The sequence below is a fragment of the Bacillus rossius genome, chromosome 1, assembly GCF_032445375.1.
Source record: "Bacillus rossius redtenbacheri isolate Brsri chromosome 1, Brsri_v3, whole genome shotgun sequence".
In the NCBI taxonomy this organism is placed as follows: domain Eukaryota; kingdom Metazoa; phylum Arthropoda; class Insecta; order Phasmatodea; family Bacillidae; genus Bacillus; species Bacillus rossius.
In genome coordinates, this window is record NC_086330.1 from 286,674,787 (window position 1) to 286,746,875 (window position 72,089).

Consider the following 72,089-nt stretch of genomic DNA (forward strand, 5'->3'; position numbering starts at 1 on the left):
TTTACAATCAATTGTTATATATTCTATAGTTTACCTAATAAAGGAGCCATGCATTGTTTTGTCCTTTAACCTTTGTTTTTTCCACCCTTAGAAACAATGGTTTGAGACAAATATTTTAGATTGAAATTATAATATTTACAAACAATTTGAACAGATTTGATGGTGTGCTTTCTAAGGGAGTTACATTTTTTTGATGTTTTAACCCCTGTTTATTCCACCCTTTGCAACAATGATTGGTTGTATCAAAAAACGTTTTAGGCAAAAGTTTTATAATATATTATTAAAGTTTATAAAAAATTTTAACTGATTCGATAGTGTGTCTACTAAGGGAGTTTATATTTTTAAGCCCCTTGCTATATTGTTTGAACGAATAAAAATAAATTTCAGACGAAAGTTGTAAATAATTTTCTTTTATTTCTACCTCTTTTTTTGATCAATTTTTTTGCAATGGTTCGTTTAAAAAAAATAGGTTCAGACAAAAATTAAGAAAACAATTATACTATTATCAACAAATTTTAATGGATTCAATAGTGTGCCTACAGAGGGAGTATTGAATTTTTTTGTCATCCAGTCTTAGTTTTTTCCTACCCGTTGCAGTTATGGTTGAATGTATCAAAATGTAATTAGGCAAAGTCTTTGTATTATTTCTACGAGTTATATTAAATCAAATTGATACGATCTTTGTATTATTATGAAAGTTATAGCAATTTTTCTGTTTTTCAAAGAATCTTCCCCATGTATAACCCTTTGGTGGAATTTTTACAATTAACGAAGTCGACCGAGATTTAATATTAGTATATTTTATGTATAAGTTTGGAAGTGATTCGTTAAAAATTACGACATTTATTGTGTCCATAAAATGTTTATATATATTCATATATAAATATACATAGACATTTGAGTGGACGATGGTTTTGGGGTATATATACCATGAAGCGAAAAACTATATAAACATTTTCTGGTACTCGCACCATGGTAAAGGCTACAATAGGTCGTCTTTCTACGAAATCTTCCTAACAGGTCGTACTTTCTTCAGTAATATGCTGCACTTGCTGCACTGGCTGGGGCCTGAAGGGCGGCGGTAGTCGTCGACGCGGATGGCCATGCCGGCGAACTCTTTCAGCGAGAGCATGCGGTCCGGATCGCAGCTCATTGGCACTTCAATGACTAGTGCATCGCATTTTTCGCGGTGCTGCCGGTTCTCGAGGAACAAGCAGTTCTGCACTGGCAGGTTTGCGGTCGCGAACTCCTGTTGTTGTAGGAAGTCTAGGGGCGTGTGCCGGGGCACACCGCGCAGCACGAATTTGCGACGCATGTCGTGCCGTTGCAAGAGCACGGAGTGCTGGGCTCCGATGACCTGAAGGGCCTTAATGGCGTTGTGGTACTCTGTTATGCTGGCTGTGTGTACCAGCAGTTCATCTCGGCCGCGGTCCTTGCATACACATTTTTCTGCCAGAGCTTGTTTCAGGGCATGGTACACCCTCGGGTAGTCGTGTCCCTTGTCGAGGAACACGAAGAGAGGCTTCACTGTAGGAGCTCTGGCCGTATGCGCTGAAGGCGCTTGGAGGGCGGGGCCCTCCTCGTCGCTGCTGTCCGCACTTCTGTCGCTGTGGGCACGCTTTGCCCTCTTGTAGGACACTATGGTCCAGCCTGGCTGATCGCCACTGCCTGATGGGCCTTCGTCCATGTCGCTGTTGTCGCTTGTCACTCTGTCCTAACGCTCAGTTGCACCCACTGACCACTCCCCCGGGGCTAGTTAGCCGGGTTCGTGGCTAGGCTACAGGGGTTCTAACACCCCGGGTGTCGCTGAGCTCGTCGGCCGTCAATACTTAACCTGTACTGCAATAACTGTAACCACCTGAGCGCACGAGTCACACAGGCACCTTTCTAGACTGTCTGCTGCCAGCTGTGATAGCACTGAGAAGTTCTCTGTTCTCTCGTTCAGCTACTTTGGGTTGTCTGGTCACTGAAACTGGAAACACAACAACTTGAGGATAAAACGGACCGGCTGCAAACACCTTGTGGTAGAATATGCCATGCCTCTAATGTTCGATCTTAACCACAGATTAATTTTTTTCTCGTATCAGTAACGTGTCTTCTTATTCATTGAACTGTCTGCTAGCAGGTTCAAACTAAGTAAGTTAACTGCAGTGTATCTTCACGGGAAGATGGTGCGTTGTACACAAACATTCCGAAGACGGAGTCGGCAAGGAAATCTAAGCGGCGCCTATTGGTCAGAAACATGAAAATCGATTTTGCCCATTACACAAACTGTCACTCGTTATGAGCCAGTAAATAGGTCAGGGTTAGTATTTTTCTCATCTCTTATTATTTCTCTTCAGGAACGAGGTCATTATAGAAGAACACATTCAAAGGCCATGGCCTATTGTAGAGCATCATTCCAAATTTACGTTATTTAAATGATTCATGCAATAGAGAATTTTGATTTAATGTGGTTTTTTGGTCATACTTTGGTCATTACAGACTTTAAGTTTTGAACTGTTTGTCATAGAAAAAATTCCGAGTAAAGAAATAAAATAAAAAATTACCGAAAACAAGACTGAATCAGCTGATGTCGGACAAACGGAGCCAACGATGAATCTTAACAAGTATTATGGACAACAAAACGACGACAGCACAGACAAAAATATGTTGAACCTCTAAATATCAGACAGCACAAGAATTCTATGTAAGAAACGTAATTTCTCTGAACCGGAGTTTGAACTATGTTTCTCTGGAATGCGAGCACTGTGTGTTAATCACTGTACCACCTTGATACATGGTTCTGGTGGCAAGTCAAATAAAATCTTGTAGAAACTGACGGATGAAATTACAGACTTTAAGTTTCATTATTTGATCCAATATAGTGTCTATCTGGCAGTAAAAGCCACTGGTTAAAAACACGTATCAAGTCAGCGATAGCCAATCCATAGTCACCAGGAATATTTTCTTTGGGTACGCAATGGTGTTGGGCAAAACCAACAGTTAATTTCAATGTCAAATTAATTTTGATCAAACAATATTACTTATTAATAAAACATCATAATTTTTATTTGCTGAAGACGAGAGATAAGACTTAAATTATATAACACTAATTTGTTTTTAATTTTGTTATATTACAAGGCAAAATTTCATTAAAAAAATAAAGAGAACGTATTACCATGTGTCGGTTGCTTGCCCAAGACTTGGCCCGGAACACAAAACCACCTGTTAGATCATTTAATTTTTGTTATTGGCCATCCGTGTTGAAATGTTTGGCCACACCTGCGTTAGAGCGGTTGTATGCTGTATAATATGGCATCATTGATCTTACGTTACAAACAAAACATTTATTTGTTATTAATATACGTTTTTATTAATGCAATCAGTGTTATTAAGGGTTTTAATAACGTAATTTGTATTTCATTTGTAAGAGCAATTTATGAAGTTCTTTACAGATATAATTTTATTTATTTGTGTAACAGTATTCGAGTCATAGGATATCACTGATAAATCACACAAAAAAAAAATAGATTCCCCTAATATAAGGAAACTTTGGTCTTTTAGGAATTGCGGAAAAAAATACTTATTTAGATATTTAATTATAACAAGTAAACCTACGTGTACTGTTTTACTTTTAGTCTATAAAAATGTATAGGCTTACAAAAATAACAGTAATAGTGCTCCAAATAATTTTAAAAATAATGTTTTAAGCAGTTGTGATGTTTAACTTTCATTTTGAAACCTCCGTTACAAGAGGAACTATAATTTCTTGTTTGTAACGTAGAGAGCGTACACCTGGTCCCAGAATGCCATGCGCTCCTTCAGCATGTCCTGAAGGCCGCTCAGGTCTCGGTCTATCTGCAGGTAAGTGTGGTTGGACTGGAAGGCGGGAGACCACTTCACAGCCCGGTGCAGGCTAGGGTCCCTGTGAAGTTACGAGAAAAAAAATGCTTGTTTGGGTAAAATATGGTTCTTATACATTTACAGGAATAAAATACAATAATAAAATAATGTCATCTGCAAGTTTACAAGAAAGTACAGAATGTCCCACAAAAATGCCTCAGCTTTAAATTTTATTATATTATCAACTGTAAGTTAAGTTGTAGATTTTTGGTTCAAGGTCACAACAAAGAGTAACTCAAACAATTTTAGATAAGTGCATGTCCGAGTACTGCTTTGTTGTTTTCTCGCTTACAGCGCCACCTACGCAAAATGGCAACTTCTGAGTGTAAAGTGTTGTTCTGCAATTTGCTAAGAGTGAATCTCCATTGGTACCTCTTTGTACGAGAGTGGTTTAAGGTTGAAGTCCCTGACCGTTGGGTTGTTCGTAATGGTCGAGACGAAAAAGCTCTTTTTTGCTGGCCTCCTCATTTACCTGACATAACGCCATGCGATGTTTTCTTTTGGGGCTTTATAAAAGATCATGTACGTTCCACCGCTACCAAATGATTTGCCAGAGTTGAGACACAGAGTTGAAGAGGCTATTTATTTCATTACTCCGGACATGTTAACCAAATTATGGGAATAATTGGACATTAGATTGGATGTCTGCCGTGGTATAACTAAAGGTGCACATATTGAACATTTGTAAAAAAAAAACTAGTTTAGTTTACCTTCAATTTTATGTATGATTATTTGTAAATAGTCTTAACTGTCATAATATACCATTGAAACTGGGAAATTATTTTGTTACACTACCCATACCCTAGGGCAGCGCTAACCACTCCAACACCTTGCGGAGAGCTTCGTTAAGCATAGGCGGTGCTCTCATCAACGATTTTTTTTAATTGCTTCATAAATTAAACAAGTAGCTCTCACTTCTACAAGGGTGCCAGCAAATCTAAATAATCCAGACCTCTAAAAAAATTTTAATGGTACCGATTTAAAACGCTCATACAGCGAAATTAATCATACTGTGTATTATACTAAAATTATATTTATTTATATAAACACAACAGAGTAGACGAATTTGAGATGATAACAGTAGGTATTAAAATACATATAATTATTTTGTATGTTTGCAATAATAGTTCTCGTGAAAATTGTAGCCAAAATATTTACTTGTAAATAAAAAAAACTGTGTTAATTTTACATCGTTATTATCTGGAATTCATAAAACTAATGGTTTAACTGAAAAAAAGGAGGTAATGCAGTCTCAAAAATAATGATAAATATGGAGTCAGAGAAAATATTTTTTAGAAGTCACACAGCATCGTTTCAAAAAAGTCGCAATAATTAGGAACAGGCTTGGTTGCAAAAATCTGTAGGTGCAGTTAAGTTACAATATCCCTTGAATCACTGATTATTTGACACGTCCTGAAGGACTTTAATCCAATGAAAAATGCTGTAAAAGTAAATCATCTTGATAAATCATGATTGGTCCGGAGAGAATGTGAGATCTGGCAGCAGCCAATGAACTCGTAACGTCGTGTTTGTGGAGTCCAGTCTTGCACTAAAAGATTCTGGGTAGGCTGTATTTTGGTCTACAGCCGCCAGGAATTTGTATCATGTATTTACAACGCGCTGAACGGGAATGTTGCGTATGAAATAAATAAAATAGTTTAACAAAATTAATGTTGCTTTATATTTCTGACGTAAATTCGATGAACATCTAACTTGACAGTCGGGTGGCCATGCCATAAAAATTGTGACATCAAAAGCATGTATATTTCAGAGGTCATAATGCAGAAAATATAAATGGTAGGCAAATAAATAAAATAGCATCATATAAGTAATTACGGCGGCTAACAATACATATACACTTCAGAATCATCAGAGAGCATATCCACGTCCACTACCAAACAATGTTCTGTATTCCCCGTCGCTTCTCGCCAGGAGGACGGCTGAGGCTCGCTCGAGCGCCTCGTTCGGGGCTCTTGTGCTCCACGGGCTCATTTCTCTCGGCTACGACACTTCTCTGCATTTTTAATGCCTCTGCTCGAGCGATTTTGCTTTTTCTTCCTTTTCTCAAACATAACCTGTTTTCGTTTAGGCATTTTGCGATTGATGGCTACAAAATCAAAGTTAGTAACTTTATAGTTATTCCACTTAACTAGCACCACTCAGTGCTCACTCAGGAGCAACTTAAAGTTCAAACCAAACAAATCGGTCTATTACTTCCGGAGTTACAGCTCTCACCGACTTCAATTTGACTCTCGCCTCCAGCGCTCATTACGTCTTCACTGCAAATGTTAATCGTGTGAGTCATACGTAACGACCACGAGCAAAGTCTGCTCTACTTAGATATATTTACTTCAACTCTGTAGCTTTCAGTGTTTACGAGTTTTAAGCGTTGTCGAATCTTCAGCCGAAGTGACACCCAACCCGATATTAAAGACATTCACATACTTGTCTGAAGTTCATGTCAAAAATTAACATGAATTTCGCAAGTCTCAAATTATTACGTGTAGCTATTGCCAAGACTATTCCACGGATAATCTTCATTCGAGGATAGACGCATATAATGCTCATAATTAGATTACAAGGACATTTTCTTTGGTATACACATTATGGGGTAACGACTTTATATTCTTTTGTGTAACTGGCTCAGAGTCGTAAGGGTTGTCAGTTACACTGTAGTCTAATCATCAACGCAAAACAGATGTAGAGGTAAATGTAATTTAAGTCTATTTTCGTACTTAATGAATCTGCGAAATAAAAAGAGCTCTACTCGTAGCATACTTTGAAAAAAAAAATTATATTTTTAACTTGGAAAAAAATTTCATATGCAGACTTTTTAGGACAGGCCTTAGAAAATTGAATCATCGTGAGTATATCCCATCAAGATTTTTTTTAAAAATAAAAGAGCCGGAAATAGAACGCCCATTCGATATGAAAAGAGCTGAATAATGGGTGCCACCTTTTGGTTAACATAGTCCCGCGTGTGGGGACTGGCAGAAGAAGGGAAAAAACTGCGGTGCTTTTTAAGGAAAATGAGGGTAGGAGAGGAAAGGAGGGAAGCAAAGGGTTGAGACGGCGTGGAAGAGGCATCCGCTGGCTTGTTGGCCGCTGGAGTAACGTCCTTAATTTGCATGGAAAGGCAGTGAGTATAAATCAAGGGGGATGTGTCGCTGCTGGTAAAAGGAGCTACTTCGGAGCTTTGTGAGGAAGGAGGGGGGAGTGTTGTAGGGGCGGTTGTCGGAAGGGGGAGGGCGAAAGGGGCTACCGGGCAAGGGGTGGGCGGTTATGGAAGTGGAAACTATTACGAGGGTAGGTGAGGTAGTGGCTACCCGGGATGTCAATTGGGTTGACGAACTAGACGTTAAGTGAATTTCGCAAATGTTTTTCAGCGACAAATTAAAATACTGTTTCTAGTGTGTTTCTACGACGTCTTTAATTGGCCAAGAGTTGTTTCGACAACCCCTCAAGACAGTCGAATCCAATAATAAAAATCGATTTCACGCTCAAATGTTTCGAAAAAGAAATTGCCTTCTCTCTAGAACACCAGCCAATGAGCAAGAGGCTAAGGATGGAGAAAACTTAGCACCGTCAAACCTGGTCCGACCAAAAAAAAAAATATTTGATTGCTCATTAGACTGCAGAAAGAGATGCTCGCGCCAGCGACTGTTCCCTTGTGACTGGCGGCAGCTGCAAGCGAAGCCATTATCCTCTGGCCGGGCCATTCAGGACGAGTTTGCTTCCGCACTGGATGGCTATGATCAGTGTGCTGGCATAGACATATGTCACAAACATAATAAGAAACACAGCTAAAGCTACAACATGCAAACAGACTGCTTGTGAAGAGACCTTGTAGCGGGAAATGCCTGGCGCACGGAGAGAGCCGAGGGCACCGCCTGCAGGAGTTCCTTGTGGTCCCGGGCCCTCCCCCCTCCAAGGATTAAAAAAATAATCTAAGACAGAATTTCACAAGTGTAGCAACCTAGCTACATAAGGTATCAGATATATTATTTTGGAAGGATTTTTTTAAAAATCCTTAGTGGGCTACAATAATGTATATCCTCCCCATTACAGCCCGACGTGACACACACACACACACACACACACACACACAAAAGCTGCAGGGATTGTGTTTCCGAATAGTCTATATTTAATTCCGGTTTAAACACATGTTTAAAGATTTGTTTCTTTGTAGTTACGCCCTTTAAATTTTTTATATTATATTATTCTTGTGTGGGCTTTTAATCGCTTGCTCTTAAAATTATCCGTTAGTAGCACAGATAAAAGTGTTTATTTCATTTTTCATTGGGCGCCTTAAGCGCCTTACAACCTCCTAGTCACCTCTAGTACGCGCATACATTTTCGCTAAAAGATTTTAACCGGCTGTGTCTTCCAACACTGCAGCATCACCAGAGTTTCTTGACTGGTTGAGTTTCTTTCAGGCATGAATCCACTATGGGCACTCGTGTCAAAACTATTGCGTGTGCAAGCAAACGCTTCCAGAATGACCCTGCCAAATCGGCAGTTTTCTTTCCCTGAGGACTGCCGTCAGTTACAAGGAAAGAACTGGTGGCGCTGGCATACCTTACTGCAGTCTAACGAGCTGTCAGATATGTTTTGTGAAAAAATACCTGCCCCTGCTTATTAAATATATGTTTATTTATGAGACCATGGACGAATAAGAGGGGAAAATTACATAACTAAACCCCCTTCTGAAATTCTAGTAAGGGGGTTAACTTCTGAATTTTTGGCCACATGAAATTGTGCTATACCTCTGCTGCATGGGTTGGCCTGGGAGATTCAGGCTGTTATTATACAACATCACCTAATATTTTAATGTTTGAAATGTAAAATGATCCGCTCCGCCGGAACAACGGTTATTTGCACGCCCTGAAAGATACGATGGAAATGGGGGGGGGGGGGGGGAAATCTTGTCGCATATAGTGCGTCCCGAAGAGAAGATGAAACTTGATGGAAGCCACGAACCTGACTTAGCACTAGGAAATAACGACAATAGCGCAGGTCACTGTATAGAAATTAAATCTGTATTCCTATGGATGCCTTTGGAAATTGTCTATTAATAATCTGTAATACAACAAGAAATATATTGAATTTTGCACAACTCATGGTTGTGGTTATTTTTGCGTAGTTGAAATACGTTTTTTTTGCGATAATACTGAGTATTTATTATGAAAATAGCATCATAATTTTATATTTTTATTTATGAGTCGTCCAAGCATAATTTATTTTTAAACCATGTAATAAATAATCGAATTTTAAACAATTTTACTTTAATTTGTTGCATTGTGCTAATTATGTGCGTAGTTAATACTGGGAAGCCATTCAGGGAACGGTTTACAAAAAACTGGGACAAGAGAAAGCATAAAATACCCTGGTAAGAATACGAACCCAGTATTACTGCCTACACTATTTCGTAGTGATACAGTAGTTTTCATGTAAATGTACAACTGTACAAATATATGTAATTTTACATGAATATTTCTGTTCCGTTTACTAAAGATGGGGCGGCCATTCCAACCGCGAGCCCCGCCTCGCGCCGGTCGCCGGGCGATGCGTCATGTCACGTGACTGCTCCCGGGACCATTTCTCGCTCGTGAGGGGCGGATTGGTTTCGAGCGAGGAGGGGGGATGGATGACTTCCCGTTGGCGGAGGTTAGCATTGAGGTAATGTAGAGGGAGGGATGAATAAGGCGATTTGTTTACACCATCGATGGATCTCCCACACGGCATTAGAACGCAAACGTGTTTAAGATTGGTTGTAATTCATCCTGAACTTACGGACCTGAGATAAGCCATAAGCCAGTGCGATGGCCAGAGACCAGGAATTTCTCACGCGTTCAAAGACATGCATGTTCGACTAATCAGTGTGTTCACTAATGCACTTTCCATCAGAGGATGTGTTATTTCAATGTCAGCTGCGTTTTAAAACTCACGCACATTTATCCAGATAAATTTATGAAGGAAAATTTACCCCCTCTTACCCATAGCTTTTTAAATTTTTTCTCCTTATCCCTTATCATAGTTTACCAAACTCACTTAAGTAATCATTTACTGTAATGCTTCAGATAACAGGACGTTGTAGAACCACAAGTAAAATATGCACTAAATATTTCCATTCTAAATTTACTAAAATTGTATTACAAAATTTAATTTGGTCTCCTCTAACCATCATTCTGGTTCGTCCTTGCGTCATTGGTCGTTTCTTTTCAGCTTACAAGCAACTGTTAGCACACGAATCACAGAAGTTTCGTGTGGAAGTAAACGAGTCCTAAAAAGCCCTGCCTCCAATCATAAGGAAGAAACAGCTATCGCGGGCATAACATAGATCATTCTTATGATCATTTAAGTTATTTTTGAGCGGAAAATACTTGCCACTAAACTCTTGTTCTACCTTGCATATTGAGTTACACAGGACAGCTTCAGTTAGGGTTTATAAAACATTTTTTACGTCAGTTATCAAAAGAGATTCAGAAATTCGCCATTTTTTTTAACAAAAAGATAATCTCGTGAACCTCGTACATTTTCCGACTTCTTTAATTGAGCCCGGCGGTGATCGAAACAAATACCAAGCAAACAAAAACTTAACTTTAAGGATAACATGCTGGTCGTGTAACGAAAAAGGGTTGGGGGAAAATACAACAGCATTATAAAGTTAATACCTTTCAGTACATCAAACACACGGCATTCCATGAAAAAGAACACGCATAATTGTTTCAAGTCCATTTTGCTACCGAGTGAATCCGCTTAGTCCTAGTGCCTACACCTGCATCGTTAACTTTAACAAGGGCCAGGATTATTTCGTGAAAAAATTATCTAAACGCTCATTAGACTACATAAGGGTCTGTCCGCATTAGTGAATTATTTTTTGTGGTTGGTAGTCGTTCGCGAAAGAGGTCCCTGCCATTCAAGGACGCGTTTGTTTCCGCACTGACTGACTGTAAACTGTGTGCGCAAACAGTGGGCATGTTCCTCGAAATAAACTCCACCAATCACTAGTCACAAAATAAAAATTACGTTGCCTTTAACTACATAAATAGTGTCTGGGAAATTCGCGGGTTCAATTACCCCCAGGACGGATTCCAAGATCCTCTGCATACTCGAAGGGAATGTCGTCTGTTCATTGGCTGCGGACTTGTGAGGCTTCTCAACTGGGTAACTCGTGATTCGAAACTTCTTTGAATGAGAGTTTCTAATGGGTCAAGATTACTCCAGATTAGTAGGGGCAGGAATATTTCGCGAAAATATCTGGACAATTATTAGACTGCATCAAGTTATACCCGCACCTGTGGTTTCTTCCTTGTGATTGGCTGCCGTCTGCGAGAGAAGTCGTTGCCTTATTTGTCCGGGCCACTTAGGACGCGTTTACTTCCGCGATGAATCACTATGATTGGTGTTGTTACAATCGATGAGTACCTGGGAGTAACTCACTCAATCACGGAACACAGACGATACTATAGTGTTTTAACTTTCATCTAGTCTCAAAATATTTTCGCGAAATCTGCATGCCCCTACATATTAGTAGTGAACCAACAGAAGAAGCAGCACAATGGTATAATCATGTGATTTTTTTAACATATCAGGAAACTTAGCCATGAATTTTTTTTTTTGGTCAGCTTGTAACGGGGGGGAAGGGGCAGAAATTCCTGGTTTTGAGCGTTGTTTGGGATGAGCCGTGACGCCTCGTGGCCGAGCGAGCCGTCAGCTGTCGACCGGGAGGGGAGGCCTGCGAGGAGCCGGCTCGTCCCGGCTGTTTGCCTGCCGCCAGGGCGGAGCAGGCTCGCGTGTCGCTCAGCGCTGCACGAGGCCCGCCCCTGCTCCGTCCGTCCTCACATCCCGGGTCAGCCTTCTGCCCCGCCGCGTCTCGCTGCTGGATTCTTTTTGAATGGAACACAAATATTCGTTTAAAATTACAGATATTTGTTAAATTTGTACAACTGTATCGCTAAAATAGTGTTCGCAATAATAACGAGTTCTGATTGTTAACCGGGCATCTCAGATTTGTGTTGCCTTAGTAGCGCCAATAGTTAAAGATACTGGCAAACCGTTCCTTGAATATCCTTCCATTATCTAGCGTAATAATATCATATCAAGTCAAATTATTGAATATTTTATTATATTTTCCATTGTTTTTAAAAAATATGCTTGAATGAAACATATATTATGTAAAGTTATCGGCCAAATTTAGTAAAAAAACTTAGTATTGTCTCGTAAAACGTATTTCATATACGCAAAAATAACCATAGTCATGTGTTGTACAAAGTTTCGTGATTGTAGCGCAGCGCTATCCCACGCAGATATCGTCGTAGTTCTATTGGAGGTCTCGAATTACCGGAACTGTCGTAGTACTCGGCCTTTTTTCCAGACTTTATGCATGCTACCCAGTGTGTGCCATAGCCTGTCGATGCATCTAAGTTACTAATTGCACACTCAGGAGTCTTCGGCTTGTTAGGTAAATTTTCTCGCATAAACACGCCTTGGAAATTTGGTCTTTTCAGTTTGTGAGCATACCTGATTAAATATATATTGTCGAGCTGACGTTTCGGCAGAGAACCTAAGATTTTTTCTCTCGTTACTTTCTTACGCCTCGACTTATTTTGTGGGATCGTAAGTAGAGTACTGCGCCGTTTGTTTTAACCCATTGCCATGGCTTCCATGCTGGCATTGTGTCTTCGTACTTCCTCCAACTGCTTGCGTTCGTTCTTGGAAGTGTTGACTGCCCGCACTATACAACTCGTAGCACTGATGAGGCTGCCGAGGACGCCCAAAACACGTTAAAGTAGCGATAAAAATCCACCACTTATCTTCTTGTCGAGAATCTGTATTTTTTGCTTGGCTTGTTGCAGCCTGCACCAGTTTTTAATTGGTCTTGCGGGGCATGGCTTGACCTGTACCGATTCATAATTTGATTTTTTGATACGCCCCACGCCGCAATTTTCTCTCCAAGTCTTGCGTTTGACGATTTACTTATATCTTCGGCTTCCTGAGCCAATATCTCGTCAGCTCAGTGTCTTGATTCCAGATCCTTGCTGAGAGAATAGGCAATATCGTGCTGCTTGCACTTTTCGTCAAGAGAATTAATGCCCACGTTGCCTCGAGCAAGTCGTTTGGCTAGTTTCGTCCCTGGACCACAGAACCTGTAGCCGGGATTGTGTACCTCGAAAGACAAATTGTTTATCAGTGAGTTTAGAGACCTGCGCCTCTTCGAGTTATTATGCGCAACTGATCCGAAAGTATAAATTTGTGTGCTTTTAAACATTTTCGTCAGTTCAATGCAAGTCGTCAAGCAAGAAGTGTATTTGCCCGGGGTTATCGAATCAATCATTGCTTAAACAAGTCATTTTTTTTTAATTTGGAATTTTTTGTGAAATTCTAGCTAAATAATTAAATATTTCCAAGATGTTGACTAAGAAGGCGGGCGCCACAGTAATAAATGAATACTGCACTCTAGCAGGCAAAAAATAAACTAATATGGTTGCAGCACTCTCTAGCAGTCAAAAATAAAGTGGCGGCCTACAGCAGACGAAAACAAGATGGCTGCCATGACATAATATTGGCTGATGTAGTAACTGCTTTGGAATTAGTGGTGTGAGGTTTGTCTGCCGGTGGCTTCCGTGGAACAAGGATCCAACATAATTTAATTTTGCCCTCACCGGGTGTGAACCCAGTAACTTTTTATAAATGTTATTATAAAAAAATTTATATGATTTTAAAAAAAATTCGCATTGTAATCGGATAAAAATTAAGGATTTTCAAGATGGCTTACGATTTTTAAAATGGCAGATGTTCTTTATATTAAATTGTTATTATTTACATTTTATAATTTTTAAAAATTTTCCATTAAAATCGGATAAAATTTACCGATCTTCCAGGTCTTGGCGTAACGATAGTTGCAACACTAAAGATTCGGGTGTTAGATGGCAGAAAGTTATAAAATTAAAGATGGCGGAACGTTATGGAAACCATTATGGATGAAAAAAATGGTGTATCCAATATTAACGCCGATATAGAGGTTAAAAGTGAAAGTAAAGGGTAAAGGTAATCCAAGATGACCGCCGAAACGTCACAATCCAAGATGGCGGTTGGCACCACAGGCACCACAGCCTTGAAGATTGCTGCAGGACCCTCTTTTATATACTCATAATAACCAAATTAATATATTAGAATAAACATTCAGCAAATTTTCATTATAGCTAAAAAAATTATTTAATTTCTTTTAATACATATAATAATTAATATTATACCCATGTTTATATTACTATTGAATACTGAATATTTATTTTAATATTTTCATTTTGTTTGCATTTATACTTTACGAAACGTATTTATATTATTACTTTATTTCTTTTCTTTTTATTAATTATTTGCATTCAAAATTGAGGTTATTTTATTTCGCAAAGTAAGTATAACTTGAAACGTGCGTACATAAGTAAGCGCACCCATTAAAAAGTTGTTGATGTGTAGGGACGAGAGGGTGGGGGAACAACTCGGCGTCGAGCGACCTCGTGACGCGGTGTCTGGCCCAGATGACGAGGGCGCGGTCGCCACGTCACAGCCGGGAGATTGCAAACACACGCGCCTCGCCGTCTCCACCCGACACCGCCGACACAGACTCGCTGAAAGCGCGCTGCGTGCGACGAGACTCGTCAGGCCTGGTTCACACGCGCGCTGTGTCTCGCTCGTCGCACTGAGCCAGCAGATCCGTGCCACTCCACTTGTCGGGTTTATCCACGGCAAACTTACTGGGGTCAACTCAAATTCATTTTTATTGTCTCAAAAAAAAATCATACATGAGTTGTAAATTAATTTGTATAGTAGCAACTGCTGCTGACCCTACAACTATTTGAATTATTAAGCCCGATAGCCTGATCCGTTGAGCTAGCCAGTGTCAAGTTTGGAAAAAGTTGCGACTTATCAGTCGGCTTCCAGAGCTGGAAGAGTGAGGTCGTGTTTACCGTGTCTGTCGCGCATCATGAATAAACAGCTGTAAATTTCGCGGATTCGTCTGGCCTCAGGGTAAATTCAAAGTCATGAGTGTTCTCGACCCATGATCGCTTTCCTATTTGGTTTATTTCTTAGCGAGAACATTTTTATCCTTTTTAATGGGCCCTCCCTGATTACCACACTTTTCTCCTAACTGTGGCATCGTTGTATCACCGTCGTAGAGGGACGTGTCCAAAATGCGGTCCAATCATGAACACAGTGCGAGAGTGTGAAGGTTTGCATTCTAGTATGCGATTCAATGAATCCGCGAAATTTACGTATCACGGAATTCTAACAACGCTTATGTTTGCATAACGGAGGCCAGAAACATGGGTCAATGTCTTCCTCCTTCATGACGACAACGCACCGTGCCTCAACTCGCTTCTGACCTGCGAGTTTTTGGCCGAACGAAAGGTTCCTGTCTGTCCACGTACAGAAATGCTCCCAATCATGGAATCGACATTGGGATAGGTGCGCATCGCTAGCCAAGGAGTGTACTTTGAAAAAGATAGGTTCAAATTTTATGTATGTTTTTTTACTTTGTTCGTAATACAAAATTATTCATCGTATTTTTTTCATCAGATCCCGTATAAGTATCAGTATCTGCGTTTCCTGATTGGTCCTGTTTCTTCCAGGTACACTCCCACTGTCGGCACACGACTTACAGAAATTCTGCTGGGAAGCAAACGCGTTCTGGATGGCCCGGCCAAATAAGTTAATGGCTTCTCTCGCAGACGGCCGCCAATAACAAGGCAGAAATTGCTGTTGCACACTTACCGTATTGCAGAACAGCGAGCGGTCAAATGTTTTTCGCAAAATATCACTGTGTCTAGTTATAAGTGATCGTGTAACCACTCCTTCTTAGTAACTGAATAAGAGTGGTAAAGGGCGTGTTGAAAACTATATGTTCCACTAGCTTTTGCCCGCGGCTTCGCTCGCGTTAAGAATTATTATTATTAATTAGGTATAGTTTTTGCGGCTTTACTTTTGTTTAGCGTGTGTAAAAAATTAGGATTAATTTTTTTAATTTTTTGGCTGTGCGTTGATAGATCACTATGTCAGTCAGTCAGTCACCTTTGAGTTATATATATTTAAAAGATTAATCAACGTGAAGCAGATGGACATATGCTTCAAGTCTACTTTTCTACCCAATGAAACACGATGTAACCGAAAATAGTAGGGACAACCAGATTTCACGAAAATCCTTCGTACCAATCTATTTCTCAAAACACCGCAGCTCTTTCTTATAGTTTTAAGTACAGGCGAGAGACTATTGCTTATTAATTTTGTGACAGCCTTCAAAAAAATTAAATTTGTATCTTCGTGCTGCCAGGAACCACTAACAAAGATGTATCAAATCACAGACCACCAGGTTGAGACAGCCCAAGTGTCAACAGCCAATGAACAGGTGACATTAGACAGAATATGAGACGCTCGTGACTTGTGTGCTGGAGGTTAATGGAAACCACATATTTGATCCAGTTCTTAATTGTAACGAGTCTCAGACGTTAAGTTTTATAGTAGCCTTCACAGTAAATTGGGGAAAAAATTTTTGCGCTCATTTCAGATAATTGTTAAATAATTGTTATAAAAATGTTCACACAGTGCGTGAGTGTAAATCAAGTAGTTAACTTTTCCTGCAAAATTCAGTGATCATTATTAATGATCAATTTAGTAGACACAAAATCATATAATTTTTGTCATCATACAATATTTGGTAAATCCTATATTGAAATATATTCTGGGGTTGCTAGAAAGCCTTTTTTTCCAGTGCATCACCAGCAGGAATAACCCTATATAATAGTGACAAAAAACCGACAATTTCTGCATTTTTGTTCGTTAACTGCTACTACACCTTATCTGCTGAGCCAATTGAATATGATTGCATCACATAACTTTTGTCATTTTTTAAATGGCTACTTGTTCTTTAAGAGGTGTCAAGATACCTACGATACAATGGAGAAGCCATATAAACATGTAATTTTCGCCTTATATTAATGCGATATTTGCAGGTTTGTGTTAATGATGTAATTAACTTATCCTTGTCTTTTACGCATGCTAGCAGAAGCTACGCTATGAAGCTAATTTCTCATATAAAATGGAAATTAGTTCTAATCAATATAAATTGGTTATAAATATAAGCCGTAGCTGGATGCATACGTTTGTTTAATGGTCTGAAAGGAACACACTCAAAATAATAACAAAATTGCCATAATTAAGTAAGTATGGTTAAAATAAGATGTTACATCCAGGAATTAGCGTCCATTGAGCTTAGGTGTGATCGTTTCCGTGTTGACTTCAGTAATTTACATGACAAAGATGGGACACATATTCCTTTACTTCCTATGTTCATGTTTACGCACGACCTGTAGCAGCACGTAATTTTCGCGAAAATATTTCTACATCAGCTATGTGCATCGTCTGCAAGACCTAGTCGGCAGGGTTTGTTGGTAGGGCACACGGCCTCTGCGGGCGCACGCATCACAGCCGTTCAGCGCGGAAGTGAACGCGTCCTGAGCGAGGCTAATGTGCAGCCGGTCCCAAGGGCGCAACTTGTCGCCGGCGTGCGAGTGAACCAGGCTCCGCGCGCGCCAGGGGCGTGGCTGCGATGTCCTGGGCGTGGTTGCTTATGGAGTCCGCGGCATCACGTGCAGGCGGAAGCCAGATAATCACCCCTCCCTTTCTTTCTCCCCCCACACACGCAGCGCGTCGCGTCGAGGGAAGGGCGAGACCCGCTCCCTGCAGCCACAAGACTAATGACCCGCTACAGTTGCGTTGCTGCCTGGCTGCGAACTCTTATGCATGCTAATAACTCGGAGTGTGTGTATTTTCCGCGGGAAGATTTCGAGACTAGCTGAGACTTAAAACACTGTAGCATCTTTAAATGATTCATGCAATTGGGAATTTTGAACTAATTAAATTTCTCTGGCGTACGCCATTGTATTTTCGCACCGTTTGTCATGGAAGGAACTCAAGAATGCAAAATAAGAATTAAAAATAAAAAGACATAAATCCACAGCGAACAAGCTTAAATAAGCTTATTTCGAACAGATGGACCCAGCAATTAACCTGAACATGTATTATGGCCAAGACAACGGCGACAGCACCGATATACAGTGTAGGTTTCCTATGACAAAACAGTTGCGACGTTTCAGGAACTGGCATCTGTTCCCTCATCAGACACAAACAGTACGATATCAGACACTGGAAAACAGGGGCTTCATACATATATGTTATATATGCTAATTTAGGCTTGTTTTCTGTGGGTTTTGATTTTGATTTTGATTTCTGATTTTTCAATATTAAGGTTGTTTTACAATATAAACATTGAAAAATTGCAATGGTGTATGTACAAGAAAAAGTATTAAAACTCTAGCATCGTCTGTGTTTCGTGATTGGTCACGCCCACTGTTGCCACTTCAATTGGAGCAATTCATTTCATTTTCAGTTGCATCCTAAACGACCCAGTCAAATAAGGTAAATGGCTTATCTTGCAGACGGCTGCCAATCACAAAAGGGAGGGGGTGTAAACCGCTGATTTGGGCATATCTTATTGCAGTCTAACGAGCGGTCGGAATTTTTTTTTGTGAAAAATGCATGTCCTTGATTATAACCATTTAGACTTACAAGAAGCATGTGACTCTCTCACTAGGGGTAGACTACACAGTTTTCTGCATGAGGTGGGGGATGCTACCTTTTTCATTGGCTGCACAATTTGTAAATGTCTTGATTAGCTCCGGTGATACGTCTTTAATCAGAGGTGTCTAATTGGGCCAGAATCCCCTTCATTGACCGTGGGCCGTTTGCCGGATGGTCTCAAATCTAAAAGTGTTTCAATTTTAGCCTTAAGTGAATTGAGACACAACATTTTACAGGTCCCTAGTAATGATCAGTGAGAGTTATTTCGCAGATTAATTGGGTTGCAAAGTAGAGTTGAAGCACATATATGACGTTATTAACACGCCCTTGAAGAGTATGAGCCAGTTACAAACAAGGGCAAGAAGTGTTTTACCCACGCATGTGTAATGCACTAAGTTTGCCATTTTGTTATCGGCCAATGAGCATTCTAAAATGGCTTTATTATATCAATTCTAGTTGAGTCTAGACTGGACTGTAATGAACCCACGATACTATGGCGGCTCTGTAGGCACTCTTCTAGCCGCCTTCAAGACTGGCGTAGAGTCTCCGCTGTGTTGTTGCGGGCGGAGTTCTGCCGCCCGCAACCCCCTGCCTTTGAAATCGATTATGTGCTATGTTTACCCTTGGGAGCAGATAAGCCGCCAGACACCGAAGCTTCGCAGGTTGCCAGTCTTCCTGGCAACGCCCCTGACCAGAAGCTACCACGTGACCGGGAGCTGTCACGTAACTCAGAAGTGTTCCAACGCTAGTTGGCCCACGAACTTTCTGGCCGTTCTGGAAGGCGAATTCGGTTGGAGCCAGGGAGCATAGATAGGCTCCCTCGGGCACACCAGAGACAGAGTGGAGGTAGCTCTCGAAGAACGTCGTCATACCACCGCCAGTCTACACGCCGCCACGCTGCCAGACTCCGTGCCTGACAAAGAAGCTGGACTTAGTCTCACGAATAGGTAAGAGGTACTCTACTTATGTTTTGAGCTCGGAATTATGACGATTGCCGATGAGGAAACAGTGGCCGTCATCGGGGAGATAGTGCAGTAGCGAAGGAAGGTATCTCCCCCAAAGACTGGTATATGAAAATCGCACTACGAGTTGGAACTCACCGAGCGAGTATTTTGTGAACCCTCGCTCGTTGGATTTGGGTACTGTTGAGATAGTATCAAAAAGAAAACTCGTCGGCAATGTAACCAATTTCACTCGCCGAGCAAATGTAGAGGGAACGAGTAAACCGAATTAGTTGGTGCAAGAAAGGGGCATGTATCAAGAAGGCAGAAGTAACAAGGCGATAAAGGAGGTTGGTTTGTCTAAGGAAAGCTGGTTTAAGGCAGTATTAAAAAAACAGCAACTGTGAACAACTATTGGTGAATTGTGTGTGTTGGTCAGAACGAATAACGTATTACGTCACCGCTGTCACTATGTAAGTTTCCGTGTGTATGGTACAATTACACAGAAGAACGACTTTGAACGAGTGCACCAGGTGGAGTCAAGGAGCAGTTGCTGACGAGTCTCGGAAGGCGAATCATGGTCAGTCTTTCGTCCATGTGTTTGAGTCGTCCCAGGGTCGTTCTTGTGGAGTTCCTATTAGCCTTCAACGCCAGCGAAGTCCAAGTCGAGTACTGTAGGGGTTGGAGAGTGCTACTCGGCGGGCGAATGGACGCCGAGAAACGACACGCGGACTGGACGTTATCTGGAGGACACTCAGGCGAGTTAAATCCTAGATAGGTCTCTACATTCTGAGGGGGATTAATATCCGTTGTATTTTGTACATGCATATTTTTGACTAACGTTTATTTTGATAAATGAGACACTATGTATAAGAGTAAAAGAACATGTTTGTTTGTGTCTCAGGTTTATTCTTATTTATTTAATAGTTATATTTTCTGGTATAACGGATGGGAATGACAGAGTTGTTTGAATATGCAAAGATACCAGAACAATATTTTAATACTGTTTTTTGGGATTTTATGAGAAACTCATATTAACTGTTAATGCTCGTAGAACAAATATAGCCTGGTGTTTGTGTAGAAAGAGTCATACAATAACACTTGTAAGTGGCTCCAGTAAGTATTTAGAATTTGTGTTCACTTTTTCTAAATGTTTTCAAAGCTGATTATGTTTTAGTTGTAGGTTATGCTGACTGGTAATTGTGTATTTTTTCTCCTTGTTGCCAGTAATGATACGGGAACGAGTTATGGTGCTAAGAGGAAGAGTGTAAATGAAAACAAGAGAACATGAGTTGTTTAAATATTTTTTGTGAATTTGATGTGTTCCATTAATAGTTAATAAACATGACTCTCTCAGCACAGTTTTTGTGTTCGCTCGGTTGAAACCCCTTGCTGTCCCTCACTGGGAGCAACATGAAATATATATATTTTTTAATGGAACATAAATATTAATGTAAAATAAGAAATAATTTTTAATTTGTATATTTACATTTAAAAAAAACTATATCACTACAAAATAATGTTCGGAGTAATACTGGGTTCGGAGTCTTGCCGGGGCATTTATGCTTTGTGTTGTCCCAGTACCTTCAATAGTTAAAGTTATTTTTAAACCTTTCCATGAATAGCTTTTTAGTGTTAACTGCGCACATTAATAAGCATGATAAAACAAAATAAAATCCTATTATTGAATATTCGTTTATCTTTTCCATGGTTTAAAACAAAATATGGTTGAATGAAAAAATGTAATAAAACATAAAATTATACTTTAATTTTCGTAAGAAACACTCAGTATTATCTCGAAATGCGTATAAAATATATACTTAAATATCGATAGCCACGTGTTGTACAAAGTTGTAGCATTAGAAATTATATTATTTCTTGGCAACTGGTTTTCAAAGGAATATTTTGTAACAGTAGACATAATTGTTCTGTGCGGCATGTGACGTTTGATTTTTTATTCTTTATGTTAATAAGCAAGCATTAAAAATTGAGGCTTTGCGCTATAATTTTTTTATAACTTGTCTTAACATGTAATTTTCATTATTTTCTGGCTACCGGACAGACTACCAACACACACGTGCAGAATCAAGTCCATGTCACGTGTATACTGGCTGCTGCCACATTTCTCCTCACCAGGTAGATCGTGATATGTCAAGGTTTTTTGAATGCTTAACAAGGGTCCATATACCTTTGTGCTTACTGCCATATACTAAAAATATTTGTGTAATTATGTGTACAAATATTTAGTACTTTTAATTTCTTTCAGCCATGTTTCCAAACAAATAGAGTTTGTATTAAACAAATTATTTTAGGAACCAAAATTATATTTTTTTTCTCTGTTAGAATGCACTAACGTATATGTTAATTTACAATAAATAGACTGTAAAACGTTTTGTAAGTTTTACAAGAAAAATCCTTGGAAACTTAGTTGCCAACGATCGATACCACTTGTAAAACTGCAAGGCTGAGATCTGTAAAATTGCCAGTGGTACATGCTCCGCCTTGAAATTTAACAAGTGAAATCGTTAGCAACTGGGTTTTCAAGGACTATCCTTGTAAAAGTACAAATTTATTAGAGTGTAAAATTTGGATCTAAACCTTGTAGGGATACGGAAAAAATAGTAAGAGTTTCACTTGATGAGATTGTTAGCATCTGTCGCTATCTGTCCGCGATATTGTCGCTACTCGGTGTGGCGGGCAGTGCACTCTCTGGTTGACTTATTTTTTTTCTTTTGGTTCGTGTGTCAGGACATTCACTGTCGTGGTACAAAACCACCATGCTATACGGACGATGAGCATACAGAGGAAGTGGCAGTTCAGTATTGGTCAAAGGCCACGAAGGAAGAGAGGTCAGATCACTCTCACATCGGGATTTTCCCGCAACTGGGAAACGTTGTGGGCTGGCGGGATTTTCTCAGGTTACTCCCGTTTTCTTCCACTCATTCAATTGCGCCAGTGCTCCATCATTCATGTCCCAGGGTCACAGAAGAACCATCCACGTGAAGACCCGTAGTACTGGTTTCCCGAACCTTGTAATTCTGCTGGCCTTATCTTAAGCCTCACATTCACCAGCTTAAGTGTCTACTTAATTTTACTGTGACTACCTACTCTCACATTTAAGGGGTTTCCCTGTAAACTAATTCCAATATCTATCTTGCATTTGATGTTGGGTTGAACATTTTCGTAATTTTCGTTATTTTCAAGCTGTAAAAGTCACGCGAATGTTGGCAATTATGAAAACATGCGTAACGTTTTACTATTATTAGATAATATTAGTAAACATATCTTAAACATTTTTGAAAAAAAAAACTTAAACGTAAGAAAGCTAATGAGATACATTAACAGGAATACAGATAACAAGAGTAGACATTAACTTGACGTGAGAGATCGAGTCTTTAAGATTAGACACCAGTGTTAAATCGTTTTCTTCAATATTGGTATAGTTTTAATGTTTGATACCGCGTGCCTTTACAAAGAATTAAATGATCCAGCAATCGGCATTTTAAATTTTATCTAATAGTATTTTTTATTTCATTGATAATGTTTTGTAGAAGGCAGTTTCCCCACTATAAAAAGTTATTACGCCAAACGTGATCATAAAGTATTAAAAAGAAATTGATTTAGCCTCCATGAATGGCTAACATAGCTAAAACATATTCAACACAACACTGTCAGTCAAAAAACCCACAATAAACTCGTGTATTGAGAAATATCTTGAATTTTTAAGTTTTTACCACGTTTATAAGAGCTCGCTTTGGACAATGTCTATTATGGTGGAATTTTGTAATTAAATTTTAAAGAACTTCCTCATGAGTTACAGGCTTCAAAATTTGGAACATAGCCCAAGTCGATCTTTCTGATGGGTTACAGACTTGAAATTTCGAACATAGCTTAGGATTGGATGACAATGAAAAAAAAAAAAAAACAATGAAAAGAAAGGGAAAGAAAACGTGAAAACCGTGAATACAAATCAAAACAAACACACAACCTAAATTATTAATGAAAACATGGAGTAAAAAATCAGTAAACTTGACAGCCCTTGGCAGCGGCCACCCTCTGATTCGAACGAGCAGTCCGTAGAGATTTTCAACGAAAACACGGAGGTAGCATGAAGGAAAAGGCAAGCTGTGACATAACTGAAGCCACATTTTTACCTCGCTATCACCGTATTGTTTTGCCCACAGATCATCCGTTCCACCCAAAACACTGCGTAAATGGTAGGCAACTATTACAGTAAGCCATCACAAAAATTATTCTTAGTACATACGTCGATTACTATGCCTTAGGTAGCTAAGAAACAATTAATATGGACTCATTTATTAGTTTTATAATTAATACAAACTCTCTCAATGTTTAAAATGTATACATTAATAGTTCAACTGAAAATGTTGTGAAATTGTTAGTAGAAATATTAATATATCAATTATTTGTTGCATGTGCCCCCCATTTTTCATTTTAAATATAACCAGTATTTTCATAGATAATGAAAATTTACAATCAAGAAAATTCGGAAAAATTTGTATGATTTTAAAAATATGAAAGGGATTTACAATATTTATGAAACTTAGAGAAATTATTTTATGTTTTAGTTCGTTTTATAACTTGGTGTATAATACAATTTTATTGATAATTACTGTGAATTACAATTGCCTCGTTGTAGATTCACAATTGTGAAATTTGTCAATAAAAATGCAAACAGGAATTATATGAATTAAATTGAGTACATTTTTAAAACAAACGAATCTTATCTTTACTAATGGCTAAAAAATACCCTATGATGACTATAAAAATATATATTGACGATATTACATTACGAAAATTAATTTAGGGAATTATAAGACAAACAAAGTCACTATGGGAAAACCATTTGCTTCGAAACCTTTTACTGGCGGAATTTCGTAAAAAAAAGTTTTTGTATGAGAAATTTAGGAGAATTTTGGATAGAGGAAAAAAAACAACTATAAATACTTCATTTTAAAACCCTTAGATTTACTCTACAAAATTTTTAGTTAGGCATAAGTAACAAAAACATTGCAATAAAAAAGTTTTCTAAATTTTTCATATGATCCCGAAATTGTATTTATTTAAAACTAAACATTGATCACAATTAATTTTCTACGAAAATGCATTTTATTACATTTTATACTGGCGATAAATGCCAGGTTTTATTTTTCTTATATATATATATTTTTCTGAATTATGTAACTTTATATGGTTCTTGCTCATTAACATTTTAACTTCTCAAAATGTAAAGAATTCACGGCTGTGACATTTTTCGTTAAGTACCGTGTTGTGGAGTTTTCTTGAAGGTTTTACGTAGTAACTACACATATTAGACAAAAACCGCACTCTAATGAGAATAGTTTCATTTATCACAGAAACTCTGTCCATGCAGAGCATAAAAAAGCTTTCTAACAAGCCCGTCGCAGCAGCTTCGGTAACGAGCCACATCGATTTGTCACGTGGGTTGCTGCCCAGCTGTTTTCTATTTAGTTCACTCGACATTCCTCTTGGAACGCCAGTCGTCGTCTAGCCTCGCTTGGAGGCGCTCACTTTCCGGAGCAGCAACTTGCTTCGACCCATCTTCAGCGTTCAAACAACGGTCCTTCGTCAAGGGCGTACCTGCTTCGTCGCCTACGTGAACAATCGTCCGTGTGACCATTGGAAACATGGAAGGTTCAACCAAGCACACAGAAATAATACAGTCTTTGAAGCCGGTTATTTTCATTTGTAAATTAGCTGGAGTGTTCCCTGTTTCGTTAAGTTTCGAAAACAAAGAAAGAACCGAAGGAAACCCTTCCGTGGGTAGAAGAATTAGGTCTTTCCTGTTCGGAATGTTTTGGAGTTTGTTCCTGGCGCTTTTCGTAACTGCATTCATAATATATAAATATTTTTATTTCGGAAAATCGACCCTTGATTTTTTCCTGTGGGGAAACGCGTTCCAAAACGTCTTCGCCGCGGCGTGTTTAACCTCACTTTTGACGTCGGCCAGCAACGAGCGCGGGTTGTGGGCCGGCTTGGCCGCGGCGCTGAGCGAGGTTCAGGAGGTCATCGCTGTTTGCGGGATCACACGCGGTTTCAGTAGACAGAAAATATTGCGTACTCTAGTTTTCTTCGCAATCATTCTTGCATTTGAATGCACCTATTTTGTAAGATTCCGCTGCATTAGAGAGGTGTATGAAATGTTTTCGCTTGTGTTGATGAATTTCGTCATCTCTGCCACTGTGCTAAAGATGTTTTGTTTGGTGAATGTGGTGACTCAATACCTTGAAAAAATAAAAAATGAGCTGAAAGATTTAAAAATGTTAAACACGATCAATCCGGATTTGTTTGTATATAAAAATAACCAAACCGACCCTAGGAAAGTATACACGGTGTCAAGAAAATACAAAACTCTCTTAAGACATACAGATCAGATTATGGTATTGAGCAAAAGGATTAGAAATCAGAATTTAGTATTCACCCCGCGTCAGCACGATACCAAGTCCAAACTTTACCTGCTACGCCAAGCCTATAATCTACTTTTTTCTTTTTATTGCAAAGTCAATGACCACCAAAAGTTATGGGTTGCCACATTCCTCATTTATTGTTTTGTATTCTCCGTTGATTTCACATTTAAATTCATCCAGAAGATGAAAGCACATGATTCAAATTCATCAAGGTCTTATTTATACTTGGTAAGCAAACAATTTTTAAATATCTGCATGCTGCATGGAGGTATCTTGTAATATCATTTATTGTAAGAAGACTGGAAAAAATTATCTGGTTCAATATCTTCTAGGATGGACTCCACAATCCTGTAGATACGCGCTGGAATACCACCAGTTGCCTACCGACTTGTGAGACCTTTCACCTAGGAATGCATGCTATTAAGTAATAATTTTGTTGATAGCTCTTTCACTGATATAGACTTGAAGTATGTTATGTAAGAATAACATTAAGTAGGGCCAAATAACTTGCAGCTATTTTAGTTTTCAAGAATTTCTTTTAAAACTTGTAACCAATCTATTTTCTTCCGAACCTGCAAACAGAAAAATGTAAATTTTCAAAAAAAAAAAAAAATAACTGCACTGCTCTACAATGAACTATATTATTATGTGTAGTTATATAAGATAATTTTGTATTTGAATGGTAAAATACGCCTGCAGATACATCACGAAAAAAGTTGAATTAATTTTAAAGACCCATGGTTAAAACTGCTTCCCGAAACTGGTATTAGCCTTTGTAATCTGAGATGAATGATTGGTTTATAACAAATCATAGATAAACTATATTTATAAAACACTAACCATCCGACTGACGTTTTACTGAACACAACAAGAAAAAACCTCTGTGTTGCTATCCTTAACTCCAAATAATGCGAGAAAAACAAGCGGTAAACTGCAACGCCTGGCAGGTATGCAACACGCACAGCACTCTGTGTGCTAAAATAGCTGCAGATCAGGGGCAATGATTGTTAAGAAAAATGTAAACAACATGAAAGTAATTTTCAGAGAACATTCAGATTTAAACAAAAGTAAAATTCAACATGCGAATTAATCAGTTGACTTCAAAAATCACGTTTTACTTTCATATCACAAAAACGTATGGGTAATACGGTTTTTAAACTACATTATTTCAATTAATTTATTTTATAACAGAGAAATGGTTACCCATGGTTGTAAAACTTTGTTAAATTAAACATTAACCAGACGATAAATGTTCAATTCAAATTACTTTCTGTATTATTCGTAAATAAACAGATGATCAGCTCCAACTTCAAACGTATATACCAGTCTTGGAAAAGCACTTAGACAATAAGTCGTAAAAATGTTTTCAACATGTTTTCGAGATGCACATAAAGTGAAGATTGGTGTTTTAATTCAGACTCATTCGCTATGAATGGACACAGAAGAACAAATTATCGAAAATAGCAAGTAATATAGCTACCCAAATTACGGTTTAATAGGGTTTTAATAATACATATGTCTGTTTCACATATGTGTTTAAAACTTTATAAAATATTATTTTTAACATCAAAATAAATGAATTTTCAGCAAAAACTTTTCCATAGTATTATCTTGCCAAACTTAAAAACTAAATATTTTTTACAATTTGTTCAACGTGGTTAAATATACAGGCTTTCCGGCATGCTGTATATACGGAAAACGTTGTGTGATAACACTGAGAAATTTGGGTCTAAATCACTCGAGTGGAAAAAAATCTATCGCTAACAATAAATTTAAACACGAAAGTCATATGTTGTGGCAGTGCTTGGGTGTATTGTTAAAAATGCAATTTATTAGGGGGGGGGGGAGGAATCAATTTCATTAAATTATTTTTCGTTGTTGTCCATGATAAGAAGCAAGGTTATTTGCCAGATTCATTTAACTCCAGGAAAGACTCAACAAGCATATACACACTTTTAGAATGATCATAATCTAATTACAAGGGGACATATTTGGCGAGTTACGCGTGATTGGTTTACCACTTCTTTATCTTGTTTATAACTGGCTCGGAGTTGTCAAGGGTGCGTCAAGGGAACTGAAGTCCAATCATCAACGAGAAGCAGCGATATATGTTTTCCATTTTTTCCTTGCTTCTCATTCGAAGCTTTTCTTGAAATGTTTAATTTAAATTTATAACTAAACTATTTTTATTAATGCTTTTGTAATTAAATTTCATTAATTAATATTTTTATTTACAACCTGATCTATAAGTTTGTTTGAAAGTGGTGTGCAGCTCTTAATAAACCACTTTCATTCAGCCTCAATAGATTAATCAAGCTTTTAAAAAAATTGGTATTCCAAAATCCTGTAAACTTAACACCTACTCAATACTGAATATTCTCACTTAGAAACATATATGCTTGTAGAAACCTAAACTTTGTACGTTTAACACTTGTGAATCTTGTATTTTTGTCGCTTAGTTAAACTCTATGAATAATATGACTCTAGTAAGAATGTTTCATATTTTATAAATGTATATATAACTACAATATAAAGGTCTTGAAAACATGAAAGCCCAACTTATATTTTCAATACTTGCGTGAATCGAAATATGAAATCACGTGTTAACCAAAATTTAAGGTAAATATCAGTGTTTGGAATTTGTCGTTAAACCCATTTATTTTATGTATACTATCATTCATATACAAAACAATTGGGTTTTCCGAAATCCTAAAAATTTCAGATCCCTGGGCATTTTGTAAAAACATTTTTTTTGATTGATTTAAGAACGATGTAAAGTTATTAATATAAATACGACAAAGTCTAGATACAAACGGCAAGTAAAATATTTTAAACGTAACTATTACTTTCTTTCAATTTATGCTCTGATTTAAATATAAATTAATTTTAAAGTCATTGGAAACCATTATATAATAATATAAATTTGTATAACATTTACAAACCTTACCCAAGGTAAAATTATACATATTATTTCAAATCATTCTTAGATTTAGGAATATATAAAATAAGTATTATTTAAGATACCATTCCCTAACTGGGGGAAAACGAGAACTTTTCTTTTGGTGTCATATATCTCTTGCCTCACATCTAACTGTTATAGACAATAGTGTAAAGTGAGTGATCTGTCTACGTATAATATATACACTAGCTTCTAGGCTAGTGAAGCTATGTCACAGTCCTCTGAATCTCTTTATAGAGACCTGCAAAACTCGCGTTGCTTTGTGGCGTTAGGCTAGATTGTGTGCATAATACAGTCATTGGCTGCAGACACATTTCACCTTCTCTCAGGTACGATCATGACTAGTTGAGAAAAAAGTTTTCCAGTCAATTTGTGTGTAAAAAAACTGTAGAATCGTCTATGTTTCGTGATCAGTTGAGTTTCCTTCAGGCTCACGGATCACAGCAGTTTTACGTGGCAGAAAACTCTTCCTCAATGGCTTGGCATGATATTTCAGTGGCTCCTCTGCAGACGGTTACCGATAATAGGGGAAAAACCGCTGGTGCGGCCTAACATTATTGAAGTCTAAAGAGCGGTCATATTTCTTCACTGAAAATACTTGCCCTTGTTCATACGAGGGCGTATCAATAAGTAACTCAGATGATGTAAAACAGGAAAAAAACCAATTCATGACAATATGAAACAGAAATGAAAGTATTACCCATTTCCTACTTTTGCACACAACTTTCACGCATGTTGAGGCATTTGTCCCAACGACGGATCAGTTTGAGAATCCCGGTCTCATAGCATTCCGTCGGCTGCGATAAGAGCCACATTCGCTCGGCCCGTTTGGGTTCATCGCCAGAGTCAAGCTTCTTACCGCCGGGGAACTGCTTCATGGTCCAAACACATGGAAATCGGAGGATGTCAGGTCCGGGCCATAAGAAGGCTGCTCCAAAACTTCCCAACTGTGTCCCTGCAATTTTTCACAAATTGGTACGGTAAATACAGTATTTGCCGTAAACTTTCATTATCTCCGAATCGATCCCCCCAAATTTATTTCCTTTTGCCCAGAGACATCTAATGACATCTCGTTGCTCCTCCATATTTCACTAACGCCATTTTACCGGTGACTCGTGTTATCACGAGGTCTTGCCTTCCACCCAGCCAATAGCGCCCTCTAGTTCATGTTTTAGTAAATAATTTATTATTATAATTATTGCTGCGAATGGAAATCCCGGTGGCAAGCATTACCCCTACTCCCCTCTCATTTCTCTCCTGAACTGAGCCACTCAACTAGCCAATACACACTTCTCATTTAACACATTCTAATCCCCTATCGTTCTTACAATCATAGCATTTTAACCCCTTTCCGTATTTCTTCGTCCCTTAAAGACCTTATTGGTGTTACATCCTTACTAGCCTCTCCTCTGCCTTCTGTTCTTTAGGCTCTCCCACCCAACATCCTTCATCATCTTAAAAATTGACATGTGCGTTACTTATTCATACAGTCTCGTAGCCTTTCAGGGTGTGTCAAATAAACCGCGATACAATAAGCAGGGCCACATAACTTGCAGCTATTTTCAGTTTGGACTGTCACCAAACAACATCGCGAATCTTCAATGTGACTACACCTATTACACAAGGGCTCTGTCATCCTTTCTATACTCGATTTTGTGGTATACTGAAGGCTTGCAGAGACACATGTTTGCAATCATTTCCCTGGATAGGTTTCAGCGAAAATTCAAAGGACTTAACAGTATGTAATTTTCGGGGTACTTCTTCGCTGGCGAGTCTCTTCTTGTCCAGAAAATATGTTATCGCTAAACCTTTGTAAACTATAGTTTAAAAAAACGGAATTTTTAACGAAGAATACTCTTCAAATAAAAGAACTGTTCATCTTCGTAAATATATTGATATTCGTTGAAAAAACGCTATATTGAGGCTTCGTAGTTTTGTGTTAGGTTGTAAACAATATTAACATACATTTAGAATAAATACTAGTGTACTTCACAATATTTTAATGTTTTGTGAAAACTCTAAGATGATTGTTGTAGTAAGTTGAATCTGTACCCTAAATTAACGAAGGTTTTATTTTATTTACAAAAACCCATGAAATCGTAAATTAAGGGAGAATATTTTAAACAATATCAAGCCCATACTCATAGTATTGTGACCAAAGTGCTAGCAACATACATATTGTTACGAACGTTAGCAAGGCCACGTCACGCCCAGGTGCACGCCGTAACATGAGATGCGTCGTGCGCACCTGGGTCGCCGCTTTATCTCTCTCCAGCCCTCCACTCCCCCCGCGCGGCGCCCTGCCTTTGACACGTAACTGACACCGGACAGCTGGAAGTTGCGCGAGCCGCCGACACGTGTTTCGAGAGATTTCTGCCGTCGGGACGGCTCAAATGACGCGACAGGCCCCGGCCGCTCTCGTGAGTTCTGGAATTTCGCTGGGGCCTATATATAGGTCCGAGGACGTCAGTCAGTCTGAGAGAGAGTCGGAGTCTGAGTGGGGAGTTCTCCCGCGGCGGAGTTTCCGGGCGATAGTGCCGCGGGTGCGGCAGAGTGGCGAAGTCCTTGGACGAAGGTTCCAGGGCAGGGAGTGAGTGAGTTCAGTGGAGTCGGGAGTTTTTCCGCGGCGGAATTTCCGGGCGATAGAGTCGCGGGCGCGGCGGAGTCAGTGAAGTTCCAAGTGAGGCGTCGAGTGGGATCTCGGCAAAGGGTGTGACTGCGGCGGCGGAGTGCGGCGACGGAGTCCTGCGGCGGAAACCCACGAGGGGTGCTGCGGCGAGAGTTGCGCCAGAGTTGCGGCCCAGTGAGGTGTGCGGAACGAGTGACTTGGGAATAGACATTTCTTTAAGTGTAGTTAATTATTTGCCATCTTAGAAGATTAATTGTAAGTGACATAAGTAGTGGAAATAAATAAAACTGTGTGTGAAATACAATCTTTAATTGGGCTATCCTTTTCGAACCCGCGGTAAATCGAAACAATATGTTCATTAGCAGGTGGTACAGAAAAATATTCCAACCGATAGAGTTATCTAGTGAAAAATAAGTCTTATATTGCGGTGTTTTTTAACCACCAAACTTTCTTTAATAAAGTTTTGTTTTAACTTCTGTTTAGAAGATTATTAGTTTTCCACGTTCTAAAAGTGCCCTTCGCGAGTTACCGCTTGTGTTATTGTCTTCTTCTATAGATGTCACATGGAATTCGTTGACAATAGAGGTAAGAGTTTTCCATTGGCTATAGTTCTTCTAGGAAGTGCCAAATTAGCTACCGTCCAACCATATATGAAGACAAACTATTCTTATGTTTTTGGAGGGACTCGTGGTGCCAGTCTCTGTAATTCCGAAGAATTTTGTACAAATAGGCTGCCTTACAATCATTCATAAGTTTCTATGACTTTTGTGCTTGGACTATCGCTACTGAGATACGTGCTGAAGGAGATCAATATGCTATCATTCGTGTACATTACACGTGAAATGGTGAAATATATTGATGTCGGTAGACACAATAGGTAACCATTGAATATTGTATAATTTCTCATATATGAGTATCAGTGTAGACTTTACAAATGATAGTCAAAGATAAAGTGAAACTTCATGGCATCTAGTGTGAAAAAAAAAACTTTTTAGTTAAGGCTTTCTCATTGCGATTGTTTATTTATTTCAGATGTTCTGCCTGCTGGCGAAGTTCCTTCTGCTAGCACATTCTTGCCAACAGTTGAAGGAAGAACAGCACGAAACAGCACAATTGGTGGACAGCCTTCTGATCCAGATGCACGATGACGCATCCGTCAGAAGTCAGCTGCAGATGTTTTCTTATCAGGTGCAGCACCAGGTCCTCAAGTTCACCGGCACGGGGTGTAACCCCATTGACTACTCCTTGCTATGCGAGTTCTTCGGCGTGGTCGCCACTTATGTCGTCATCTTGCTGCAGTTCCAACACTAGAAGTAAATAGTGGTGTGTTACCATCCCTGGCGCCGGTGCGAGGATTGTGGATATTCGGTGCCGGCTCCATCCTGGATGATCATGGCAATCAAACGTTTCCAAAATTGACTAAAAGTTTCCACAATTTACTAAAAATAACTCTCCAAATTTAACCAAAATATTTCCTATTTCAAGAAATAAATTGCCATATCAAGCGATAATATCCCTGTTTATTTCCCAAAATGTCGGTAGCTTGAAATGTACCTACCTTAAAATTAGCTTAAAACTTCACAAACAAAAAATAGGCTACAACTCAAGCCTGAGGTCATAACTCTGACTTCAACTGAAATTTTACACATACATTAAAATTTAAAACTTGGATAATGTTTCTATTTACAATATAAAAACTTTAAAAAATTCCAAATTGTTTTAAATATACGCTATTGAGTTAATGTAATAACTATCATTAATCAAAACTAAATAAAATATATTTAAAAATTGAACAAATAATTATTAAAAATATTCTAGATCACAATTTTTGGAGAACTTACATGGTTCGATTCTCAAATTATGTACTTGTAAAAAAATGCAACATTTCTTTCCCCCGCGATATTTACTAGGCGACTGGCAGGCAATATTTCTATTAAAACATTATTACTCCAACCAGTGTGACGTTACTGCAGCTATATTGACCACAATAAAGGATTTGATTTTTTCGTCTGATAGAGCCCTGATCGTCATCATGATTTATTTTTTACCCTCTAGAGTGCACTAGTGTTACTCATCAGTCCTCAGCTACCGTGTCGTCCGCCATTTTGTCGAACATTTTGGCCGTTCTCTTGGAAAGCTGTTATTATAAATCAAAATTTTTGGAATAAAAATCAATAAGTTATTAAAAGATTTTACCATCTAATATATACTGTTTGAATCAATTTATTGTATTCCTCAGTTTGATCACTATTTGAATACAAACCTTTATATTCTTGGGGCTTTGCAAGAAATTACTATAAACCTTTTACAAACATTGCTTATTATTTTCACTAGACGTAAACAAATGCATCAGTAAGTGATTAAATATGCATTTATGTCTGAAGTGGATCAAAATGAATCGGTTCACCGAACACAGCGACCAGCCAGAACCTTTCCCAATGTAAATATTTCGCCCCCCCTCCCCCAAGGGTGGAGTTTCGGGTCTCTTTGTTTTTAAGACTGCTTCACTTCGTCGAAATTTTAAATGAGAGTATTCGTCATTTTAAAAGCACACTTTCTTTCTTTGTCCTCGAAGGCTCCGGTTTACCTTATACACAGTCCAACCACAAATTTTATTTTAAAGATCCATGCGTTGCTACTTGATACATAATCTTATTTTTTATGTTCGACCTTATACAGCATTTCCATAAAAGAATGTTCCAGTTATTTTTAATAGTATCAACTGTAAGCGTAATAGATATTTGTTTCAAGGTTACAATTAAAGAGTAACTCACAGTTTTATATAAGCGCATGCGCGAATACTGCTTCGTTGTTTTCTCGCTTGCAGCGCCACTTAAGCTATATAGCGACTCATGGGAGTAACGCGTTTTGTGATCTAAAATTTGCTAAAAAGGAATCGGTATTTTCAGCTCAACGTGGGTTTAGTTTAAAGTTTAATTGTGGAAGTCATTGACCGTTGGATTGGTCGTAATGGTCGAGACGATATAGCTCTTTTTCGCCGGCCTCCATGTTCACCTGACTTAAAGCCATGCGATTTTTTTTTCTTTGGGGCTTCATAAAAGATTGTGTCTACGTTCCGCCGCTACCTTATGATTATTCAGAGTTGAGTCACATAATTGAAAATTTATTGATTCCATTAGATACTCAGGTACTGTTAACCAAAGTATAGAAAGAATTTGACTTTAGGTTAAATATGTGCCTTATAACTCAGGATGCACATATTGAACATTTGTAAGAAAATTTACGTTAGTTTACCTTCAATTTTATGTATAATGTGTTTTGAGACGTCTAAATTAAACTTTTATAATATACCGTTAAAACTGGAACATTCTTTTATGGACACCCTATTGCTATAAAAGTACAAAGGTCGTTTGACTCCAATTAAGGTATTAATGTAATATAAGACTTTCAAATTTCGCGAAATGCATTCTTCGGCGTATAGAACACATTATAATTTACCGGTAATGCACTGAGCACTGTATAAGTTTTATATTAATGTCCAGGCGCCAATGCAATCGGTTACTGCACGTCTGTTTTACTACCAGAACTTGTGTGTATGCGAGTGTCCAAATTAAATTGTGGAGTAAAAATGTCCACAGGTGGTTTCACAGTAGGCAAACAAATTTCACCGTTACAGGATTTCGCATGTCGCTTCAAGTTATCGGTACGAGTAAACCATAAATGGAATTAAGAACAGCGAAACTTCATACGAAAGGTATTCTTCATACATTTTCTCCTCTCATGTATTCGTGCATCACGTGCATTGCAGTAACCGCATGGATGTCTATTCGATTATGATGCTGCTATAGCACTAATGTTTGGTGGACACTTAAAAGACTCCATTCAGCGCTTTTGAGCTGGACTTTTCATTCCCTGCCATTCAGCATGGATTTGCATTTCTTCAATTGTCAATTTACAGCAAACTGCTTGGGGTATTTCTCGCGAGGTGAATTATTTGCACGTGCACATTCCTTCTTCATCGAGTAGACAAAAATCACTGTTGCTGGATAACACCTTTCCACAATGGCGTCATCGATGTTTCGATGATGTCGGGAAAACATTAGCGGCCATCGAAGTAAAAGATGTCACCGAAGTCGATATAATTGCAGGGATCGAGGCCTCCTCAGCTGGCGACACTGTAATCGTTAAAGTCTTCTCTGCTGCCGGGACTAAGACCATTGACGTCTCTTGTACTTACGTTAGTGTGTACAACATCAGTGCAGCAGCCACTGGGATCTCCTCGGTCTTCGGGTCGCTACTATCAAGACCTGCGCTATAGATGGCGCACCTTCCATCGCGATCTCTGTCGTTGCCAGCGTCTGTGTCATCCTAATATTGGCTGTTGATGGTACATCTTACATTAATATTGACATTAAGTGAAGACATTGGACCAAGATTTTGCTTCATGTCATGAGACAGTGAGTGTTCGAGCTATAGAAAAATCGTATATGCTTATGTATAAAATCTCGTATTTACGTTACGCTAACGAAAGATAATTATGTTATAAATACGCATGTGCATACGATATATATACATAAACGCCTAAATGTACCATTCAAAAAGCGTTAGTTTGCAAGACGTTTGTTTGTTTTCTCAGTTTTTTATTAATTCGTGAGCGAAATGTCCCCAAAAAAAATAATTGTAGTGATGAAACGGATATTCGGTAACTATTCGCTATCCGGCCAATCCGACCGGATACCGGATCTAAAAAAAAATACGAAATATAAAATTCAGGTACTTTATTTAATCCACATAACAAATATAAAAACCATATTTTCATTTCACTATAACAACAAAAATAGTATTCGTATTGCACTAAGGGGAAATTACAGTGAATTAATACCAATTTCCCTGCATTAAGAGTCAACAAACTGGTTCACTTGTCTTCATACACAGCCAGCTTCAGAAAAAAGTATTTCGTTGTACACGCTGCTGCAGGGTGCTTGGAAATTTATAGCGGGGAAAAGCTAGTTCTAGGAATCTTGTGAATCCGGTTCTTTCTAATATGGTTAATGTTTAGTTGTCTAGTGCAATCATTAAAGCTATTAAATAATGGTACTTCTTGGCTTTTGCGTTATTTACGTCCCAAAACAATTTCCTTCCGGACGATTCTGTCATAGCCAATTGCTTTTTTGCCGATACTGAAGACGAATTGTCCTTGGGATGGCTAAAGTAGGCACGACAGCAGCTGGATCTTTATTCAGTGCACGGAAGTCATCTGGATGTTTTGTTTATATTTGATTTTCATGGCAGAAGTATCAAGAAAAAATAGGATACCATCAATAAAACACTGCTACAAACGTGCCTTACGAAAAGTAATTCAAAATCAAAAATTCAGTGTAAATGGTTTTGCTTTCATCGTATTGTCTAGGTAAGACAGAAGTTTATTCAAAACTATGTTTTATATAAGAGTATATAAAATTCACACTTATATTATTAAGAAAATATTTTTGTATCGTATTTTTTTATATTATGTAGGTACCTGCCATGAAGTAATTTAAAACAAAAGAAAAATATAAGCTCGGTTTGTTTGGTAGATACCTGCTTTTTTTTCTTTCACCGCCACGATAAATTTTAACATTTCATAACAAACAAACAGCAAACGTTTGATAGTCACCTTGTATATAAAAATATTCCCATAAAGGTGAAATTTTCTTTTCCGATGTCATTTTTCGTCGCCAAATATGTGTATAATTATATTAAAAAATTCTTTTATTAAAACCTCAAACTATAATAGGGATTTTTTAATAACTTCAAATGATTTTGTTTGCAATCAATTTAACAAGTAAATGAAACACTTCCTAACTTCGCTCATGAACGAAAATACCCGAATCCGCCCGATCGTTCGTGCGCCTCTTACGCGAGCTCGCGCGGTACGATGTGTCAATCGGCAATGTTCGGCCCTAATATCCGGCGGCCGGATATCCGGCTATCCGGCTTCAAGATTGGCTGGCTATCCAACTTCAAGGTTGGCCGGATATCCGGTATTCGGTATCCGGTCAAACAGCTATCCGTTTCATCAGTAATTAATTGTTTTCTTTAAATGACTTCAAATATACTAAAAGTTTGGTTTGATATATGAATTCCTTTTACCAAAAACGCACTTAAAAATTTTTGATCAAGTGTTGATAAAAAAAAGTACGGTTCAGTTGATTTAATGGCTTTAGTAGAGATAAGACATTATCTAATACAAGAGAGGAAACACACAAGCAAGTCTCAGTCTCCTTTAAATCTAAATGGCAGCGATGCTGACGGCCGTGGCTATTCCAATGGTGGCTGCTCCAATGACAAGAAGTGTTGAAATATTTTACGTATGCAAAAACTAGGATTGAACTTAGTACTTTCGAATTGCGTGTGGTAGTTGAGTTAATTGTTTTAGATACTTTGTGTTATTTCTTAAATATTTCTCAGTATTTTTTTGTTAATATTTAACTATATTTACTTCGTCGGGATGGATTTGGGGACTCTGAACTCGATGACATAAATGTTTTTAAAAATATTTTAATATTATAATTCTTAAAAATATTTGAAAGTTATTATAAAATATATTTTTAGTTATACACATGATCGATTAGTAAAATCTCTATTGAAATCTCAAATTCCTTATGAAGTCGAGGTCATGACCTAAGTGGCTTTAGTTAACTTTTTTTTTGGTGGGGTTTTAAACATCTTTGCAAACATTCAAATTCACCAAAATGTTTGGAGAGTAAACAGAGATGTTTCCCATGAAATGGTAATTTTTCCTCGAAAAATTGAAATTTTTAGTTGTTTGGAATAATTTTGAGTAATATTCGGAAGGTGACGGAATTATACTTCATCTTTACTTGGTCTTTTTAACTCATGATTCTGTTTTTGGTTTAATGTGGTTTTGGTAGGTTATGTATATACATATATATAGCTTAATTAAGATAAATTAAAATCCAAGTATGATGTGAGCTGGTCTTGGAAACAATTACTATAAATTGATGTTAAGCTTTGATACGTAGGTAATGCTTTGTTTCATTAAAAAATATATATATTTTTAATAGAGGTTTTGAACTACTTCAGGGCTGTGTGGAAACTCTGAAACACGCCTGGTGATGTCAGCCACTTTTTTTTGACGTGTGAAGTGTGGATACGGAACAGTCGTTTGCGAGACGTCGAGTGGGCGCAGTCAGTGCTTGAAGAGGGGAGAGGGAGTACGGGGTCGCGCCTTGCTCCAGCGAGCCGCGTCTGTTCGCGATGGACGTAGAAGCCCATCTTTCTTCGAGATCTCACAGAAATTCAAGGAAAAACCCGTAACTTGCGAGCTGCCCACAGATCCCAGCAACTTCCAACGCCCCACCCAACAAGAAACTGGATAGTTCGCAGCCATGGTTTTTAGCTCGATAACTGGAGACAGTGTGTGTGCAGACAGAATCGGAATAAGTAAGCTTCAATTTGAATCTGGATGTGAAAATATCGTCTGGAGTAGGCCAGACTAACTGATGTGGACACTGATCGTTTGGTAGGATTCTTGTTTCTGCTAAGCCTGCGAGTTGACGTTTGTGAAGGTGTACGCTACGAAACTTTGGTTATGGTTTCTTGGCGTGTATTGATAGCGAGCCTAGAACTGCTGCATGTAAATTGAGTTCTTTTGGTAAAATATATTTTTGTAACGGAAATTGCCGCGAGAGTTTCGAGTCACGTGGGGGCTCGTGAAGCAGTGGTAACTGCGAGCTATATAGTTTCACGGCATACTCTTTAGCTTTTCGTGGAAGATCGCGTCTCGCGTGATCTAATTTGGGCGAATGTTCCACGTAAACTATATCAAGAGAAAGATATATTTTTTTTGTGTTTGCTTCCCGTGCTTCAGGCGAAGCAAGGTGGACGCACCGCATATTTTAACTGTCAAACAGCAGGCCACAGCAGGGCTCAGTTAAGAGATTTTTTTAATTATCGACCTTATTTTTTTCTTAAAAAATTATAGTTTACACAGCTGTTTGTAAATTTCTTTTAGTTTTATATTTTTAAAGTAATTTATTTACTAATTTAGCCAGACCAGCTGTTTAATAAAGATAAAAGATGATTACATTAAATTTACTGTGTCCTATCGTACATAATATTGAAGCCTTTTTGAAGGTAGTTTTTTTAAAGCCACATAACAGTTGTTTGTACATTTCTATTTTGTGGATAACACGTAGTTGTTGGAAATTGCAGATTATTGGTTTATTTATTTGATAACATGACGTTCCTACCGCTGACTTCTGCCTTTGTTTTGGAAAGCTGCTGTTTGGTGCAACACTCACGATAAGAGTCATGTGTCAAAATTTTTTTTAAAATATTTTTTAATTTAATTTTTTTTGTGTTTTAAAATTTTTGAGTTTGAAAAAACCCCTACCCAAGTTACGCAATTACGGTTGGCCTTAAGTTGTAGTAAGGCTTGCTGCAGGGGACTTTTGAGTTAAATTTGAGGACTTTTTAATGCCATGGATATTCAATATGGTGGCCGCCTCTGAAAATTCACAACGCATGAACCGGCACCCTAGCTCGGATATACCAAAATATACTACTCACATCTCTCTCTGTAGCCTCAGAAACTGCTCATTGCTGTGGAGCTCTTCGGCCTAGTCGCCACCTATGTCGTCATCTTGCTGCATTCCAGCACTAGAGTCAAAGCACATTTTTTGTGGCCTCAAATACTTCTTGTTGTGTATTTTGTAAATGATGTCTATGAGATAATGTTGCAGTGGTAAACTAAAGGAATCACGGTGCTATGTGTAAGCGACAATACTACGTTTATAAATCCGTAAGTGTAAATATAGTAGAATACATGTTGCTTGATGGTGTATTTTAAGTGATTTTTTTTTTAATAATTCCAATTTAAGACAGGTAGTTTAAAAATAAATTACCACGACATTATATTATTATTACATTCTTATATACAAAATGTTTGACAGGAAATATAATACTCATTAAACTGGCTTACGTCCGAGTCCTTCTGCGCTACTTTGTGTGTTCGAGTGCTTCTAGCTTGCTTTGGGTGTACGTGCAATAATGTTAATATAGATATATATAAAAAGAAATATAAATTACAAATGTAAAATATATTTACTTTTGTATGTATAAAAATACAAATACATTGTATTTTATCAAATTTTATACACACTTTAAAACATATGTACAAATACATATTGTGGTTGATAAATAATATATAAATATATGCCTACATAAGCTTCCATTGAATTTAAACCCCAATTTTAATATAACAGACAATTATAAAATCAGTTATATTATCCTAATATATATTAATATATATTTTAGTTGGAAATTATATTTTTTTTCGTAATTTTTTTTAAAATTTATTGAAAGCATAAATTATAAAGTTATGTATGAAAATTTTTGTGAAATCGAGAAATGGGTAAAATTATATTCTGTTTTTGTGAATAGGAAGTTATGCACAGCATCACGACCAAAATGGATCTTCTGTTGCAAGTTCAGTGCAAGGCATCACTGTATTTATAACGAAACGGAGAATTCTAAGCTGTGTGCTGTAGGTATGTAAAGATCGACTGTCATATAAAACTGCCTTGAAAAACATGTCAAGACATGCAAAGGACTCGCTTCATACTCAAGGATTACTGAAGGAATCATTTAATGTTAATGACTTTAATAATATATTTGTTTGTATTCGTTGTAGTGTAGAAAAAATGTAATAAATGTTTGAACTTTGACTTTCATTGCAAAATGTTAAATTAAGGTAATATTTTATTATTAAATATTTTTAAGCTAATAAAACTATTGTTTGCATCGACTAAAAATATAACCGGGAATATTAATCGATCTAAGCAATTAATATAAGTATTAATAAATGATTAAAATATATATTTGTTTTTATTTTTAAATTTAATTTAGCTTTTGGTTATAATTACAAATTTTCAATATGGTGGTCAGTATGAAGTCAGCGGCCTGCTGGAATCTGGTGGATGGGGAATATTAAGTCTCTGTGGGGTCATTACATCATATTTAATTAAAATATTTTGTTTTCAGCTAATATTACTTTTTTCCCATCCACTGAGAATCGAACCAAGGACAGGAATTGATTGAAACAAATAGAAATCTCATATATTTAAAAAACATTTTTTTGAATTTTTTCGTATTTTAAGTAATTATTTACAGATTATAATTTTGGCTACCAATATGACCGAAAACATGGAGGATGCTAAGACAACTGACGATTTGATGATTGGCACTAATGCGCTCTAACGAGAAAACCATAAAACAATATGGCGCCAGTGAACTCTAGCAACACTAACACTCCTAGTAGCAAGAATTAAAAACAAAGATGACAGCTTGGCCTCCAACTTGTGCTGCTATTATTTATGTATAGTAAACAAATACAAGTTCCACAAGCGTTTAAAGGCATATGATTTCCAGCCCAGAGGTCTGAGCTGTAATTTTTTGATTCACCTCACTTCAATGTATTCCCTACAAAAAAAAATTAAAATGTATTGTCTATAAGGGTCATAAAAACACCGGTAGGTAATGGAACATAGACCATACATGCATTAAACAGAGCGATCCTAGTGCACTCTAGGAACAAACCACAGAAACAAAGCTGGCGAACATTATGTCATTCAAGATAGTAACCTCCAGCAGACAAAAACCAGACGGCGGCTGTGACATCAGAATCCAATACAGCGTATTCCAACAGACGGAAACCAGGTGGCGTCCTAAAAAATCATCGAAAAGTGTAACTAAGGAGTGGGAGGTTTATTGTTGATGCCACTGTAAATATAAATGCAATGTTTAGGAGTGGGACACTTAATGACGATGCAACCGTAACGAAGAGTGCAATATTAAGGAGTGTGGAACACAATGTGAAACCACTGTAACGAAAATTTACAATGTTTGGGATTGGGCCACTTGATTCCAAGATGGCGGCCAGGTTCAAATATCAAGGTCATCCAATATGGCAGTCGAAGTCAAGGTTAAAGGTCAAGTTAACCTAAGATGGCAGCCAGTAAATTGCAGGAAAAAAGGTCAAGGTTATTCAAGATGGTGTCGTAACGTTACATTTTAATATGGCGGACAACAAAAATGCCTATCCTCACTCTTACTCCTTCCATGGGACCTACACACACCTCCACACACACTTATATATATCTATCTACTACTGTGGCTCAATATGAGTGATTTCATAGCTTAGGCATTTGCACTTTAAATATATTTCCATAGACACATTTTAATAATAAGCTAGTTCATAACTGTTATTTGGCCAGATTGCTCCTCTTTCTTTTCGTCCTACTTGGCAGGGCCATGCTAGGCCAATGGTGGTGTACCCGCCCCTGCAATAGATGATTTTGAGCCAATATACAATAATTATAAGAGTAGTATAGGATAGCCGGTCCTGCGGCAGGATGCAGGATGTGGAGCTGTGTGTCCTATCCGCCATCTTGGATTGTGACGTCACGGCGGCCATCTTGGATGAGCATAACAAGACACAGTGTAACAGGACACAGCGTAACGGGACACAGTGTAACGGGACACGGTATAACGGGACAAGTAGATCACGGCAGCCATATTGGATCCGCCATCTTGGATCCGCCATCTTGGATCCGCAATTTTGGATGACGTCATTTTGTTTTCTAGAAAATTCCAGCCTTGTGTTTTCCGCCATTTTGGTTGATGAAGTCACCGTTGCAATTTTCGTTACGTCCGCCATATTGAAAATCCGCAATTTTTTGTTACAAAATCGGGAAATTTTTTAAAAATCATTAAAAAAATTATTTAATTGAATAAATAATAAAAATCTTAAAAACCACTGTTGCAGTTATCGTTACGGTCGCCATCTTGGATTATATAAATGTTGCATATTTCGTTACACCCGCCATCTTGGTTGAGTACTATACCATCGTTACACTTTATGTTACGACCACCATATTGGATCCTATTTGTGTTGCAATTATCGTTATGGTCGCCATCTTAAAATTTAGACGCCATCATGAAAATCCGTAATTTTAATGCTAGAGATTCGGGAAAAAATTTAAAAATCATTAAAAAAATTAACAAATCGAATTAAATAATAAAAAATCCTTAAAACCAGCGTTGCACTTTTTCGTGACTGCCGCCATCTTGAAATCACCCACTGGATGTCACCATCTTGTTTTCGTCCGCTAGAGTGTGCTGATACCTTGTTAGTATAATTATCTGGTCACCACACCTTTGACCTTGACCTTAAAATTTGACCTTAACCTTAAACTTTTACCTTGACCTTCAAATTTGACCTTGAACTTGAACTTTGACCTTGACCTTGAAATTTGACCTTGACCTTGAAATTTGACCTTGACATTGAAATTTGACTTTGTCCTTGAAGTTTTGACTTTGTCCTTGTCGACCATCATGGATTCGACATTTTATGTTCAGTACATGCTACCAGGAGCTACCACCTGCCGGAGTACACCATCTTGTGTGTGTACTTGTATTATGGAGTACATTTCCATCTGGATAATTTTATTCTAACCCGCTACAGTGCAGTAATCATTTATTACCGAGGTGCCCCCGCCATCTTGAAATTCGACCGCCATCTTGAAATCATGTAATAATGTAGTTAGAAAAGTGGGAAAAAATCCAAAATTCATTAAATAAATCACTCATTAACATACATATTGATTCGATTCGCTCCAGTCCTTGGTTCGATCCCTGAATGATGCAAAACATTTAATTTTATATAAAAAATAATAATTTCAATAAACCATGTTCAAAATTCTTAAAGAGACTTTAAATCCTCTACTACCATCATCATATCAGACATCAAGACCACCATATTGGAAATTCGTAATTGTAATGCTAGAGATTCGGGAAAAAGTTCAAAATTCATTAAATAAATTTGTAATCTATATACTGATTGATTAGATCGACTAAGGTCCTTGGTTCGATCCCTGGCCGTTACAAATCAACTTTAATTTTAAAAAAGTACCAGAAAAGTGTAAGGTTCGAGAAATAAAACACCTTAAAGTCTTTTACAAACATAATATTTATTACACATTTTCTATCCTACTACAGAATCACTTGCGAAAGCCAGCAATCTTATAAACATTTAGCCCTGCATAGACGTGCAACGACTACTTCTTAGCTCCAAATGGCTCCAAATGCTCCAAACGGCCTTCAAATGGCTCCAACAGCTCCAACAACCTCCAAATGCTTGACAGCTCCAAATGACTCCAAATGCTTCAAAAGACTCCAAATGCTCCAACAGCTCCAAAAAAAGCCTCCAAATGCTCCAATAGCCTCCAAATGCTTAACACAGCTCCAAATGGCTCCAAATATTCCAAACGGCCTCCAAATGCTTGACAGCCTCCAAATGCTTGACAGCTCCAAATGGCTCCAAATGCTCCAAACGGCTCCAAATGCTCCTAATGTCTCCAAATGGCTCCAAATGCTCCATACGGCTTTAAATGCTCCAAATGTCTCCAAAAGGCTCCAAATGCTTCAAAAGGCTCCAAATGCTCCAACAGCTCCAAAAAAAGGCTCCAAATGCTTGACAGCTCCAAATGGCTCCAAATGCTCCAAACGGCTCCAAATGCTCCTAATGTCTCCAAATGGCTCCAAATGCTCCAAACAGCTCCAAATACTCCAAATGTCTCCAAAAGGCTCCAAATGCTTCAAAAGGCTCCAAATGCTCCAACAGCAAAAAAAAGGTATCCAAATGCTTAACACAGCTCCAAATGGCTCCAAATGCTCCAAATGGCTGCAACAGCTCCAAAAGGCTCCAAATGCTTCAAAAGGCTCCAATTGTTACAAGAGCTCCATCTTCAATTGGTTCCAACTGATTCCAATTACTTTTCTTATCGAACTTGGCATGATTACTATCATGTCTTTATTAGTATACATTTTGACTGGCAGTGGTAACATATTTTGCACCTTTAAGTTATAAGTTTTATTTAGAAATCAGATTTCGATAAATGGTAGATACCATTTGGAAAGAAAATATATTAATTTATCTTCAAGTTTATACACATACATTTAATTTAAGCCATTATTGTATGTAGCCAGCTTCCCTCAGTTCTTTGAGTATGAAGGATATTTCTTTAATGTTCGAATAGTTTCCTGCACAAAGCGATCCATGTAGTAGTCGTAGCCTGTCAACCAATATGTTAGGATTTTCCCATGAGGTATAATCAAACTCTTCTGCTGCGTTCATCATCCTTGCATGTTTATAATAAATATTATTATCTCTGGTGTCTATCGTTTTAACACCAACCTCAAGGTCACTTTCGTCATCGTGCCAGTGATTATCACAAGCTTGATCAGGATAATTTATTTTATTACGACGTTTCCATCGTTTTGGTCTCAAACCACCATCACAGTCTTCACACTTGCATGCTTTTGGTGCTTCAGCACAGTACTCAATCATGTCAGCCATAGATGTGTCAGCACAGTCTTCGTTCACGCCAGCTTCTGATGTGTCACCACAGTCTTTAATCATGTCAGTACCACAAACTTGATCAGGATAATTTATTTTATTACGTCGTTTCCATCGTTTTGGTCTCAGACCGCCATCACAGTCTTCGAGCTTGCCTGCTTTAGGTGCTTCAGTACAGTACTCAATCATGTCAGCCTCAGATGTGTCACCACAATCTTCAATCATGCACGCTTCAGATGATTCATCAAAGTCTTCGACCTTGTAAGCTTCAGATGGTTCTCCATCTTTCTCATTTTCATGGAGACGACTATATATTGGAGTAAATATATTTTCATTTCTAATGTGGTTACAACTTCCTTCGTTTGTTTTAAATTTTAAATTATTATCTTGATATAGATCAGTAATTTTAGCATTAGCTTTTTCGCCTTCGTTCCTCTTCCGCGATGTTGTAGCCCAGTCTTCGTTATCTTTATTCATCTTAATTGTACAGGTCTTGTAATGTCTATCCAAGTAATATCTTCTACCAAATGATTTCTGACACTGACTGCAATGAAACGGTTTTTGACAAGGACCCAAATTACACTCGCTTCTCTCATGTCGTTTAGCATTCTTTCTCAAGGTAAACACCTTGCTACAGTATCTACAGTGATGACGTTTCGATACAGCGTCAGATCCTAAATCGGAATTCATATTAGTTACCGAGACTAATGCCAGATGCAAACTAAGAGTTTTAAATTAGATATATTACTTAAATAGAATTTTTTAATTATTTCATCAGCGAGAATTAATTTATCTCATTCAAAGGTACTTTTTGCAAGTATTTCTGCTTTTCAACAAAAGATGTCGCCACATGTTACTTGCAGGTAAATAATATTTAGTTCTTTTATGCGGGATGCAGGATGCTCACTAACGATCGCAATAGAACGATGGTTTCGCTAGACTCCAAGGAGAAGGAAGTTCGTCCATCCTGTTAGTGCTTCTTAGATTTCTCAGAGATTATTTGACTGAGTAATGATTTTTTTTTTAATTTCCACCTGATAAAAATATTACAAGTGATGATTAAGTAGCAGAAGTTCACTAATTATATGCAACCTTGAATAAAAAATGACATGCTTCATTAAGTAAAAAATCCTTCATGCAGAGATAAATTCCTCATCAGTAACCAGAAGCACTCGGAGAAAACCATCATATGTCTAGTCAGGAATAATCAGAAGCACCCAGTGAAAACCATCAAAATATTGTCAAGAATAATCAGGAGCACACGGAGAAATCCACCATAATACTGTCAAGAATAAACAGGAGCACACGGAGAAAACCGCCATAATATTGACAAGAATAATCGGAAGCACACGGAGAAAACCGCCACAAGTTTTCTTTAATACAATAAAATTTCAGGAAAAAATAATAATAAATAAAAATAAATTAATAAAAATTTTTAAAAAATATAATAAAAAATACATAAAATTTTGGCTTGTACTAGAACTATATCTTTGCTCAACAATGAGAAGTTCACAAGCTAGCAGAATCTGGAGCCTTTTGGAGACATTTGGAGCATTTGGAGCCGTTTGGAGCATTTGGAGCCATTTGGAGACATTAGGAGCATTTGGAGCCGTTTGGAGCATTTGGAGCCATTTGGAGCTGTCAAGCATTTGGAGGCTGTCAAGCATTTGGAGGCCGTTTGGAACATTTGGAGCCATTTGGAGCTGTGTTAAGCATTTGGACGCTATTGGAGCATTTGGAGCCTTTTTTTGGAGCTGTTGGAGCATTTGGAGTCTTTTGAAGCATTTGGAGTCTTTTGAAGCATTTGGAGTCATTTGGAGCTGTCAAGCATTTGGAGGTTGTTGGAGCTGTTGGAGCCATTTGAAGGCCGTTTGGAGCATTTGGAGCCATTTGGAGCTAAGAAGTAGTCGTTGCACGTCTATGCAGGGCTAAATGTTTATAAGATTGCTGGCTTTCGCAAGTGATTCTGTAGTAGGATAGAAAATGTGTAATAAATATTATGTTTGTAAAAGACTTTGAGGTGTTTTATTTCTCGAACCTTACACTTTTCTGGTACTTTTTTAAAATTAATGTTGATTTGTATCGGCCAGGGATCGAACCAAGGACCTTAGTCGATCTAATCAATCAGTATATAGATTACAAATTTATTTAATGAATTTTGAACTTTTTCCCGAATCTCTAGCATTACAATTACGAATTTCCAATATGGTGGTCTTGATGTCTGATATGATGATGGTAGTAGAGGATTTAAAGTCTTTTTAAGAATTTTGAACATGGTTTATTGAAATTATTATTATTTATATAAAATTAAATGTTTTGCATCATTCAGGGATCGAACCAAGGACTGGAGCGAATCGAATCAATATGTAAGTTAATGAGTGATTTATTTAATGAATTTTGGATTTTTCCCCGCTTTTCTAGCTACATTATTACACGATTTCAAGATGGCGGTCGATTTTCAAGATGGCGGGGGCTTCTCGGTAATAAATGATTACTGCACTGTAGCGGGTTAGAATAAAATTATCCAGATGGTAATGTACTCCATAATACAAGTACACACACAAGATGGTGTACTCCGGCAGGTGGTAGCTCCTGGTAGCATGTACTGAACATAAAATGTCGGATCCATGATGGTCGACAAGGACAAAGTCAAATTTTAAGGACAAAGTCAAATTTCAATGTCAAGGTCAAATTTCAAGGTCAAGGTCAAATTTCAAGGTCAAGGTCAAATTTCAAGGTCAAGGTCAAATGTCAAGGTCATGGTCAAAGTTCAAGGTCAAGGTCAAATTTCAAAGTCAAGGTCAAAGTCAAATTTCAAGGTCAAGGTCAAATTTCAATGTCAAGGTCTAATTTCAAGGTCAAGGTCAAATTTCAAGGTCAAGGTCATAAATTCAAGGTCAGGTTCAAAGTTCAAGGTCAAGTTCAAAGTTCAAGGTCAAGGTCAAAGTTCAAGGTCAAGGTCAAAGGTGTGGTGACCAGATAATTATACTAACATGGTATCAGCACACTCTAGCGGACGAAAACAAGATGGAGACCTCCAGTGGGTGATTTCAAGATGGTGGCCGTCACGAAAAAGTGCAACGCTGGTTTTAAGGATTTTTTATTATATAATTCGATTTGTTAATTTTTTTAATGATTTTTAAATTTTTCCCGAATCTCTAGCATTAAAATTACGGATTTTCAAGATGGCGTCTAAATTTTAAGATGGCGACCATAACGATAATTGCAACATTAATAGGATCCAATATGGTGGTCGTAACATAAAGTGTAACGATGGTATAGTACTCAACCAAGATGGCGGGTGTAACGAAATATGCAACATTTATATAATCCAAGATGGCGACCGTAACGATAACTGCAACAGGGGTTTTTAAGATTTTTATTATTTATTCAATTAAATAATTTTTTTAATGATTTTTAAAATTTTTCCCGATTTTCTAACATAAAAATTGCGGATTTTCAATATGGCGGACGTAACGAAAATTGCAACGGTGACGTCATCAACCAAAATGGCGGAAAACACAAGGCTGGAATTTTCTAGAAAACAAAATGACGTCATCCAAAATGGCGGATCCAAGATGGTGGATCCAAGATGGCGGATCCAAGATGGCTGCCGTGATCTACTTGTCCCGTTACACGGTGTCCCGTTACACGGTGTCCCGTTACACGGTGTCCCGTTACACTGTGTCCCGTTACGCTTTGTCCCGTTACGCTTATCCAAGATGGCCGCCGTGACGTCACATTCCAAGATGGCGGATAGGACACACAGCCATCACATCCTTCATCCTGCCGCAGGACCGGCTATCCTATACTACTTATAAGTTAGTTTTTCTTCGAAATGCTGGGGCTAGCACTGCTTGGTTGCTCAAGCCAATGGAGGCAAACACCGTTAAAACACGACGTTCAACAAACGATGTCGTTAAGGACTGACTTCATGGGCGGCGGATGTCTCTGGTTGAAGTGCAGAGCGTGGGCGTACAGTCTACACTACACTTTCTTTCAATTATTCTTGCAATGCGGGAGATTGACTTAAAAATTTTTTTGGATGTAGCTCATCGCTGGTTACACTGAATATAATGGAGAAACCTTAATAATTAACAAAAAAAAAGGATGAATTCGTAAACACAAAGGAAACAAGCTTAAATCAGACGATGTCAAATGTTAAATCCATATACCACACAAATAATTCCTTGTAAAGAATATGTCAGGAAAAATTTCACGTTTCAGACCAACACATTGTGCTGACAACGACGAGAGAGAGTTGCAAAAAGAACCGACCTTGGACAACACAGCAACATCCAGACGAACCCAATGATGATACTAGACAGATATTCGGGACACCACAACGACGGAGTACGAAGAACACAGTAAACTTCCTAAGACCAAACAGATGTGACGATGCGGGAACTGCTATCTGTTCACGTCATCAGGCACAAACATACCCATCAAACAATATGATATAATTGGGTCTTGGCACTTCGGAAATAAAGTAAGGAAAGATCCGTCCACCACGGAACTAATGGTGGGTGTCATATATTTAGTTCGTTCTCAATAAATAATTTAACTAATTAATAAAAAATATCATTTGATGATTTAATAAAATTGCTTTTAGATTATATTTATTGGAACGACAAACCTTAATCACGAAGGTCTCAAATAATGTTTTTCGATCGGTAAAGTGATGACATTAAAAGAGAAAATGAAAATTGTTAGCGAGCAAACCTCCTTACTCGTACGATTTATTTTAAAGTATCTACTTGCTTATTCCATGTAACTGTACTAGATAAGCATTATTTTGTGTGCGTATTCGAAAGGAAATTACGTATGATTTTCTGCCATGCCTCGTCGTTTCTCATAGGACTAACACGAATCACTTCTCGCTTCGCTCACTCGCTGAATGACGTCACCAATCCTTTCCTCGCGCTGGTAGCGCCTTTTCCCTCTTGCGCGGTGCTTGAAGGAACTACGTGTCTGCCGGTGCCAAGTTCACACAGGCTAACTCACACTAGCCAGCTCGGTGCCAACATCAGTAAAAGCAGTTCGTGAATGGTTGTAAAACAAGTAAATATAATAATTCAAAATCTCACTATTTGATGCTACACTAAGGTTAACAGTAATTAAATTCACCAGGATGAGACAGACACGAGGCACCGCATCAGAGGCCAAACCTACGACTTGTAGTTTTTAAGCACTTTTTCCCACACAATTTAATTTATTTTTTGGCTGTGAAATATCAATACGTATAAAAAAATTCGACACGCAGAAGTTTTTACGAATCGGGTAGTGCGAAACACATTTCATCGGCCTAAAAAATGTTTCCTTGTGTTCAAAAAAATGATGGGTCAAACCCAACTTTCTCAAATCCGAATCTGAAATTTGGATTACTAAGACCAACCAAAATGTACACCTCGTGTCGATATCTAGGTCTGAATTATCAGAAAAAATAAACCATTTAAACTATGATGTTAAAACATTCAACCTTTGAAGTAGGTTTTTCGAATGAACCCATATCGTGATTGGATTTACTTATTTTCGAGGGAAATAGACCTAGAAAATTTATGAGGGTTTCAATGCTTAACGTTTGAGTTTACTTAATTTCCTTCAATGTTTTCCTCGAAACTTTTCCCAAGAATCTTGAATCTTTAAAATAATACTAGAGTTTCTGATGCAATTCGAGTATTTTATCTAATTAAAACTGTCGTTAGTGTGAATGAAATTTAACGTTCGACGAATAATTTTGTCTTCGCTGCGCTAGTGATGCCCTGCTAATTCAGGTTAATCCAGAGATAATCAGGGATTTAATGCGGGCGTATTCTTTGAGCATTCTCGGCTCCAAGCTTCGCCAACTGCTTAATTCCTTCGTCTTTGTTTGTTCGTCAGGGGAGCAGCTCGTCCTTGGAGGGTGTCTCCGAACGAGGCGTCCATCTCAAAGGAATAATTACTATTAATCGCGGACTCGCTCTGTCGCAGAGATGAGGGCGCGATTGTTTACGAGCTTCGAGCGAAACATTTCTCGGGAGGGCAGACTCCGAGGGCGCGAATACGGAAAAGTACTCCCAGAGGAACTTCGTCGCGGGGACGCGCTGGGAAAGTTGGGGCAACTTCGTAAATAACTCATCACCGCGCCAACTGTATTCCTTTCGCCATGCAACCCGCTCCAAACTTATTTCTCTCTTTTATTCCTCATTGAGACTTCGTAATCCACCAGGGCACCCCAGGTGAATAAAAGGTTCTTGTTTTCAGAAAGAGGTTAACAATTTTTTTTTCTTGCTGTAACTTGCATACGCTACAAGCCGTATGAATAATAATAATAATAAAACCGTCATCACTGTTTACACATATTAACTGTTAAAAATTTGTCACCTTAAATTGTACACGGTATAATACTGTGTACAAATCATCCAGGTCCTTCGAAAATTCATGGGTATGTTAGTCAGTATACTATCGTTGCGCTTATCTAATAGACTCATCTCAGAGGGTTATGAAAATTCAAAACTTGACAAGAGTTGTGTATGGAAGTAGGTACTGGGACCGGTGCCGGTGCGTGGAGCTGGAGCCGATGTCCCCCATATTGGATAGTGACGTCACAGCAGCTATCTTGAATGACTTTGACATTCAAAATTTGCCAAAAATTGACTCAAAAATTGCCCAAATTTCCTGTTTATAGAAACAAAATTCAGCAAAAAAGTCTAAAAAAATCGGCAAAATAAAAATTTCCTTCATGTAAGGGAAAAAATTCCTGTTTTGAGGGAAATTTTCCCGTTTTTTCTTAAAAATTGTCAACATATTCAAAATTCCTAAAAGCGGCTTACGACTCCTAAAAGCAAGCTGCCATAAGGCGCCAAGGTCATGATCTCGACCATTAGGATGTCATGGCTAACATTTTAAATTGTGACATCATTGTTGCAATTTTAGTTAAGCCCACCATCTGGGAAATTCGTAATTATTCAGCTAGAAAATATGAAAAAATTTAAAATTAGAAAATATTGAAATACAATTATAACAAATTTAATTAAAAAACTCACTTTCGTCATGAAGCTCGGAGTCCTCAGTTTGAAACCAGTGAGGACAAAATTTAAATGGCGACGCATCTTTCCGCCCTGGAGGCCACCAACTGACTTACCTCCCACCACAAATGCCAAGGAATAGATTATGGCAGCTAGTATGACTTCACGTCCGCCAACTTTTTTTTCGTCTGCTGGAGGCCACCTTATTGGATATGACATCAAGTCCGCCATCTTGTTTTGGAGTTCTGTAACCGCCAACATGGATCTGATATATTGTTTTCGTCTTATAGAGTGCGCTCCCATCAAATTAGCTTAATTTTTACCCTCTAGAATGTAGGAATCATTTATTGACAGAGCGCCAACCATCTAAATATCTGTCCACCATCATAAAATAAACTGTATTTATTAAGCCAAAAATTCGGGAAATATTCCAAAAATCATCAAAAAATCAATCCTTAAAACAATGATTGTTCAGTGGGCTAGGTTCGATACTTGCTCGATGCAAATAAAATATAATTTAATAAAAATTACCAAAAAAAGACAGGTTAAAGAAATAAAACAACAAAATTACAAACATAAAATTTATTACATAAATGCTACACTACAACAGGAATACTTTCTCAAAATAGCAATCTAATAAACATTTAGTCCTGCACTGGCTTTACTGAAGACAGAGAACAGCCAGATCCTTACTACATAGTCTTTTTCTTCCCGACAGAGTTTCTCGATGCTATGTTTAACAGACTGCTTCACATTGTCTTAATTTCAAATGGGAGTATTCACTGTCTTAAATGCGCACTTCACTTACGGATACGGTTTACCATACATGCAGTCCAACCACAACTTATATTTTAAAGGTCCGTACGTTGCTACTTCATTAGTAAGTTGATTTAAAATGTTCAGCTTGACGTCGTCAAGAAAAGCACAAAAATGTATTTCGACTCACTAAACGTATTTAGATAATAGTAGTCTTTAAAAATTCCACGAAATGCAGATTGCGCCAAGTGGAATCCATTATCATTTATCTTTAATTCACCGAGCACAGTCTTGTGATTAGTGTCGTATCCAGAAGTCATCGCAATCGGTTAAGGCACATCTGCTTGTGTGCTTGTGTGCTTGTATGCATACGAGTTTCCAACCTAAACCGAAGAGTTGAAATGTCTGCAGGTAGTTCCACATTAGGCACATGGATTTAACCTTTACAGTTTTTCGCGTGTCATCTCAAACCGTCAATAAGAGTAAACCACACATGACACTCATCATAGCGAAACATCATACGAGGATTCTTCGTACATTTACTTTGCACATCGATGCTAAGTTGTTGCATCGAAAACTTTACTTTCTGGCGTGCAGCACGACCTCTGCATGTCTTCAACTGCGTTTTCATATTATCTTTTCGGGAAAACTGCTTATGGAATTTCTCACAACCAAATATATTTAGAGGAGGATTCTTATCACATTCTCTCTTCTAGTGTCAACGAGCATTACTGTTGTTCGAGAATATCTTATCACAGTTAAGGCATCGATGCTCGTTAGTTGTTGACGAATCACCAAACATTGAATTCTCCTTCGCTGGCGAAACATTTTTTATCGAGTTTTCCTCCTCAGCCAGCACTGCAGAAATTAAAGTCTCCTCTGCTGGTGGAACCACGCCTGTTGAAGTCTCCTCTGGTGTTGTTGTCATCACTGTCATAAAGGTCTGCGTGTTCGCTGACGAGATCTTCGCTGTCTCTGGTACAGATTCCATCGAGGTCTTCGTGGTTATCTTCGACGATGCCAACGGGTTTTACGTCGCCTTTGTTGTCGCTGCTGCCAGGGTTCCCGTAGACGATGGTACCACTTCCATCTTATTCCATGTTGAAGATGGATGCCATCAAGATCTCAAAAAATAGGTAATTACGTCTTTTATGTATCAGATGAGTCAAATAGGTGATTCTTACACCGTCGTAGCCAGTAATAGACTGAGAGTTACGTCGACCAATCCTCGCTTATATACTCAAGTCCGGTGGAATATTTATGCGAGTCAAAACAAGAGTCATTTACATCAATAAACGAGTAAAACAAATTAATACACAAGTAAAAATCTTGAAATCATGGTAGACATGATGTCATATCCGATATGGTGGCCTCCAGCAGACGAAAACCAGATTGCGGCTGTGATTTCATAATCCAAGATGGCGGCCTTCAGAAGACGAAAACAAGATGGTGGACGTAACATCATACTATAGCTGCCGTTATATATTCCTTACTTTTGTGGAGGGAGGTCATTCTGTTGGTGGCCTCCGTGGAATTTTTATTTTGTCCTCACCAGGTTCAAACCGAGGACTGCATGCTCCATGACTTTATTGAGTCTTTTTATTTTAAATTTTATTAAAATTGTATTTAAGTAAAGTTTTCATAAATTTGAAATTTTTTTTCGATTTTCTAACTAAATAATTATGATTTTCCAAGATGGCAGGGTAACTAAAATTGCAACGATAACATCACAATTCAAAATGGCGCCATGACATCCTAATTGTCGAAGTTATGACCTTGGAGGCTTGCTTTTAAGAGACTTAAGCGTCTTTTTATAAATTTTCAAGCTGTTGACATTTTCAATGACTAAAATGTGGAAATTAACCTCAAAACGGGAATTTTCCCTCGAAATATGTAAATTTTGTATTTCCCGAGGTTTTTCAGACATTTTTTGGGGAATTTTTTTCTAAGTACTAGATTTTTTGGTGAATTTTTGGCAATTTTTGGTACAATTGAGTCAATTTTTGGCAAATTTTGAAGGTCAAAGTCATCCAAGATGGCTGCCGTGATGTCAGTATCCAATATGGCAGACATCGTCTGTGGTTCCATGCACCGACACCAGTCTAATACCTACTATTTATACACTTCTATCATGACCGCATATAAACTCTGTTCTTTCTGCTTCGTGGATGTTTAACCTGTTTGCTATAGAACATAGAACACGGAGGTCGGAATACTGCATATAAGTTCTTCAAATACCCGAGTTATCTGAATCTACGAAAATTCCTTTGTTTGTATAAAATGTATTCTTCGTTGAAAATATGTAAATTTACTGTGATCTATGGCTTCCACAGGAAGAAAATATGTTAATGTCTCGAAGGCTTCTGTTTATCACTAATGGCCAGTTGTACTATTAGAGTTCAAGAGTTATATATCCCCAGAAACCGGTGGGATTGCTATTATACAATATTTTCTGTTACTGAATTGTATTTTGATAGCTGAACGAAGGTCATGTGGCATTTCGATGTGAACCGACACTCGTGATTGTCCATGGACAATGATCTCGGATCGACACTGCGTGATCAGACTTGTCCGGAAATTTTACGGTGTTTATGCAGGTTGTTTTAGTCAGACATAATATTTTAGCCTTTTTTTTCAATTTCTGATCATTCATAAGACAGGTATCTAAACTGCTGCTTTTTATAATGTTAAAACTACTTCTCACAAAAAAATACCCTATCTTCGAGTGCTTGCTATTTGGTTTAATGCTTTAATAAGGCTTTTCATTTCGTCATAATTACTTTCTAAATTATAAACAGACCTTTTTTTGTCAAAACCTATTAATATTTCAGACTGCTTTGATTTATATTCATCTTAAAGAACAGTGTGTTGTAATGAAATTGTACTAAATTTTGATAATAGACAATTTTAGTGTATTTTTTTTTGATAATACCAGTTATATTCTTTTTATTATAAATTACAGCATTACTATATGCTTGTGCATAAAATCTCTGTGGAAACTTTTATGTTAAATACTCTTTGTAATTAAATGTGATAGTTTTAAAACAAGCGCAGGGGGACAAATAAATGAAAGTGATAATTAAGAACATTAGGTTTTGGAACAAACGTTGAATGTAGAAAGCTGAAAAGGACTGTCATTTTAATGTGATAATATATTTATTAATTTAATTCCTACACCGAATTTAAAGGGATATCTACGGAGCAAGATTGAAGAATGTGAATTTGACACTTGTAAAAAAATTAAAAGGCGTTTAGGTAGATGAAGATTCGCTGCTATTAAAAGAATTCTAACGTTCACTACTACAGGACTGTATCATCATTCTTCAAGTACATCAGCTTCGGTTAACTGCTATGAAAGAATACAGAAATTAATGTTTTGAATATATTGTATTGACTGGATATTTCTCCAAGTGTTATGTATGGTGATGATGTGTTGTTGCTACAGGTATATGTGTGTTTAGTTAGTAATATATTAATATTGAAGCCGACTTGACTACAACTGACAGTGGGAAGCTAGTGCTTTAGCAAAAAAATATAAAGCTTTAGAAAATTACAATTTTATTCATAATAAAATGCCTCTAGAGCGAAAATGGAACATGACATAAATGATTACAGTTTATAGCAGTTGACAATTATCATTGAGGCAATCCTAGTGTGCTCCCGTGGGACGCGAATAAATAATACAATCATTCACATAATTAAAACAGAGCAAGTGTAAAGTGTACTTGGTGGCAAAGTGCTGTAAGTAGCAAACAAGTAGTATGGGTCACTAGGCAAAAAAAAAACTGAGAAGAGACTCAAGAAAGAAATTACAATGTGGCTTGACAATAAGTGTCCAATGCCATCGTGCCATGCCCATATACAACAGCAGAAATATTACAAAATGCTACGGGCAGTACTCGGCGTGAGCAAGGGAGACCCAAAAAAAATGACCTGAAGGGTCCAAACATTGGTGGCAAACACATTAGATTACATTACATTACATGGCAGCAATAAAAAATGAAGGTGCGGCCACAACGCGCAAGCAAGAATAATACTTAAATACTTAAATACAGACGTTAAGTTTCACAGCCGAGTACATACCAGAACGCAGAGCCACCGCCGCAGTGACAGCCATCGAGTCCAGAGACCGGACGACTAGGGGCCGGGCAATATATAGGCCGGGAAACCACTCGACAGAGAGCGTTTTTTTTCCTAACCTAAGTTAAAACTAAGTGTGGCTGGTGAGGCGGCGGGAATTTGAGCAAGAGGGGTGGTAGGAAGGGGAGGTTGTAGTGGGAGGGGAAAGGAGGAGAAGGGAGGAGAAAGGAGGGGAAGGAATGCTGTACAGTGCCGAAAAACGGTGTTGCTCAACTGCATCAACCCCCCTCCCTAAAGTGTCCCTGCCCTGAGAGCCAGAAGATCCATACAATGAAGAAAGTTCATGACGTTGAAATCGGAGACTGGTGACAGCATCGAACAGCAAGCTTCAGGATCGCCGCGGCGATCAACAAGATGGCTTCGAACGTATTCAGACACTACGCAGGTCGAAGGATGCTGAAGTCCAGAGATGAAGTCGGTGATCAGCCCAGAACAAGGGCTCGGAGCAGGGCGGCCCCGCGAGTCGCAACCACCCAGGAATGGGAGGGGACTCCAGCAGGGAGCACCAAGTCGCAATGCCTTAGCAGGCTGACGAAGGGGTCAGCTACGATGTCCAGGGCCCGTCAAGCAAGGGCTAGGGGCAGCCATGGACTCACGGCGGTGCGAGAATCACTCAGCCGGAATCAACACGGTCGCTCTCCAAGACCCAGAAGCGGCGAAACAGCATCGAGCCTCCACACGACGAGGAAGCCGCCAGGCAAGCTCATGGTAGCACGATGGGCGGTAGCACGATGGGCTCTCATAGGCAGGTACCACCAGTAGGGAGGAGGCGACGAACGGAAGATCCCACGGAGACGTCTCTCGGCGAGGTGAAGCTGAAGATCGCTGGCGGATGTTGGGTACAGCAAGCAAGGGTAACAGTGAAAAAGGAAGGCGCGCCAAACTAAAAAAAGAAAAGGAGCCGCAACACCGCGCAGAAACCCAACAAAACACAAGCTGCAAACAGAAGTTTCAAACACAAGTTCCGAGGAACACAAACACTTAACAACAGGCCAATAGGCTAATATCATATGCAAGGTACAATACTGCAAAAAGGCTTACAACAAACCCATAAAAAAATCTATTTAACGAAAGGTTTCAACTGGGTTACGTGAGCCTTTCGGAATTTCAACTTGCGCCTACAAAACTTTAACAAAAGGGTGTTGACACCCAATAACTTGTCGACACAATAAGGTCCCTGATAAGGAGGAAGTAACTTCATATTTAACTGATCAGCCAACTTAGGTAATTTAAACACCCTGCATAGGACTAAATCCCCAATCTTAAAACCATGAGAAGCTCTAGCCTTATTATAATTGTCAGAAACAGCCTTACGGGCCTTATGAATATTACAGGAAACCGTGTCGAATACACGTTCCAATGCCTGGGCGTCCAGGCTGGTGTCGAGAGACGACAAGTCCCACTGGTTCAGCAAAGGAACAGTAATCTCACGGGAGGGGAAAGGAGGGGAAGGAATGCTGTACAGTGCCGAAAAATGGAGCAACTGCTTCAATATTACGAAATAGTTAGTTGTATCCAAAATTCTACATATTATCTTTGATTTCGGTTAAAGTTTGTATAGTTCATAATTTAAATTTAACTTTGAATAACTTCGTATATTTCACAACTATTCCTGATAAACTTAGTATTTTCCCTCAGAAGTCCTGAAAATTTTGTTTAATGAGTCTTAGAGCTATTTTATATAAGATAGTTTTGTTTACTGAGGCGAATTACTGTTTGGCAAATTTAATTTTTTTTTTAATTTTCATATTATTTAAGTATCAACCATTAACTAATTTTGGATACAATTAATTAATTAAATGTAAATTGCTTAACATTTAGGTATTTTTCTTGAAATATTTTCCTTTTAATATTGTACTACTTAATTGGAAGATTTTGGTAAATACCACTAAATTAATTTGGCGCTCATTTCAGTTAAGTAATTATATTGCCTGAGCAGTAATTTTAGATCAGTAATAATTAACCTTACCAGGCATTTTGGTTATTGAGACAATTACAGAATAATTTTAAAATTTAATTTATGACAATAGTATATAAGCAATACTAGTATAAATGAGAAAAAAGCTTGAGGCGCTTTGTGCCATATTTTTTGTATATTAAGCGCCCCATGCTTTTTTCTCATTTATACTAGTATTGCTTATATACTATTGTCATAAATTAAATTTTAAAATTATTTTTTAACTTTTTAGTTTGATAATCTTTAAAAGCATGTTTCTTTAATTTTTTAAACTATATTTATTTTTAACTTTTTAGTTTGATATTATTTATAAGCATGTTTTTTTAGTTTTTAAACTAGTAGGGAGAGCGTGCCGACTCTGGAACATAGGCGAGGGGGGAGCGGGGTAATCCGGGGATTATCCAATTTTTTATGGTTTTTTATGCATTTTTTATGGTTTTTTATGTGCAAATCCAGTTTTTTATGCGCTAATCCAGTGGCTAATCCGCTAATCCAGTGGCTAATCCGGAGATCCGCAAATCCGCAAATTCACAAATCCGCAAATCCGCAAATCTCAAATCCGCAAATCCGCAAATCTGCTAATCTGGAGATCCGCAAATCCGAAAATTCACAAATCCGCAAATTCACAAATCCGCAAATCGCAAATTCGCAAATCCGCCATTTTGTATTTCTAGAAATTTCCACCAACTTCGAATCGTGACGTCATGATTCTGTGTCGTCTGCTGGAGGCTGCCATCTTGATTTCTTCTGGCCGCCATCTTGTTTCGTCTGCTGGAGGCCGCCATCTTGATTTTTCCTGGCCGCCATCTTGTTTCGTCTGCTGGAGACCGCCATCTTGATTTCTTCTGGCCGCCATCTTGATTTTTCCTGGCCGCCATCTTGTTTTGTCTGCTGGAGACCGCCATCTTGATTTATTCTGGCCGCCATCTTGTTTCGTCTGCTGGAGGCCGCCATCTTGATTTTTCCTGGTCGCCATCTTGTTTCGTCTGCTGGAGGCTGCCATCTTGTGTGACGTCATATAGTTCTGTTGGTCGCCACCAGGTAGCAGCAGGTATTATTTTATTTTAACTAAAATATTTTCAGTGCCGAGGCTGGGATTCGATCCATGGGACGTGAAAACGTCCAGGATGTCGTGGTTACGAGGCGGACGCCTTGACCACTAGACCACGAGACCAATTGGAATATGGTGGAATAAATAATCTATATATGCTATGTACTGACGGCAAGTTTATGATAAATGGGGGGAGGGTGTTTTTGCCTTCCTTAATGCATACCTAAGGCACCACATTTGAAATTAAAAATTATTATACAGCCCCCATCTTTAATTCCAGCACAGACTACCAGATGGCGCTAAATTCAAAAAATTAGTTGACAGAGGCGCCGCAATCTTGGTTTCAAGTTGGCTGGTAGATGTCGCTAGTATCGCACGGAAAATTCAAAAATTAGTTGCCAGAGGTGCCGCCATCTTGATTCTCAAGTTGGCTACCAGAGTGTGCCACCGTCGCCATCTTTATTTCATATTTCAGCTGCCAGGGCGCAGCACCATTCGATAGGTCGAATGCTAATCGATATATTTACTTTTATTTCATATTTCAGCTGCCAGGGCGCAGCACCATTCGATAGGTCGAATGCTAATCGATATATTTACTTTTATTTCATATTTCAGCTGCCAGGGCGCAGCATCATTCGATAGGTCGAATGCTAATCGATATATTTACTTTTATTTCATATTTCAGCTGCCAGGGCGCAGCACCATTCGATAGGTCGAATGCTAATCGATATATTTAGTTACAAGTGTTGCTACCAGAGGGCGCGATATTTAAATTTAAAAAATATTACAACCTTTAAACAATTCTCCGCCATCTTGGATTCAACAGCCCCACCATCTTGGAAGCACATGATACACCCAAGGACTCGTTCCAATACATGCACAGAGTGCACCGAAAAGATTGTTCCCTTACATGCACAGAGTGCACCATATTGAATGATCATGATATGTGTTCCTTTATATGCATCAGAAGCAGGCATAAGAAATATTTTCTTATAGGCATACTTTAGTGTTAGCTTTCCTGTAATGCATTTAATAATAGTGTAAGCTCATTATTATTATTTAGTGATAGTGAATTTATAACTATGTTGTGTAGTCTCATTCTCTTCATCTCGACGTGGCGGAAGATTCTCTGGAGTGTAAGCTGAAAAAAAAATAAATAAATAAATAAAAACTTGTGTTTGAATTTATAGTGGTATGCTGCTTTCCACATCACCTTAGAGACTATGTCTCAGGAGGTACAGCATTAGATGCGTTAACTCCTTTTTTTTATACATGGCGAGTTTCCCCGAGAGGCCTATTTTCCATGTTTAACAAGGGCGCAAGCATTATGCTTCACCGTCACTCTCTCCGAAGCCGCTGTCCACTCCATCATCTGGCTCCACTTGCTCTTGAGCCTCCATTACAGCTTCAAAGCATGCTATAATGCCGTTGTAAAGGTATGTTAGAAACTCGTATTCCTCTGGAAATGCAGCGAACAAATTGATCGCGGAGACCTCTAGATGGTGTACTATCGCATCTATATTCATGCCGATGCAAGCATGAAGCGCATATTCAATGCAATCGCGCATTTCCTCAAAAGCAGCCATGTTCATTATGGAATTGTCAGAGACAGAATGAAGACTATAGTTGACCTGGTCTTGACGGAAAGATGACATGCAACCCCGATGTCGCGCTACACATTCCAATGAGGCGCCCAGCGCGGGCTGACGTCACAGCTTGTTGATCCCAAGCTGCAGAGTGCTGGGTCGTGTTCAGGAAGTAGTCCACACATTATAAATACATTGCAGGAATAGAATCTCAACAACAGCCCACACAAACGATTCCATAGAATATGCTTTGATTGAGAACAAGCAATAAGGTAAAATAAAATGTGTATATGTAATCTTAAACTCCCATATCCTTTCTCTTTACCCATGTCCTCACGGTATCGGGAAACCCCTTTCCAAGACACCTGGAATCTTTCACCACGCTTTCGATGAGTTTTATTTACCAAGTATGTATCGGGGTATTTTGTAATTTGAATTTCTGAAGCATAAAAAACACCTTGTATTTTATTTCCATCCATATCACTCAAGTTATACACACGCGGAAAGCTGGACCTCATAGCTGTTACTTTAAACACTTCGTGAGACCAATTCGGTGTAAACCCCTTTTCAAAAACTTTCTTGTTTCGTGACACGCGTACATGATCCCCCACACGAGCCTTAGGTTTTCTAGGGTCAATTGTCTTTACATATTTGTAAACACTTTGTAGCAAAGAGTCATCCTTCACTTGATTCGGAGCCATGCCAATGGTGCGGTGGAATCTGTTATTGTAGACACGTAGAACTTGTGGTAAAATTTTAAGCCACTTATAATTTCCTTGAGCTGAAAACTCGCGAAAAAGCAGCGATTTTAGAGATCTTTTAAACCGCTCTACCACACTTGCTTTAATCTCACTGTGAGTGGAATAATGATTAATATTTTTTCTTTTCATAAGAGCTCTGAAAGTTGAGTTATAAAATTCTGTTCCTGCATCACTTTGAATACTTTTAAAACTTCCTGCTAATTTCAAAATACTTCTCATGGCAGCAGTAACCATCACACCTGTCTTTTGTTTAACTGGAACTGCATAAGCACGTTTGCTGTACACATCTATGGCAGTCAGGATGTACTTGTAACCACTGTTCACTTTACTGTATGGTATCATTTCTACCAAATCAATCTGTAGTAAATCATGGAGTCCATATGTTAAAACCTTTCTGCGAGGAAATATAATACGTTTGCCTCGGTGAAGCTCGTATGCAATCCCACGCTGTGCGTCGCTCATTTTGCAATGTATCCTGATTCTTGTAACTCTTCAAGTATCGAAAGGATTTCGTTATTGTGTCCGGTGTGGCCAGAAGCCTGCGAGGCCATTAACAACCTGAGTCGATCTACTATCTCATTCGGATCATTCCAATAAATGAACTCTCGTTTACGACCTAAATCCAATGTTTTATGTAACAATCCACTTCCTCGTTGCTGCGAACCAATATGTGGAAACAGTTGCTTAATGATATCAAATTTCGCATGTGACGTGCTTTTATAGAGATTTGTTGCAGGATCATTCTTTTTAAAATAAGCATTTGTAAGCTCTAGTAGATTACCATATTGTTTAAGGGCCGATTCCGAGTACGTATGCGGCTCTCTGCGAAATAAAAGTTCAAATAAACCAGGAGCAGGTTGTATTAGTTCATCTTTAACGCGAATCATATTGTTATCGTGAAAAAATACTTCCGTGTCCCCTAAAAACCAGCGGTTATGTCGTTTAGATACACCATAGGTTCCATCACCAGAGCGAAGGTTGTAGCTCTGCAAATAAGACTGCACTCCACCTAAAGAATCATCATATGGAACACCGTGATGTTTTAAAGGAATAGCGTTCGAGTCATCACTGTCGCTTGATTCTAAATATTGTTTCACAGTAGCTTCTTCCGCAGAATCCTGCTTCACAGTATCGATAGACTGTGCGAGCGATGTAGTAGGTCCAAGTTTATCCAAACGCGAATTAACAGACTTGAATATTTCTTCATTAATTGCATCCCTCTCCAAACGAGCTCGTTTGGCAAGTAGATACTTTGCACGAACATTTTCTATGACGCGCTCCAACTTACTAGCCTCAAGAGACATGACTGCAGAGTTAGCGATAGCATATCACCCTTTGATATACAACTAGCATCAATACGTGAGTGATCTAGGCATGTCTAGAGCTTGATGGTTTTGGAGGTGCTGGTTTTGGAGGTGCTGGTTTTGGAGGTGTTGGTTTTGGAGGTGCTGGTTTTGAAGATGCTGTTTTTGCAGGTGCTGGTTTTGGAGGTGAAGGTTTCTTAGACAACACACCGCGAGAATATTCATCAGGAGTAATCGTCAAAACACCAACAGTGCGATTCATTTGTGAAAGCTGTTGTACAATTCCAGCATTAATTTTCAATACCATCTCAACCATGTTAGCATTTAGTGCATCATTTAGTTCCTCTATAAATGTTTGTGCGAATAAATCTAACCTGCTCTCCAACGAGGTGCACATATCACCCAACTTTGTCGACACAGCTGAAAGACTTTCATTTAATTGAGCAATTAAATGCTGTTCTTTAGCCTCCATATTGCGCAAGAACTCCATAATCCCCACTTGCACATCTCTTGTTACAGTAAGTGATCTGTTGATATCTGTAACTTGTCGTGTCATACCATCAGTCATCGAATGCAAAGCATGTGTAAAAGCCCCGCTTACTGCGTCAACATACTTCTTATTAGCAGCATCACCATCTTGTTTAGGATCACCAACTCTCTTCAAATGTTTCCAGCTTAAGTCGCAGTCCCTTTCACGAGTAAACGTCATGCATGAGTCGTGCGATCGTTTAAGTCCACCACCACCGAACTTTGACATCATGATTCATGAACCTATCACAATAAACTGATCAAAACCACATCTGTAACGCCCTTTATGTAGAGGAAAATCTTTAGCTATCACAATGAAACCATGCTCATTAGGACTGTTCCAACAGTGACCGCAAAGAGTTTTAAATCTCTCAAAGCTCATATCTGTACCGACATGGTCGGAAAACACATGTTTTAGATTAAGATCGTCCATTTTAAACAAAATTATTAGATTACAATTATCTCGCACTAATTGCTTTCGGGTTTGGGTATAAGTTTGTACCAAGTAGAAACAGTCGATCTTGTGGTGTCGCCCCATAGAATAATACTTTTGAACAATGCTTTGTTTATCACAAGCAACATCATCGAAGATTAGCACAGAGTTGGGGAGGGCTTGACTGGGGTCTAAAACGTCAGCATTTTCTCGAAATTTAAAAAATTTCACTCCCCCGACATTTTCCAGCACATGGGCTAAACGTTGATATTTTGGTTGTTCTAGGGACTTGCTATATAAATACACATTCTCAAAACGTATCCCATTGGGGTGTTCTAGAAGTGAAAGAATAAGACAAGTTTTGCCAGAATTCGAAGGACCTGACACTATACACCGTATGGTATTTGGTAACAGAGATCCATGACGTTCTTCAGTTTTACTAAACACATCATCATCAATTAGTGAAATTGGTAAAGCGAGCTGTTGTTGAACAACCTCCATTCTTAATACTAAACCTAAACACTATAAAACAGTCATCCTTATAGTGAAACCACTCAGTGTCTTGATATGTCTTGTATGAGACGGAAGAGAGGTTCAGGCTTAGTTAATTCTGTTATAAATAAGCTACCATTCGAGGCACATCTTCCGGGCTACAATTTCTGTGGACCTGGCACGAGACTAGCCGAGAGACTAGCAAGAGGTGATCGTGGTGTGAATGCACTAGACGAGGCGTGTCGTCTTCACGATATTGTGTATGCGAATAGTAATAACTTGGCTGAAAGACATAAAGCGGATAAAATATTAGCTGACACGGCCGAGAAGATTAGAAAGTCTCCCGAAACTAAATTTGGACAGAGAGTATCCGCGTGGACCGTTAACAAGATTATGAGAGTGAAACGTAAGCTTGGTGCAGGTTTAAGATTTTCATCATCATCAAAGAAGAGAAACCGTAAATCTGTCAGGAAAGCCCTGGGGAAGAAGGGTGGTCTATTACCATTTATATTTCCAGCACTCGCTGCATTAGGCAGCTTAATTGGTGGAGCTGCGGGTGTTGCTAAAACTGTTTCCGATGTCCGGAGTCAGGCACGTATGCAAGCGATAGCACGTGCAGCAAAAAACGGTTCAGGACTTTATCTACGCCCCTACCCACAGTCGGGTGGTGGGGGAAACCGAAGAGGAAGAAGAAGAAGGAAAAATCGCGGGAGCAGGAAGCGATAATCAAAAACTTACCAAAGCGAGCTCTTACAAACCTCGAGTTAATGAAGGCGATAAAAGAATTGAAAATACCATACTTTAGACAAATATACATGCGCGATTCGCTACCTAAGAAACCATTGCGTAATGAAAGTGCTATTTTGAATCTAGACTCATCCAAAGGACCGGGAACGCATTGGACTGCTTATGTCAAGACCGGTCCTAACGTTGAATATTACGATAGCTTCGGAGACTTGCCTCCACCAGTGGAACTGATACGATATTTAAACAAGTGCAACATAACCTATAATTATGACAGACAACAAAAGTTGCATTCATGGAATTGCGGTCACTTATGCTTAAGATTTTTAGTATCAATATATAAGAAGCATTAGTGTTATCATAAGCCACATATGCGACAGAGTGTTTATAGAGAGACCACACACAACGCGAGATGCAGTGTAAACTAGACAAAATGTCAATAACATTAATTTTAACTGGGAAGAGCTCGATTATGAGAACCTACTACTTCCCTCCCTTGCAATTGGATGGAGAGTGGACAATGGCATTGATCGATCTGACAACATATAACTCGATACCGAACATTGATGAAAATAATCAAGTTTTTCGATACATCGCAAACAATGAACATCATGAAATGAAATTACCAACAGGTGCATATGAAATAAGTGACATGGAAGCTTACATAAAACAGAACCTACCTGCAGATTCAACATTTCTATTACGAGGCAACCCCAACACCTTACAGTGCATAATGTTCAGCAAGAATATACATGTGGATTTTAGTGGAAAAAATACATTAGGTGAAATGCTTGGATTTTCTTCTCAAGTATACAAAGCAGGTGAGCTGCATGAATCGACAAATCCTGTAAATATATTCCCCGTGAATTTTATACGAATTACAAGCAATGCTTTGGGACACACATACTTGAATGGTAAATTAAACAATACTATTCATGAATTTTCCCCCATAGTACCTCCGGGATATAAGATAAATGAACGACCTACCACGCTCATTTATGTCCCAGTTACCGTTCAATCGATATCGGAGCTCGACATTCAAATAGTCGATCAGGAAGGACGCTTAGTAAGGACCATATTAAGCAGAAAGGAACCAAGCCACATAAAACCCATTTCGAGAAAAATGGAGTGAAAGTTAACAGTAAGCTGTAAATCAAGGAAATTTCATAAATATTTCATTTTTGTGCATATAATTACATACATTTATTATTTTTTTTACAAACTAAAATCATTTTGGTACATTAAATAATTATTTAGTTATTGTCAAATATTGTGGGTTGGTTCCTTTCTGCTTTAATTCAATAAAAACCTACATTTGTAAAGCAGAAAGTTACCAAGTTGTTGGTTCCTTTCTCTGAATTATTTACTAGCCAAGGAAGTGCACAATCGCAGCCGAACAGAACATAATACTCATTAATAAAATATAAGAAAATAATTGAAAAATCACTACAGAGAATAGTTTGTGAATTAAACATTAGTTAAAACACAAAATCTCTCATCATCATGTAAATACAGAAATTTTTCTACTCTATATCAGATTTACATTCGTTTCTAAATACTAAAGTAAACACACACACATTAATAATTTTTAAAATTCTATAATCAATTAGTTTCTTGTGTTTTTAAATTCAAATTTTTACAAAATCGCACATAATGCAGTTCCGTAATCACGGTTTTATTTAGTTTTTAATCACACATTTTATTCTGTTTCGAAATCCAAAGGTGCGCAGAAACCATCTATATCGTCTTCCACAGACCTACTTCCAGTTAATGAACGATAAAACTCTTTGGCATCATTTGGGATTAGAGACATTATTGATTTTAAGTCCTTAAGCTTTGGAGCAGCAATATCTTTACCACCAACCCACATAGGTACAAGACAACTCCTGTAACTAAACTGTTGAACTTGTCTTCCTTTCGTTGGTTTCTTCTCGAGATCAACTACAGAATACGAAGACTGGAAATCAGTTCGAGTAAATATTTTTAGAGGCTCTTCCTTCATTATTTTTATTTCTCTGATGTTTAGCCAGTTAACTTTCTCTTTCTCTTGGGTAACTTTGCGATTGACAACCATTGTTTCCAATTTTTCTGTACCAAAGAAATCACGAGACTGCATTTTGTTAACAATGAAAGGTTTCTTCCTTCTACACTTCTTCATGACTTCTATATATTCAGCAGGCAGATACAATCTTTGGACGTGCTTCAGAGCACATTCAATGTCACTGAAGTCTGCATCATTAGGCAAAAAACTGTGGCCAGAAAGTAAAAACTTCAGAGTAACACTTTGTAATGAGGGATGGTCCTCCAAACAGGCTTTCAACATTAATACAATCTTTATGTTTCGGTTTTGTCCGCCAGCAGAATCGCTCCATAAAACTAGATGTTTTATATTGTTTCCAACATGATTCTGTATATGTTTTATGAGACAAGATCCTATTTCTTGTGCTCCCCTTCCAGCTTGGTTTTCAACCCACACATAGCAGTATCCAGTTCCTGTCTTACACGAATGAACACCAGCATTATAAACCCATAACTGTCTTTCATAGAATATAATATTTGCTGGTATTCTTGGAAGTGGTAAAGTTTTCTCTAAGTCAAATGTTAAGCATTCAGAAGAAATGTCTTGTTGTGCTTCTTCTGTGTCCTTTCTTAACTGAAGGCGTGCATTCATCCAAATATCTTTGTGGTTGTTGTGAGCATCTTCAATTTCTTTTTTCTCCTTCCCAGTTACAGTGCTTGATCTGGCAGAAAATGCATCACATGTCTTGCAAGTATCTTTTTTCAAACTCTTAAATTTCAAGTCAAACTTCGTTAAGAATATTCTTCTATATGTGGAGAAGCTGACTGCATCTATTTCTTTAATAATTTCTTTTTTCTTATATTCATTAGCTTCATTCCATTCTATAACTTTCTCTTCATCTCCTCCCTCATTCACCCATTGCTCAGTTTTTTCTTGCAAGTAAAGATCGTACATTTTTTGTAATGTCATCTCTGGTGGAAGAAACTCAGCCTCAGTATTCGCTCTTCTATAATGGGATTTGTATCGAGGTATTTTGTTTATCTGAGCCATAACCTCTTCCATTTTTTTATCACTGACTTTGTTTAAACCACCTTGTTTTTTTCCTCGCTTGTCCAGCAAGTCATCTGATCTTAGTTTGCATAATGCAGTGTTCACCCTTTTGCTGGAGATTTGAAATGTTTCTGTGAATGTTTCTCGGCACACAGGTATAGTTCTGATAGTATACACTCTTGAGAAATTTCTTTTGGATGTACTGCTTGTATATTGACGTTTCTTCCCAACTTCTTTTACACAAGCGCCAATGTACATGTTTTGTGAATTATAATCTCCCAGTTTCCAAAACTTGTTGAACTCTTCATTCCTGGTGGCTGTACTTACAAGGCTGTGACATTTCCGGATACATTTACATTCAAAATCTCTGAAAAGTTTTCTTTGTACAAGTTTTCCCTTGTAGTTATAAAAATCTTCATTGCTGTTTCTCTTTTGTTTGGCTATTTTTTTGGTTTGATTTTCATTTTTTTCTTTTTCTTCCACTTCTTTTCTTCTGTGATACATTTCCATCCGTATCACCATCTATCACGTCTGTGTTGTTTTGGTTGGTCAGTTCATTATTATCAACCGTTTCTTCATGGACGATCGGCCAGTCAGGGTCATCGGGACATTCAGGAGAAAGATTACTATTGGTGTTTTCTCTGTTACCAATATATGATGCTTTATCATATTCTATTTCTGAAATGTTAGGCCTATCTGAGGTGTTTGCTAATACAGAATAGTCAAATGAATCATTGTTGCACGGGGTTTCGCATATTGAGATGGGTTCTTGGTACAGCACAATAGGAACATCAGGTATTTCAGGTAGAATCTCTGTGGAAAAATCTATTGTATGTCTTTGAAGTTCTGATACTGGTAATATCATTTCCACTGCAGAGGGTTGGTCTTCATTTCCCAATATTGATGAAAGGTGATCCCTTTGTAGAACATCTGGAATATGGTCACTCCAAGATGCGGCTAGCCATTCGTTATTCTGTTTATCTGAAACATTTATGGAAAATGTTAACATGAAACAAATGTAAGGAAATTTTCAAGGTTGATTGTAGTGTGTGTGTAAATAAACCAAAATATTGTATTCTTACCTTCACTAACAGAATTTAATAATGGTGTTGGGAAAATGTCTACAGCATCTGTTTCTGTTCCTTGAGGCATGTCTGAGGCTGGAGTTGCTACCAGGTCTGGTGGTTTTGGTGTTATGTCAATATTAGGCAGTAGGTCTGCTGTGATTTCAAAATCAGCTGGTTTTTCAGTTCTATCATTTAAAATACCTTGGTTTCGTCTGTAAATATCAGATGGTTTTAACACAGCAGGAAGAATTTTCTCTGGAACATCCAATTTTTCTGCTGAAAAAGAAACAATGAACAGGCAGTATTTCTAATATTGTTACCTAACAATGCAAAAAAAAAAACCATTTATATTTCTTTTGAACAATTTAACATGTCAAAAATGGTACAGCCATTAGGATTAAATTAATTCCCATTATGTTTTAACTTATTCTAATGACTAATATTACCTCTATACTTACTGCAATATTGTTAGCATTTAAATGTTTAATTTTTTATTAAATTATTTTAATATGTCATGCATAAAACAATTACAGCTGTTTTAAACTACAACAAACAGTACCTTAACATAATATGAGCATTTTCTAGAAAGTTATAATGTCGATATAGATGTAAATGGTATAACTTTTTAGAACCTTACCTTCAATTAATTTCTTGGCCAATTCTGTCATTATTTTTCCTCTTGACATCATTAATGTAGCACACTGAAGTAATTATAATAATATATTGGTGCATAAAATAATACTGTAACAATAACTAAGTATAAACACTATTCACACAAAGGAACAAACTTCACTTGGTGCAAACATCTGAACACAGGTAGTACCAACATTTATTCAACAAAAAAGAACCAACTAATCCTGATTCTTTTTGCTGCAACATATAAAGAAATTTTTTGCATTAAGTTAAACAGAACCAAACATGGTTCCATTCAGCTGAATGTTGTAAGAGCAGATACATTTCAGTATAATATTCAAGGTAGAATAAAAATTTTATCAAGCCACTTATGGGTTGGTTCTTTTTAATAAAATGTGTAATGTGATGTTCTGCATCCAAGGAATGTTTTAACCTAAACATTTCAATTTTGAGGGTTGGTTCCTTTCTGCTTAATGCTGTCGTTAACATAAGAAAGGAAGAAATAACTCTAAGACTGCATTTGAAAAAACAATGGGAGTGAAATATTTTTCTAAGCATAAATGGAGCGGTTCAGGTGTGTCCTTATCCAGTAGACGACGAGACATCAAGCGGCTAACATCTGTTAACGTGAGATTCCTTAAAAAACTTGGATTTAGAGTTTATCCTCATGGAGAACACCG